Genomic DNA, 72,089 nt, shown 5'->3' with positions numbered 1-72,089 from the left:
ATAGTTCTTAAGAAATCTAACAAGCATATCTACGACTTCCATGGTTGATTTTAGAGTTTTTAAAAACGGTCGAAATGGGGGTTAAGTGAATTTCCTTGTTAATTTACGGATTTCCCTCGTTTTTGACCCTTTTTCTTTCACTAAAAAGGTCATAAAGTGGCCTAGCCTTATTGAATCGAAACATGTAACAGTTCCTAGGAAATCTAACTAGAATATCTACGACTTCCATGGTTTATTTTAGAATTTTTAAAAGCGGCCAAAATGGGGGTTAAGTGAATTTCCTTGTTAATTTACGGATTTCCCTCGTTTTTGACCCTTTTTCTTTCACTAAAAAGGTCATAAAGTGGCCTAGCTTTATTGAATCGAAACATGTAACAGTTCCTGGGAAATCTAACTAGAATATCTACGACTTCCATGGTTTATTTTAGAATTTTTAAAAGCGGCCAAAATGGGGGTTAAGTGAATTTCCTTGTTAATTTACGGATTTCACTCGTTCTTGACCCTTTTTCTATCACTAAAAAGGGCATAAAGTGGCCTAGCCTTATTGAATCGAAGCATGTAATAGTTCTTAACAAATCTAACAAGCATATCTACGACTTCCATGGTTGATTTTAGAGTTTTCAAAAACGGCCGAAATGGGGGTTAAGTGAATTTCCTTGTTAATTTACGGATTTCCCTCGTTTTTGACCCTTTTTCTTTCACTAAAAAGGGCATAAAGTGGCCTAGCCTTATTGAATCGAAGCATGTAATAGTTCTTAAGAAATCTAACAAGCATATCTACGACTTCCACGGTTGATTTTAGAGTTTTTAAAAACGGTCGAAATGGGGGTTAAGTGAATTTCCTTGTTAATTTACGGATTTCCCTCGTTTTTGACCCTTTTTCTGTCACTAAAAAGGTCATAAAGTGGCCTAGCCTTATTGAATCGAAGCATGTAATAGTTCCTAGGAAATCTAACAAGCATATATACCACTTCCATGGTTGATTTTAAAGTTTTCAAAAACGGCCGAAATGGGGGTTAAGTGAATTTCCTTGTTAATTTACGGATTTCACTCGTTTTTGACCCTTTTTCTTTCACTAAAAGGGGCATAAAGTGGCCTAGCCTTATTGAATCGAAGCATGTAATAGTTCTTAAGAAATCTAACAAGCATATCTACGACTTCCATGGTTGATTTTAGAGTTTTTAAAAACGGTCGAAATGGGGGTTAAGTGAATTTCCTTGTTAATTTACGGATTTCCCTCGTTTTTGACCCTTTTTCTTTCACTAAAAAGGTCATAAAGTGGCCTAGCCTTATTGAATCGAAACATGTAACAGTTCCTAGGAAATCTAACTAGAATATCTATGACTTCCATGGTTTATTTTAGAATTTTTAAAAGCGGCCAAAATGGCGGTTAAGTGAATTTCCTTGTTAATTTACGGATTTCCCTCGTTTTTGACCCTTTTTCTTTCACTAAAAAGGTCATAAAGTGGCCTAGCTTTATTGAATCGAAACATGTAACAGTTCCTAGGAAATCTAACTAGAATATCTACGACTTCCATGGTTTATTTTAGAATTTTTAAAAGCGGCCAAAATGGGGGTTAAGTGAATTTCCTTGTTAATTTACGGATTTCACTCGTTTTTAACCCTTTTTCTATCACTAAAAAGGGCATAAAGTGGCCTAGCCTTATCGAATCGAAGCATGTAATAGTTCTTAACAAATCTAACAAGCATATCTACGACTTCCATGGTTGATTTTAGAGTTTTCAAAAACGGCCGAAATGGGGGTTAAGTGAATTTCCTTGTTAATTTACGGATTTCCCTCGTTTTTGACCCTTTTTCTTTCACTAAAAAGGGCATAAAGTGGCCTAGCCTTATTGAATTGAAGCATGTAATAGTTCCTAGGAAATCTAACTAGCATATCTACCACTTCCATGGTTGATTTTAGAGTTTTCAAAAACGGCCAAAATGAGGGTTAAGTGAATTTCCTTGTTAATTTATGGATTTCACTCAATTTTGACCCTTTTTCTTTCACTAAAAAGGGCATAGAGTGGCCTTGCCTTATTGAATCGAAGCATGTAATAGTTCCTAGAAAATCTAACAAGCATATCTACCACTTCCATGGTTGATTTTAGATTTTTAAATAACGGCCGAAATGGGGGTTAAGTGAATTTCCTTGTTAATTTGCGGAATTCCCTCGTTTTTGACCCTTTTTCTTTCAATAAAAATGGCATAAAGTGGCCTACCCTTATTGAATCGAAGCATGTAATAGTTCCTAGGAAATCTAACAAGCATATCTACGACTTCCATGGTTGATTTTGAAGTTTTCAAAAACGGACGAAATGGGGGTTAAGTGAATTTCCTTGTTAATTTACCGATCACTCGTTTTTGACCCTTTTTCTTTCACTAAAAAGGGCATAAAGTGGCCTAGCCTTATTGAATCGAAGCATGTAATAGTTCCTAGGAAATCTAACAAGCATATATACCACTTCCATGGTTGATTTTAAAGTTTTCAAAAACGGCCGAAATGGGGATTAAGTGAATTTCCTTGTTAATTTACGGATTTCACTCGTTTTTGACCCCTTTTCTTTCACTAAAAGGGGCATAAAGTGGCCTAGCCTTATTGAATCGAAGCATGTAATAGTTCTTAAGAAATCTAACAAGCATATCTACGACTTCCATGGTTGATTTTAGAGTTTTTAAAAACGGTCGAAATGGGGGTTAAGTGAATTTCCTTGTTAATTTACGGATTTCCCTCGTTTTTGACCCTTTTTCTTTCACTAAAAAGGTCATAAAGTGGCCTAGCCTTATTGAATCGAAACATGTAACAGTTCCTAGGAAATCTAACTAGAATATCTATGACTTCCATGGTTTATTTTAGAATTTTTAAAAGCGGCCAAAATGGGGGTTAAGTGAATTTCCTTGTTAATTTACGGATTTCCCTCGTTTTTGACCCTTTTTCTTTCACTAAAAAGGTCATAAAGTGGCCTAGCTTTATTGAATCGAAACATGTAACAGTTCCTAGGAAATCTAACTAGAATATCTACGACTTCCATGGTTTATTTTAGAATTTTTAAAAGCGGCCAAAATGGGGGTTAAGTGAATTTCCTTGTTAATTTACGGATTTCACTCGTTTTTAACCCTTTTTCTATCACTAAAAAGGGCATAAAGTGGCCTAGCCTTATCGAATCGAAGCATGTAATAGTTCTTAACAAATCTAACAAGCATATCTACGACTTCCATGGTTGATTTTAGAGTTTTCAAAAACGGCCGAAATGGGGGTTAAGTGAATTTCCTTGTTAATTTACGGATTTCCCTCGTTTTTGACCCTTTTTCTTTCACTAAAAAGGGCATAAAGTGGCCTAGCCTTATTGAATTGAAGCATGTAATAGTTCCTAGGAAATCTAACTAGCATATCTACCACTTCCATGGTTGATTTTAGAGTTTTCAAAAACGGCCAAAATGAGGGTTAAGTGAATTTCCTTGTTAATTTATGGATTTCACTCGTTTTTGACCCTTTTTCTTTCACTAAAAAGGGCATAGAGTGGCCTTGCCTTATTGAATCGAAGCATGTAATAGTTCCTAGAAAATCTAACAAGCATATCTACCACTTCCATGGTTGATTTTAGATTTTTAAATAACGGCCGAAATGGGGGTTAAGTGAATTTCCTTGTTAATTTGCGGAATTCCCTCGTTTTTGACCCTTTTTCTTTCAATAAAAATGGCATAAAGTGGCCTACCCTTATTGAATCGAAGCATGTAATAGTTCCTAGGAAATCTAACAAGCATATCTACGACTTCCATGGTTGATTTTGAAGTTTTCAAAAACGGACGAAATGGGGGTTAAGTGAATTTCCTTGTTAATTTACCGATCACTCGTTTTTGACCCTTTTTCTTTCACTAAAAAGGGCATAAAGTGGCCTAGCCTTATTGAATCGAAGCATGTAATAGTTCCTAGGAAATCTAACAAGCATATATACCACTTCCATGGTTGATTTTAAAGTTTTCAAAAACGGCCGAAATGGGGATTAAGTGAATTTCCTTGTTAATTTACGGATTTCACTCGTTTTTGACCCCTTTTCTTTCACTAAAAGGGGCATAAAGTGGCCTAGCCTTATTGAATCGAAGCATGTAATAGTTCTTAAGAAATCTAACAAGCATATCTACGACTTCCATGGTTGATTTTAGAGTTTTTAAAAACGGTCGAAATGGGGGTTAAGTGAATTTCCTTGTTAATTTACGGATTTCCCTCGTTTTTGACCCTTTTTCTTTCACTAAAAAGGTCATAAAGTGGCCTAGCCTTATTGAATCGAAGCATGTAATAGTTCCTAGGAAATCTAACAAGCATATATACCACTTCCATGGTTGATTTTAAAGTTTTCAAAAACGGCCGAAATGGGGGTTAAGTGAATTTCCTTGTTAATTTACGGATTTCACTCGTTTTTGACCCTTTTTCTTTCACTAAAAGGGGCATAAAGTGGCCTAGCCTTATTGAATCGAAGCATGTAATAGTTCTTAAGAAATCTAACAAGCATATCTACGACTTCCATGGTTGATTTTAGAGTTTTTAAAAACGGTCGAAATGGGGGTTAAGTGAATTTCCTTGTTAATTTACGGATTTCCCTCGTTTTTGACCCTTTTTCTTTCACTAAAAAGGTCATAAAGTGGCCTAGCCTTATTGACTCGAAACATGTAACAGTTCCTAGGAAATCTAACTAGAATATCTACGACTTCCATGGTTTATTTTAGAATTTTTAAAAGCGGCCAAAATGGGGGTTAAGTGAATTTCCTTGTTAATTTACGGATTTCCCTCGTTTTTGACCCTTTTTCTTTCACTAAAAAGGTCATAAAGTGGCCTAGCTTTATTGAATCGAAACATGTAACAGTTCCTAGGAAATCTAACTAGAATATCTACGACTTCCATGGTTTATTTTAGAATTTTTAAAAGCGGCCAAAATGGGGGTTAAGTGAATTTCCTTGTTAATTTACGGATTTCACTCGTTCTTGACCCTTTTTCTATCACTAAAAAGGGCATAAAGTGGCCTAGCCTTATTGAATCGAAGCATGTAATAGTTCTTAACAAATCTAACAAGCATATCTACGACTTCCATGGTTGATTTTAGAGTTTTCAAAAACGGCCGAAATGGGGGTTAAGTGAATTTCCTTGTTAATTTACGGATTTCCCTCGTTTTTGACCCTTTTTCTTTCACTAAAAAGGGCATAAAGTGGCCTAGCCTTATTGAATCGAAGCATGTAATAGTTCTTAAGAAATCTAACAAGCATATCTACGACTTCCATGGTTGATTTTAGAGTTTTTAAAAACGGTCGAAATGGGGGTTAAGTGAATTTCCTTGTTAATTTACGGATTTCCCTCGTTTTTGACCCTTTTTCTTTCACTAAAAAGGGCATAAAGTGGCCTAGCCTTATTGAATCGAAGCATGTAATAGTTCTTAAGAAATCTAACAAGCATATCTACGACTTCCATGGTTGATTTTAGAGTTTTTAAAAACGGTCGAAATGGGGGTTAAGTGAATTTCCTTGTTAATTTACGGATTTCACTCGTTTTTAACCCTTTTTCTATCACTAAAAAGGGCATAAAGTGGCCTAGCCTTATCGAATCGAAGCATGTAATAGTTCTTAACAAATCTAACAAGCATATCTACGACTTCCATGGTTGATTTTAGAGTTTTCAAAAACGGCCGAAATGGGGGTTAAGTGAATTTCCTTGTTAATTTACGGATTTCCCTCGTTTTTGACCCTTTTTCTTTCACTAAAAAGGGCATAAAGTGGCCTAGCCTTATTGAATTGAAGCATGTAATAGTTCCTAGGAAATCTAACTAGCATATCTACCACTTCCATGGTTGATTTTAGAGTTTTCAAAAACGGCCAAAATGAGGGTTAAGTGAATTTCCTTGTTAATTTATGGATTTCACTCAATTTTGACCCTTTTTCTTTCACTAAAAAGGGCATAGAGTGGCCTTGCCTTATTGAATCGAAGCATGTAATAGTTCCTAGAAAATCTAACAAGCATATCTACCACTTCCATGGTTGATTTTAGATTTTTAAATAACGGCCGAAATGGGGGTTAAGTGAATTTCCTTGTTAATTTGCGGAATTCCCTCGTTTTTGACCCTTTTTCTTTCAATAAAAATGGCATAAAGTGGCCTACCCTTATTGAATCGAAGCATGTAATAGTTCCTAGGAAATCTAACAAGCATATCTACGACTTCCATGGTTGATTTTGAAGTTTTCAAAAACGGACGAAATGGGGGTTAAGTGAATTTCCTTGTTAATTTACCGATCACTCGTTTTTGACCCTTTTTCTTTCACTAAAAAGGGCATAAAGTGGCCTAGCCTTATTGAATCGAAGCATGTAATAGTTCCTAGGAAATCTAACAAGCATATATACCACTTCCATGGTTGATTTTAAAGTTTTCAAAAACGGCCGAAATGGGGATTAAGTGAATTTCCTTGTTAATTTACGGATTTCACTCGTTTTTGACCCCTTTTCTTTCACTAAAAGGGGCATAAAGTGGCCTAGCCTTATTGAATCGAAGCATGTAATAGTTCTTAAGAAATCTAACAAGCATATCTACGACTTCCATGGTTGATTTTAGAGTTTTTAAAAACGGTCGAAATGGGGGTTAAGTGAATTTCCTTGTTAATTTACGGATTTCCCTCGTTTTTGACCCTTTTTCTTTCACTAAAAAGGTCATAAAGTGGCCTAGCCTTATTGAATCGAAACATGTAACAGTTCCTAGGAAATCTAACTAGAATATCTATGACTTCCATGGTTTATTTTAGAATTTTTAAAAGCGGCCAAAATGGGGGTTAAGTGAATTTCCTTGTTAATTTACGGATTTCCCTCGTTTTTGACCCTTTTTCTTTCACTAAAAAGGTCATAAAGTGGCCTAGCTTTATTGAATCGAAACATGTAACAGTTCCTAGGAAATCTAACTAGAATATCTACGACTTCCATGGTTTATTTTAGAATTTTTAAAAGCGGCCAAAATGGGGGTTAAGTGAATTTCCTTGTTAATTTACGGATTTCACTCGTTTTTAACCCTTTTTCTATCACTAAAAAGGGCATAAAGTGGCCTAGCCTTATCGAATCGAAGCATGTAATAGTTCTTAACAAATCTAACAAGCATATCTACGACTTCCATGGTTGATTTTAGAGTTTTCAAAAACGGCCGAAATGGGGGTTAAGTGAATTTCCTTGTTAATTTACGGATTTCCCTCGTTTTTGACCCTTTTTCTTTCACTAAAAAGGGCATAAAGTGGCCTAGCCTTATTGAATTGAAGCATGTAATAGTTCCTAGGAAATCTAACTAGCATATCTACCACTTCCATGGTTGATTTTAGAGTTTTCAAAAACGGCCAAAATGAGGGTTAAGTGAATTTCCTTGTTAATTTATGGATTTCACTCGTTTTTGACCCTTTTTCTTTCACTAAAAAGGGCATAGAGTGGCCTTGCCTTATTGAATCGAAGCATGTAATAGTTCCTAGAAAATCTAACAAGCATATCTACCACTTCCATGGTTGATTTTAGATTTTTAAATAACGGCCGAAATGGGGGTTAAGTGAATTTCCTTGTTAATTTGCGGAATTCCCTCGTTTTTGACCCTTTTTCTTTCAATAAAAATGGCATAAAGTGGCCTACCCTTATTGAATCGAAGCATGTAATAGTTCCTAGGAAATCTAACAAGCATATCTACGACTTCCATGGTTGATTTTGAAGTTTTCAAAAACGGACGAAATGGGGGTTAAGTGAATTTCCTTGTTAATTTACCGATCACTCGTTTTTGACCCTTTTTCTTTCACTAAAAAGGGCATAAAGTGGCCTAGCCTTATTGAATCGAAGCATGTAATAGTTCCTAGGAAATCTAACAAGCATATATACCACTTCCATGGTTGATTTTAAAGTTTTCAAAAACGGCCGAAATGGGGATTAAGTGAATTTCCTTGTTAATTTACGGATTTCACTCGTTTTTGACCCCTTTTCTTTCACTAAAAGGGGCATAAAGTGGCCTAGCCTTATTGAATCGAAGCATGTAATAGTTCTTAAGAAATCTAACAAGCATATCTACGACTTCCATGGTTGATTTTAGAGTTTTTAAAAACGGTCGAAATGGGGGTTAAGTGAATTTCCTTGTTAATTTACGGATTTCCCTCGTTTTTGACCCTTTTTCTTTCACTAAAAAGGTCATAAAGTGGCCTAGCCTTATTGAATCGAAGCATGTAATAGTTCCTAGGAAATCTAACAAGCATATATACCACTTCCATGGTTGATTTTAAAGTTTTCAAAAACGGCCGAAATGGGGGTTAAGTGAATTTCCTTGTTAATTTACGGATTTCACTCGTTTTTGACCCTTTTTCTTTCACTAAAAGGGGCATAAAGTGGCCTAGCCTTATTGAATCGAAGCATGTAATAGTTCTTAAGAAATCTAACAAGCATATCTACGACTTCCATGGTTGATTTTAGAGTTTTTAAAAACGGTCGAAATGGGGGTTAAGTGAATTTCCTTGTTAATTTACGGATTTCCCTCGTTTTTGACCCTTTTTCTTTCACTAAAAAGGTCATAAAGTGGCCTAGCCTTATTGACTCGAAACATGTAACAGTTCCTAGGAAATCTAACTAGAATATCTACGACTTCCATGGTTTATTTTAGAATTTTTAAAAGCGGCCAAAATGGGGGTTAAGTGAATTTCCTTGTTAATTTACGGATTTCCCTCGTTTTTGACCCTTTTTCTTTCACTAAAAAGGTCATAAAGTGGCCTAGCTTTATTGAATCGAAACATGTAACAGTTCCTAGGAAATCTAACTAGAATATCTACGACTTCCATGGTTTATTTTAGAATTTTTAAAAGCGGCCAAAATGGGGGTTAAGTGAATTTCCTTGTTAATTTACGGATTTCACTCGTTCTTGACCCTTTTTCTATCACTAAAAAGGGCATAAAGTGGCCTAGCCTTATTGAATCGAAGCATGTAATAGTTCTTAACAAATCTAACAAGCATATCTACGACTTCCATGGTTGATTTTAGAGTTTTCAAAAACGGCCGAAATGGGGGTTAAGTGAATTTCCTTGTTAATTTACGGATTTCCCTCGTTTTTGACCCTTTTTCTTTCACTAAAAAGGGCATAAAGTGGCCTTGCCTTATTGAATCGAAGCATGTAATAGTTCTTAAGAAATCTAACAAGCATATCTACGACTTCCATGGTTGATTTTAGAGTTTTTAAAAACGGTCGAAATGGGGGTTAAGTGAATTTCCTTGTTAATTTACGGATTTCCCTCGTTTTTGACCCTTTTTCTGTCACTAAAAAGGTCATAAAGTGGCCTAGCCTTATTGAATCGAAGCATGTAATAGTTCCTAGGAAATCTAACAAGCATATATACCACTTCCATGGTTGATTTTAAAGTTTTCAAAAACGGCCGAAATGGGGGTTAAGTGAATTTCCTTGTTAATTTACGGATTTCACTCGTTTTTGACCCCTTTTCTTTCACTAAAAGGGGCATAAAGTGGCCTAGCCTTATTGAATCGAAGCATGTAATAGTTCCTAGGAAATCTAACAAGCATATATACCACTTCCATGGTTGATTTTAAAGTTTTCAAAAACGGCCGAAATGGGGATTAAGTGAATTTCCTTGTTAATTTACGGATTTCACTCGTTTTTGACCCCTTTTCTTTCACTAAAAGGGGCATAAAGTGGCCTAGCCTTATTGAATCGAAGCATGTAATAGTTCTTAAGAAATCTAACAAGCATATCTACGACTTCCATGGTTGATTTTAGAGTTTTTAAAAACGGTCGAAATGGGGGTTAAGTGAATTTCCTTGTTAATTTACGGATTTCCCTCGTTTTTGACCCTTTTTCTTTCACTAAAAAGGTCATAAAGTGGCCTAGCCTTATTGAATCGAAACATGTAACAGTTCCTAGGAAATCTAACTAGAATATCTATGACTTCCATGGTTTATTTTAGAATTTTTAAAAGCGGCCAAAATGGGGGTTAAGTGAATTTCCTTGTTAATTTACGGATTTCCCTCGTTTTTGACCCTTTTTCTTTCACTAAAAAGGTCATAAAGTGGCCTAGCTTTATTGAATCGAAACATGTAACAGTTCCTAGGAAATCTAACTAGAATATCTACGACTTCCATGGTTTATTTTAGAATTTTTAAAAGCGGCCAAAATGGGGGTTAAGTGAATTTCCTTGTTAATTTACGGATTTCACTCGTTTTTAACCCTTTTTCTATCACTAAAAAGGGCATAAAGTGGCCTAGCCTTATCGAATCGAAGCATGTAATAGTTCTTAACAAATCTAACAAGCATATCTACGACTTCCATGGTTGATTTTAGAGTTTTCAAAAACGGCCGAAATGGGGGTTAAGTGAATTTCCTTGTTAATTTACGGATTTCCCTCGTTTTTGACCCTTTTTCTTTCACTAAAAAGGGCATAAAGTGGCCTAGCCTTATTGAATTGAAGCATGTAATAGTTCCTAGGAAATCTAACTAGCATATCTACCACTTCCATGGTTGATTTTAGAGTTTTCAAAAACGGCCAAAATGAGGGTTAAGTGAATTTCCTTGTTAATTTATGGATTTCACTCAATTTTGACCCTTTTTCTTTCACTAAAAAGGGCATAGAGTGGCCTTGCCTTATTGAATCGAAGCATGTAATAGTTCCTAGAAAATCTAACAAGCATATCTACCACTTCCATGGTTGATTTTAGATTTTTAAATAACGGCCGAAATGGGGGTTAAGTGAATTTCCTTGTTAATTTGCGGAATTCCCTCGTTTTTGACCCTTTTTCTTTCAATAAAAATGGCATAAAGTGGCCTACCCTTATTGAATCGAAGCATGTAATAGTTCCTAGGAAATCTAACAAGCATATCTACGACTTCCATGGTTGATTTTGAAGTTTTCAAAAACGGACGAAATGGGGGTTAAGTGAATTTCCTTGTTAATTTACCGATCACTCGTTTTTGACCCTTTTTCTTTCACTAAAAAGGGCATAAAGTGGCCTAGCCTTATTGAATCGAAGCATGTAATAGTTCCTAGGAAATCTAACAAGCATATATACCACTTCCATGGTTGATTTTAAAGTTTTCAAAAACGGCCGAAATGGGGATTAAGTGAATTTCCTTGTTAATTTACGGATTTCACTCGTTTTTGACCCCTTTTCTTTCACTAAAAGGGGCATAAAGTGGCCTAGCCTTATTGAATCGAAGCATGTAATAGTTCTTAAGAAATCTAACAAGCATATCTACGACTTCCATGGTTGATTTTAGAGTTTTTAAAAACGGTCGAAATGGGGGTTAAGTGAATTTCCTTGTTAATTTACGGATTTCCCTCGTTTTTGACCCTTTTTCTTTCACTAAAAAGGTCATAAAGTGGCCTAGCCTTATTGAATCGAAGCATGTAATAGTTCCTAGGAAATCTAACAAGCATATATACCACTTCCATGGTTGATTTTAAAGTTTTCAAAAACGGCCGAAATGGGGGTTAAGTGAATTTCCTTGTTAATTTACGGATTTCACTCGTTTTTGACCCTTTTTCTTTCACTAAAAGGGGCATAAAGTGGCCTAGCCTTATTGAATCGAAGCATGTAATAGTTCTTAAGAAATCTAACAAGCATATCTACGACTTCCATGGTTGATTTTAGAGTTTTTAAAAACGGTCGAAATGGGGGTTAAGTGAATTTCCTTGTTAATTTACGGATTTCCCTCGTTTTTGACCCTTTTTCTTTCACTAAAAAGGTCATAAAGTGGCCTAGCCTTATTGACTCGAAACATGTAACAGTTCCTAGGAAATCTAACTAGAATATCTACGACTTCCATGGTTTATTTTAGAATTTTTAAAAGCGGCCAAAATGGGGGTTAAGTGAATTTCCTTGTTAATTTACGGATTTCCCTCGTTTTTGACCCTTTTTCTTTCACTAAAAAGGTCATAAAGTGGCCTAGCTTTATTGAATCGAAACATGTAACAGTTCCTAGGAAATCTAACTAGAATATCTACGACTTCCATGGTTTATTTTAGAATTTTTAAAAGCGGCCAAAATGGGGGTTAAGTGAATTTCCTTGTTAATTTACGGATTTCACTCGTTCTTGACCCTTTTTCTATCACTAAAAAGGGCATAAAGTGGCCTAGCCTTATTGAATCGAAGCATGTAATAGTTCTTAACAAATCTAACAAGCATATCTACGACTTCCATGGTTGATTTTAGAGTTTTCAAAAACGGCCGAAATGGGGGTTAAGTGAATTTCCTTGTTAATTTACGGATTTCCCTCGTTTTTGACCCTTTTTCTTTCACTAAAAAGGGCATAAAGTGGCCTTGCCTTATTGAATCGAAGCATGTAATAGTTCTTAAGAAATCTAACAAGCATATCTACGACTTCCATGGTTGATTTTAGAGTTTTTAAAAACGGTCGAAATGGGGGTTAAGTGAATTTCCTTGTTAATTTACGGATTTCCCTCGTTTTTGACCCTTTTTCTGTCACTAAAAAGGTCATAAAGTGGCCTAGCCTTATTGAATCGAAGCATGTAATAGTTCCTAGGAAATCTAACAAGCATATATACCACTTCCATGGTTGATTTTAAAGTTTTCAAAAACGGCCGAAATGGGGGTTAAGTGAATTTCCTTGTTAATTTACGGATTTCACTCGTTTTTGACCCCTTTTCTTTCACTAAAAGGGGCATAAAGTGGCCTAGCCTTATTGAATCGAAGCATGTAATAGTTCCTAGGAAATCTAACAAGCATATATACCACTTCCATGGTTGATTTTAAAGTTTTCAAAAACGGCCGAAATGGGGATTAAGTGAATTTCCTTGTTAATTTACGGATTTCACTCGTTTTTGACCCCTTTTCTTTCACTAAAAGGGGCATAAAGTGGCCTAGCCTTATTGAATCGAAGCATGTAATAGTTCTTAAGAAATCTAACAAGCATATCTACGACTTCCATGGTTGATTTTAGAGTTTTTAAAAACGGTCGAAATGGGGGTTAAGTGAATTTCCTTGTTAATTTACGGATTTCCCTCGTTTTTGACCCTTTTTCTTTCACTAAAAAGGTCATAAAGTGGCCTAGCCTTATTGAATCGAAACATGTAACAGTTCCTAGGAAATCTAACTAGAATATCTATGACTTCCATGGTTTATTTTAGAATTTTTAAAAGCGGCCAAAATGGGGGTTAAGTGAATTTCCTTGTTAATTTACGGATTTCCCTCGTTTTTGACCCTTTTTCTTTCACTAAAAAGGTCATAAAGTGGCCTAGCTTTATTGAATCGAAACATGTAACAGTTCCTAGGAAATCTAACTAGAATATCTACGACTTCCATGGTTTATTTTAGAATTTTTAAAAGCGGCCAAAATGGGGGTTAAGTGAATTTCCTTGTTAATTTACGGATTTCACTCGTTTTTAACCCTTTTTCTATCACTAAAAAGGGCATAAAGTGGCCTAGCCTTATCGAATCGAAGCATGTAATAGTTCTTAACAAATCTAACAAGCATATCTACGACTTCCATGGTTGATTTTAGAGTTTTCAAAAACGGCCGAAATGGGGGTTAAGTGAATTTCCTTGTTAATTTACGGATTTCCCTCGTTTTTGACCCTTTTTCTTTCACTAAAAAGGGCATAAAGTGGCCTAGCCTTATTGAATTGAAGCATGTAATAGTTCCTAGGAAATCTAACTAGCATATCTACCACTTCCATGGTTGATTTTAGAGTTTTCAAAAACGGCCAAAATGAGGGTTAAGTGAATTTCCTTGTTAATTTATGGATTTCACTCAATTTTGACCCTTTTTCTTTCACTAAAAAGGGCATAGAGTGGCCTTGCCTTATTGAATCGAAGCATGTAATAGTTCCTAGAAAATCTAACAAGCATATCTACCACTTCCATGGTTGATTTTAGATTTTTAAATAACGGCCGAAATGGGGGTTAAGTGAATTTCCTTGTTAATTTGCGGAATTCCCTCGTTTTTGACCCTTTTTCTTTCAATAAAAATGGCATAAAGTGGCCTACCCTTATTGAATCGAAGCATGTAATAGTTCCTAGGAAATCTAACAAGCATATCTACGACTTCCATGGTTGATTTTGAAGTTTTCAAAAACGGACGAAATGGGGGTTAAGTGAATTTCCTTGTTAATTTACCGATCACTCGTTTTTGACCCTTTTTCTTTCACTAAAAAGGGCATAAAGTGGCCTAGCCTTATTGAATCGAAGCATGTAATAGTTCCTAGGAAATCTAACAAGCATATATACCACTTCCATGGTTGATTTTAAAGTTTTCAAAAACGGCCGAAATGGGGATTAAGTGAATTTCCTTGTTAATTTACGGATTTCACTCGTTTTTGACCCCTTTTCTTTCACTAAAAGGGGCATAAAGTGGCCTAGCCTTATTGAATCGAAGCATGTAATAGTTCTTAAGAAATCTAACAAGCATATCTACGACTTCCATGGTTGATTTTAGAGTTTTTAAAAACGGTCGAAATGGGGGTTAAGTGAATTTCCTTGTTAATTTACGGATTTCCCTCGTTTTTGACCCTTTTTCTTTCACTAAAAAGGTCATAAAGTGGCCTAGCCTTATTGAATCGAAACATGTAACAGTTCCTAGGAAATCTAACTAGAATATCTATGACTTCCATGGTTTATTTTAGAATTTTTAAAAGCGGCCAAAATGGGGGTTAAGTGAATTTCCTTGTTAATTTACGGATTTCCCTCGTTTTTGACCCTTTTTCTTTCACTAAAAAGGTCATAAAGTGGCCTAGCTTTATTGAATCGAAACATGTAACAGTTCCTAGGAAATCTAACTAGAATATCTACGACTTCCATGGTTTATTTTAGAATTTTTAAAAGCGGCCAAAATGGGGGTTAAGTGAATTTCCTTGTTAATTTACGGATTTCACTCGTTTTTAACCCTTTTTCTATCACTAAAAAGGGCATAAAGTGGCCTAGCCTTATCGAATCGAAGCATGTAATAGTTCTTAACAAATCTAACAAGCATATCTACGACTTCCATGGTTGATTTTAGAGTTTTTAAAAACGGCCGAAATGGGGGTTAAGTGAATTTCCTTGTTAATTTACGGATTTCCCTCGTTTTGACCCTTTTTCTTTCACTAAAAAGGGCATAAAGTGGCCTAGCCTTATTGAATCGAAACATGTAACAGTTCCTAGGAAATCTAACTAGAATATCTAGGAAATCGAAACATGGTTGATTTTAGAGTTTTCAAAAACGGCCGAAATGGGGGTTAAGTGAATTTCCTTGTTAATTTACGGATTTCCCTCGTTTTTGACCCTTTTTCTTTCACTAAAAAGGGCATAAAGTGGCCTAGCCTTATTGAATTGAAGCATGTAATAGTTCCTAGGAAATCTAACTAGCATATCTACCACTTCCATGGTTGATTTTAGTGTTTTCAAAAACGGCCAAAATGAGGGTTAAGTGAATTTCCTTTTTAATTTATGGATTTCACTCGTTTTTGACCCTTTTTCTTTCACTAAAAAGGGCATAGAGTGGCCTTGCCTTATTGAATCGAAGCATGTAATAGTTCCTAGAAAATCTAACAAGCATATCTACCACTTCCATGGTTGATTTTAGATTTTTCAATAACGGCCGAAATGGGGGTTAAGTGAATTTCCTTGTTAATTTGCGGAATTCCCTCGTTTTTGACCCTTTTTCTTTCAATAAAAATGGCATAAAGTGGCCTACCCTTATTGAATCGAAGCATGTAATAGTTCCTAGGAAATCTAACAAGCATATATACGACTTCCATGGTTGATTTTGAAGTTTTCAAAAACGGAAGAAATGGGGGTTAAGTGAATTTCCTTGTTAATTTACCGATCACTCGTTTTTGACCCTTTTTCTTTCACTAAAAAGGGCATAAAGTGGCCTAGCCTTATTGAATCGAAGCATGTAATAGTTCCTAGGAAATCTAACAAGCATATATACCACTTCCATGGTTGATTTTAAAGTTTTCAAAAACGGCCGAAATGGGGATTAAGTGAATTTCCTTGTTAATTTACGGATTTCACTCGTTTTTGACCCCTTTTCTTTCACTAAAAGGGGCATAAAGTGGCCTAGCCTTATTGAATCGAAGCATGTAATAGTTCTTAAGAAATCTAACAAGCATATCTACGACTTCCATGGTTGATTTTAGAGTTTTTAAAAACGGTCGAAATGGGGGTTAAGTGAATTTCCTTGTTAATTTACGGATTTCCCTCGTTTTTGACCCTTTTTCTTTCACTAAAAAGGTCATAAAGTGGCCTAGCCTTATTGAATCGAAGCATGTAATAGTTCCTAGGAAATCTAACAAGCATATATACCACTTCCATGGTTGATTTTAAAGTTTTCAAAAACGGCCGAAATGGGGATTAAGTGAATTTCCTTGTTAATTTACGGATTTCACTCGTTTTTGACCCTTTTTCTTTCATTAAAAGGGGCATAAAGTGGCCTAGCCTTATTGAATCGAAGCATGTAATAGTTCTTAAGAAATCTAACAAGCATATCTACGACTTCCATTGTTGATTTTAGAGTTTTTAAAAACGGTCGAAATGGGGGTTAAGTGAATTTCCTTGTTAATTTACGGATTTCCCTCGTTTTTGACCCTTTTTCTTTCACTAAAAAGGTCATAAAGTGGCCTAGCTTTATTGAATCGAAACATGTAACAGTTCCTAGGAAATCTAACTAGAATATCTACGACTTCCATGGTTTATTTTAGAATTTTTAAAAGCGGCCAAAATGGGGGTTAAGTGAATTTCCTTGTTAATTTACGGATTTCACTCGTTTTTGACCCTTTTTCTATCACTAAAAAGGGCATAAAGTGGCCTAGCCTTATTGAATCGAAGCATGTAATAGTTCTTAACAAATCTAACAAGCATATCTACGACTTCCATGGTTGATTTTAGAGTTTTCAAAAACGGCCGAAATGGGGGTTAAGTGAATTTCCTTGTTAATTTACGGATTTCCCTCGTTTTTGACCCTTTTTCTTTCACTAAAAAGGGCATAAAGTGGCCTAGCCTTATTGAATTGAAGCATGTAATAGTTCCTAGGAAATCTAACTAGCATATCTACCACTTCCATGGTTGATTTTAGAGTTTTCAAAAACGGCCAAAATGAGGGTTAAGTGAATTTCCTTGTTAATTTATGGATTTCACTCGTTTTTGACCCTTTTTCTTTCACTAAAAAGGGCATAGAGTGGCCTTGCCTTATTGAATCGAAGCATGTAATAGTTCCTAGAAAATCTAACAAGCATATCTACCACTTCCATGGTTGATTTTAGATTTTTCAATAACGGCCGAAATGGGGGTTAAGTGAATTTCCTTGTTAATTTGCGGAATTCCCTCGTTTTTGACCCTTTTTCTTTCAATAAAAATGGCATAAAGTGGCATACCCTTATTGAATCGAAGCATGTAATAGTTCCTAGGAAATCTAACAAGCATATCTACGACTTCCATGGTTGATTTTGAAGTTTTCAAAAACGGACGAAATGGGGGTTAAGTGAATTTCCTTGTTAATTTACCGATCACTCGTTTTTGACCCTTTTTCTTTCACTAAAAAGGGCATAAAGTGGCCTAGCCTTATTGAATCGAAGCATGTAATAGTTCCTAGGAAATCTAACAAGCATATATACCACTTCCATGGTTGATTTTAAAGTTTTCAAAAACGGCCGAAATGGGGATTAAGTGAATTTCCTTGTTAATTTACGGATTTCACTCGTTTTTGACCCCTTTTCTTTCACTAAAAGGGGCATAAAGTGGCCTAGCCTTATTGAATCGAAGCATGTAATAGTTCTTAAGAAATCTAACAAGCATATCTACGACTTCCATGGTTGATTTTAGAGTTTTTAAAAACGGTCGAAATGGGGGTTAAGTGAATTTCCTTGTTAATTTACGGATTTCCCTCGTTTTTGACCCTTTTTCTTTCACTAAAAAGGTCATAAAGTGGCCTAGCCTTATTGAATCGAAGCATGTAATAGTTCCTAGGAAATCTAACAAGCATATATACCACTTCCATGGTTGATTTTAAAGTTTTCAAAAACGGCCGAAATGGGGATTAAGTGAATTTCCTTGTTAATTTACGGATTTCACTCGTTTTTGACCCTTTTTCTTTCATTAAAAGGGGCATAAAGTGGCCTAGCCTTATTGAATCGAAGCATGTAATAGTTCTTAAGAAATCTAACAAGCATATCTACGACTTCCATTGTTGATTTTAGAGTTTTTAAAAACGGTCGAAATGGGGGTTAAGTGAATTTCCTTGTTAATTTACGGATTTCCCTCGTTTTTGACCCTTTTTCTTTCACTAAAAAGGTCATAAAGTGGCCTAGCTTTATTGAATCGAAACATGTAACAGTTCCTAGGAAATCTAACTAGAATATCTACGACTTCCATGGTTTATTTTAGAATTTTTAAAAGCGGCCAAAATGGGGGTTAAGTGAATTTCCTTGTTAATTTACGGATTTCACTCGTTTTTGACCCTTTTTCTATCACTAAAAAGGGCATAAAGTGGCCTAGCCTTATTGAATCGAAGCATGTAATAGTTCTTAACAAATCTAACAAGCATATCTACGACTTCCATGGTTGATTTTAGAGTTTTCAAAAACGGCCGAAATGGGGGTTAAGTGAATTTCCTTGTTAATTTACGGATTTCCCTCGTTTTTGACCCTTTTTCTTTCACTAAAAAGGGCATAAAGTGGCCTAGCCTTATTGAATTGAAGCATGTAATAGTTCCTAGGAAATCTAACTAGCATATCTACCACTTCCATGGTTGATTTTAGAGTTTTCAAAAACGGCCAAAATGAGGGTTAAGTGAATTTCCTTGTTAATTTATGGATTTCACTCGTTTTTGACCCTTTTTCTTTCACTAAAAAGGGCATAGAGTGGCCTTGCCTTATTGAATCGAAGCATGTAATAGTTCCTAGAAAATCTAACAAGCATATCTACCACTTCCATGGTTGATTTTAGATTTTTCAATAACGGCCGAAATGGGGGTTAAGTGAATTTCCTTGTTAATTTGCGGAATTCCCTCGTTTTTGACCCTTTTTCTTTCAATAAAAATGGCATAAAGTGGCATACCCTTATTGAATCGAAGCATGTAATAGTTCCTAGGAAATCTAACAAGCATATCTACGACTTCCATGGTTGATTTTGAAGTTTTCAAAAACGGACGAAATGGGGGTTAAGTGAATTTCCTTGTTAATTTACCGATCACTCGTTTTTGACCCTTTTTCTTTCACTAAAAAGGGCATAAAGTGGCCTAGCCTTATTGAATCGAAGCATGTAATAGTTCCTAGGAAATCTAACAAGCATATATACCACTTCCATGGTTGATTTTAAAGTTTTCAAAAACGGCCGAAATGGGGATTAAGTGAATTTCCTTGTTAATTTACGGATTTCACTCGTTTTTGACCCCTTTTCTTTCACTAAAAGGGGCATAAAGTGGCCTAGCCTTATTGAATCGAAGCATGTAATAGTTCTTAAGAAATCTAACAAGCATATCTACGACTTCCATGGTTGATTTTAGAGTTTTTAAAAACGGTCGAAATGGGGGTTAAGTGAATTTCCTTGTTAATTTACGGATTTCCCTCGTTTTTGACCCTTTTTCTTTCACTAAAAAGGTCATAAAGTGGCCTAGCCTTATTGAATCGAAGCATGTAATAGTTCCTAGGAAATCTAACAAGCATATATACCACTTCCATGGTTGATTTTAAAGTTTTCAAAAACGGCCGAAATGGGGGTTAAGTGAATTTCCTTGTTAATTTACGGATTTCACTCGTTTTTGACCCTTTTTCTTTCACTAAAAGGGGCATAAAGTGGCCTAGCCTTATTGAATCGAAGCATGTAATAGTTCTTAAGAAATCTAACAAGCATATCTACGACTTCCATGGTTGATTTTAGAGTTTTTAAAAACGGTCGAAATGGGGGTTAAGTGAATTTCCATGTTAATTTACGGATTTCCCTCGTTTTTGACCCTTTTTCTTTCACTAAAAAGGTCATAAAGTGGCCTAGCTTTATTGAATCGAAACATGTAACAGTTCCTAGGAAATCTAACTAGAATATCTACGACTTCCATGGTTTATTTTAGAATTTTTAAAAGCGGCCAAAATGGGGGTTAAGTGAATTTCCTTGTTAATTTACGGATTTCACTCGTTCTTGACCCTTTTTCTATCACTAAAAAGGGCATAAAGTGGCCTAGCCTTATTGAATCGAAGCATGTAATAGTTCTTAACAAATCTAACAAGTATATCTACGACTTCCATGGTTGATTTTAGAGTTTTCAAAAACGGCCGAAATGGGGGTTAAGTGAATTTCCTTGTTAATTTACGGATTTCCCTCGTTTTTGACACTTTTTCTTTCACTAAAAAGGGCATAAAGTGGCCTAGCCTTATTGAATTGAAGCATGTAATAGTTCCTAGGAAATCTAACTAGCATATCTACCACTTCCATGGTTGATTTTAGAGTTTTCAAAAACGGCCAAAATGAGGGTTAAGTGAATTTCCTTGTTAATTTATGGATTTCACTCGTTTTTGACCCTTTTTCTTTCACTAAAAAGGGCATAGAGTGGCCTTGCCTTATTGAATCGAAGCATGTAATAGTTCCTAGGAAATCTAACAAGCATATATACCACTTCCATGGTTGATTTTAAAGTTTTCAAAAACGGCCGAAATGGGGATTAAGTGAATTTCCTTGTTAATTTACGGATTTCACTCGTTTTTGACCCCTTTTCTTTCACTAAAAGGGGCATAAAGTGGCCTAGCCTTATTGAATCGAAGCATGTAATAGTTCTTAAGAAATCTAACAAGCATATCTACGACTTCCATGGTTGATTTTAGAGTTTTTAAAAACGGTCGAAATGGGGGTTAAGTGAATTTCCTTGTTAATTTGCGGATTTCCCTCGTTTTTGACCCTTTTTCTTTCACTAAAAAGGTCATAAAGTGGCCTAGCCTTATTGAATCGAAGCATGTAATAGTTCCTAGGAAATCTAACAAGCATATATACCACTTCCATGGTTGATTTTAAATTTTTCAAAAACGGCAAATAGGGGTTAAGTGAATTTCCTTGTTAATTTACGGATTTCACTCGTTTTTGACCCTTTTTCTTTCACTAAAAGGGGCATAAAGTGGCCTAGCCTTATTGAATCGAAGCATGTAATAGTTCTTAAGAAATCTAACAAGCATATCTAAGACTTCCATGGTTGATTTTAGAGTTTTTAAAAACGGTCGAAATGGGGGTTAAGTGAATTTCCTTGTTAATTTACGGATTTCCCTCGTTTTTGACCCTTTTTCTTTCACTAAAAAGGTCATAAAGTGGCCAAGCCTTATTGAATCGAAACATGTAACAGTTCCTAGGAAATCTAACTAGAATATCTACGACTTCCATGGTTTATTTTAGAATTTTTAAAAGCGGCCAAAATGGGGGTTAAGTGAATTTCCTTGTTAATTTACAGATTTCACTCGTCTTTTGACCCTTTTCCTTTCACTAAAAAGGGCATAAAGTGGCCTAGCCTTATTGAATCGAAGCATGTAATAGTTCATAGGAAATCTAACAAGCATATCTACGACTTCCATGGTTGATTTTGGAGTTTTCAAAAACGGACGAAATGGGGGTTAAGTGAATTTCCTTGTTAATTTACGGATTTCACTCGTTTTTGACCCTTTTTCTTTCACTAAAATGGGCATAGAGTGGCCTTGCCTTATTGAATCGAAGCATGTAATAGTTCCTAGGAAATCTTACAAGCATATCTACCACTTCCATGGTTGATTTTAGAGTTTTCAAAAACGGCCGAAATGGGGGTTAAGTGAATTTCCTTGTTAATTTGCGGAATTCCCTCGTTTTTGACCCTTTTTCTTTCAATAAAATGGGCATAAAGTGGCCTAGCCTTATTGAATTGAAGCATGTAATAGTTCCTAGGAAATCTAACTAGCATATCTACCACTTCCATGGTTGATTTTAGAGTTTTCAAAAACGGCCAAAATGAGGGTTAAGTGAATTTCCTTGTTAATTTATGGATTTCACTCGTTTTTGACCCTTTTTCTTTCACTAAAAAGGGCATAGAGTGGCCTTGCCTTATTGAATCGAAGCATGTAATAGTTCCTACGAGATATAACAAGCATATCTACGACTTCCATGGTTGATTTTAGTGTTTTCAAAAATGGCCGAAATGGGGGTTAATTGAATTTTCTTGTTAATTTTCAGATTTCACTCGTCTTTTGACCCTTTTTCTTTCACTAAAAAGGGCATAAAGTGGCCTACCTTTATTGAATCGAAGCATGTAATAGTTCCTAGGAAATCTAACTAGAATATCTACGACTTCCATGGTTTATTTTAGAATTTTTAAAAGCGGCCAAAATGGGGGTTAAGTGAATTTCCTTGTTAATTTACAGATTTCACTCGTCTTTTGACCCTTTTCCTTTCACTAAAAAGGGCATAAAGTGGCCTACCCTTATTGAATCGAAGCATGTAATAGTTCCTAGGAAATCTAACAAGCATATCTACGACTTCCATGGTTGATTTTGGAGTTTTCAAAAACGGACGAAATGGGGGTTAAGTGAATTTCCTTGTTAATTTACGGATTTCACTCGTTTTTGACCCTTTTTCTTTCACTAAAAAGGGCATAAAGTGGCCTAGCCTTATTGAATCGAAGCATGTAATAGTTCCTAGGAAATCTAACAAGCATATATACCACTTCCGTGGTTGATTTTAGAGTTTTCAAAAACGGCCGAAATGGGGGTTAAGTGAATTACCTTGTTAATTTACGGATTTCACTCGTTTTTGACCCTTTTTCTTTCACTAAAAAGGGCATAAAGTGGCCTAGCCTTATTGAATCGAAGCATGTAATAGTTCCTAGGAAATATAACAAGCATATCTACGACTTCCATGGTTGATTTTAGTGTTTTCAAAAATGGCTGAAATGGGGGTTAATTGAATTTCCTTGTTAATTTACAGATTTCACTCGTCTTTTGACCCTTTTTCTTTCACTAAAAAGGGCATAAAGTGGCCTACCTTTATTGAATCGAAGCATGTAATAGTTCCTAGGAAATCTAACTAGAATATCTACGACTTCCATGGTTTATTTTAGAATTTTTAAAAGCGGCCAAAATGGGGGTTAAGTGAATTTCCTTGTTAATTTACAGATTTCACTCGTCTTTTGACCCTTTTCCTTTCACTAAAAAGGGCATAAAGTGGCCTACCCTTATTGAATCGAAGCATGTAATAGTTCCTAGGAAATCTAACAAGCATATCTACGACTTCCATGGTTGATTTTGGAGTTTTCAAAAACGGACGAAATGGGGGTTAAGTGAATTTCCTTGTTAATTTACGGATTTCACTCGTTTTTGACCCTTTTTCTTTCACTAAAAAGGGCATAAAGTGGCCTAGCCTTATTGAATCGAAGCATGTAATAGTTCCTAGGAAATCTAACAAGCATATATACCACTTCCGTGGTTGATTTTAGAGTTTTCAAAAACGGCCGAAATGGGGGTTAAGTGAATTACCTTGTTAATTTACGGATTTCACTCGTTTTTGACCCTTTTTCTTTCACTAAAAAGGGCATAAAGTGGCCTAGCCTTATTGAATCGAAGCATGTAATAGTTCCTAGGAAATATAACAAGCATATCTACGACTTCCATGGTTGATTTTAGTGTTTTCAAAAATGGCTGAAATGGGGGTTAATTGAATTTCCTTGTTAATTTACAGATTTCACTCGTCTTTTGACCCTTTTTCTTTCACTAAAAAGGGCATAAAGTGGCCTACCTTTATTGAATCGAAGCATGTAATAGTTCCTAGGAAATCTAACTAGAATATCTACGACTTTCATGGTTTATTTTAGAATTTTTAAAAGCGGCCAAAATGGGGGTTAAGTGAATTTCCTTGTTAATTTACAGATTTCACTCGTCTTTTGACCCTTTTCCTTTCACTAAAAAGGGCATAAAGTGGCCTACCCTTATTGAATCGAAGCATGTAATAGTTCCTAGGAAATCTAACAAGCATATCTACGACTTCCATGGTTGATTTTGGAGTTTTCAAAAACGGACGAAATGGGGGTTAAGTGAATTTCCTTGTTAATTTACGGATTTCACTCGTTTTTGACCCTTTTTCTTTCACTAAAAAGGGCATAAAGTGGCCTAGCCTTATTGAATCGAAGCATGTAATAGTTCCTAGGAAATCTAACAAGCATATATACCACTTCCGTGGTTGATTTTAGAGTTTTCAAAAACGGCCGAAATGGGGGTTAAGTGAATTACCTTGTTAATTTACGGATTTCACTCGTTTTTGACCCTTTTTCTTTCACTAAAAAGGGCATAAAGTGGCCTAGCCTTATTGAATCGAAGCATGTAATAGTTCCTAGGAAATATAACAAGCATATCTACGACTTCCATGGTTGATTTTAGTGTTTTCAAAAATGGCTGAAATGGGGGTTAATTGAATTTCCTTGTTAATTTACAGATTTCACTCGTCTTTTGACCCTTTTTCTTTCACTAAAAAGGGCATAAAGTGGCCTACCCTTATTGAATCGAAGCATGTAATAGTTCCTAGGAAATCTAACAAGCATATCTACGACTTCCATGGTTGATTTTGAAGTTTTCAAAAACGGACGAAATGGGGGTTAAGTGAATTTCCTTGTTAATTTACCGATCACTCGTTTTTGACCCTTTTTCTTTCACTAAAAAGGGCATAAAGTGGCCTAGCCTTATTGAATCGAAGCATGTAATAGTTCCTAGGAAATCTAACAAGCATATATACCACTTCCATGGTTGATTTTAAAGTTTTCAAAAACGGCCGAAATGGGGGTTAAGTGAATTTCCTTGTTAATTTACGGATTTCACTCGTTTTTGACCCTTTTTCTTTCACTAAAAGGGGCATAAAGTGGCCTAGCCTTATTGAATCGAAGCATGTAATAGTTCTTAAGAAATCTAACAAGCATATCTACGACTTCCATTGTTGATTTTAGAGTTTTTAAAAACGGTCGAAATGGAGGTTAAGTGAATTTCCTTGTTAATTTACGGATTTCCCTCGTTTTTGACCCTTTTTCTTTCACTAAAAAGGTCATAAAGTGGCCTAGCTTTATTGAATCGAAACATGTAACAGTTCCTAGGAAATCTAACTAGAATATCTACGACTTCCATGGTTTATTTTAGAATTTTTAAAAGCGGCCAAAATGGGGGTTAAGTGAATTTCCTTGTTAATTTACGGATTTCACTCGTTTTTGACCCTTTTTCTATCACTAAAAAGGGCATAAAGTGGCCTAGCCTTATTGAATCGAAGCATGTAATAGTTCTTAACAAATCTAACAAGCATATCTACGACTTCCATGGTTGATTTTAGAGTTTTCAAAAACGGCCGAAATGGGGGTTAAGTGAATTTCCTTGTTAATTTACGGATTTCCCTCGTTTTTGACCCTTTTTCTTTCACTAAAAAGGGCATAAAGTGGCCTAGCCTTATTGAATTGAAGCATGTAATAGTTCCTAGGAAATCTAACTAGCATATCTACCACTTCCATGGTTGATTTTAGAGTTTTCAAAATCGGCCAAAATGAGGGTTAAGTGAATTTCCTTGTTAATTTATGGATTTCACTCGTTTTTGACCCTTTTTCTTTCACTAAAAAGGGCATAGAGTGGCCTTGCCTTATTGAATCGAAGCATGTAATAGTTCCTAGGAAATCTAACAAGCATATCTACCACTTCCATGGTTGATTTTAGATTTTTCAATAACGGCCGAAATGGGGGTTAAGTGAATTTCCTTGTTAATTTGCGGAATTCCCTCGTTTTTTACCCTTTTTCTTTCAATAAAAATGGCATAAAGTGGCCTACCCTTATTGAATCGAAGCATGTAATAGTTCCTAGGAAATCTAACAAGCATATCTACGACTTCCATGGTTGATTTTGAAGTTTTCAAAAACGGACGAAATGGTGGTTAAGTGAATTTCCTTGTTAATTTACCGATCACTCGTTTTTGACCCTTTTTCTTTCACTAAAAAGGGCATAAAGTGGCCTAGCCTTATTGAATCGAAGCATGTAATAGTTCCTAGGAAATCTAACAAGCATATATACCACTTCCATGGTTGATTTTAAAGTTTTCAAAAACGGCCGAAATGGGGGTTAAGTGAATTTCCTTGTTAATTTACGGATTTCACTCGTTTTTGACCCTTTTTCTTTCACTAAAAGGGGCATAAAGTGGCCTAGCCTTATTGAATCGAAGCATGTAATAGTTCTTAAGAAATCTAACAAGCATATCTACGACTTCCATTGTTGATTTTAGAGTTTTTAAAAACGGTCGAAATGGGGGTTAAGTGAATTTCCTTGTTAATTTACGGATTTCCCTCGTTTTTGACCCTTTTTCTTTCACTAAAAAGGTCATAAAGTGGCCTAGATTTATTGAATCGAAACATGTAACAGTTCCTAGGAAATCTAACTAGAATATCTACGACTTCCATGGTTTATTTTAGAATTTTTAAAAGCGGCCAAAATGGGGGTTAAGTGAATTTCCTTGTTAATTTACGGATTTCACTCGTTTTTGACCCTTTTTCTATCACTAAAAAGGGCATAAAGTGGCCTAGCCTTATTGAATCGAAGCATGTAATAGTTCTTAACAAATCTAACAAGCATATCTACGACTTCCATGGTTGATTTTAGAGTTTTCAAAAACGGCCGAAATGGGGGTTAAGTGAATTTCCTTGTTAATTTACGGATTTCCCTCGTTTTTGACCCTTTTTCTTTCACTAAAAAGGGCATAAAGTGGCCTAGCCTTATTGAATTGAAGCATGTAATAGTTCCTAGGAAATCTAACTAGCATATCTACCACTTCCATGGTTGATTTTAGAGTTTTCAAAATCGGCCAAAATGAGGGTTAAGTGAATTTCCTTGTTAATTTATGGATTTCACTCGTTTTTGACCCTTTTTCTTTCACTAAAAAGGGCATAGAGTAGCCTTGCCTTATTGAATCGAAGCATGTAATAGTTCCTAGGAAATCTAACAACCATATCTACCACTTCCATGGTTGATTTTAGATTTTTCAATAACGGCCGAAATGGGGGTTAAGTGAATTTCCTTGTTAATTTGCGGAATTACCTCGTTTTTGACCATTTTTCTTTCAATAAAAATGGCATAAAGTGGCCTACCCTTATTGAATCGAAGCATGTAATAGTTCCTAGGAAATCTAACAAGCATATCTACGACTTCCATGGTTGATTTTGAAGTTTTCAAAAACGGACGAAATGGTGGTTAAGTGAATTTCCTTGTTAATTTACCGATCACTCGTTTTTGACCCTTTTTCTTTCACTAAAAAGGGCATAAAGTGGCCTAGCCTTATTGAATTGAAGCATGTAATAGTTCCTAGGAAAACTAACAAGCATATCTACGACTTCCATGGTTGATTTTAGTGTTTTCAAAAATGGCTGAAATGGGGGTTAATTGAATTTCCTTGTTAATTTACAGATTTCACTCGTCTTTTGACCCTTTTTCTTTCACTAAAAAGGGCATAAAGTGGCCTACCCTTATTGAATCGAAGCATGTAATAGTTCCTAGGAAATCTAACAAGCATATCTACGACTTCCATGGTTGATTTTGAAGTTTTCAAAAACGGACGAAATGGGGGTTAAGTGAATTTCCTTGTTAATTTACCGATCACTCGTTTTTGACCCTTTTTCTTTCACTAAAAAGGGCATAAAGTGGCCTAGCCTTATTGAATCGAAGCATGTAATAGTTCCTAGGAAATCTAACAAGCATATATACCACTTCCATGGTTGATTTTAAAGTTTTCAAAAACGGCCGAAATGGGGATTAAGTGAATTTCCTTGTTAATTTACGGATTTCACTCGTTTTTGACCCCTTTTCTTTCACTAAAAGGGGCATAAAGTGGCCTAGCCTTATTGAATCGAAGCATTTAATAGTTCTTAAGAAATCTAACAAGCATATATACGACTTCCATGGTTGATTTTAGAGTTTTTAAAAACGGTCGAAATGGGGGTTAAGTGAATTTCCTTGTTAATTTACGGATTTCCCTCGTTTTTGACCCTTTTTCTTTCACTAAAAAGGTCATAAAGTGGCCTAGCCTTATTGAATCGAAGCATGTAATAGTTCCTAGGAAATCTAACAAGCATATATACCACTTCCATGGTTGATTTTAAAGTTTTCAAAAACGGCCGAAATGGGGGTTAAGTGAATTTCCTTGTTAATTTACGGATTTCACTCGTTTTTGACCCTTTTTCTTTCACTAAAAGGGGCATAAAGTGGCCTAGCCTTATTGAATCGAAGCATGTAATAGTTCTTAAGAAATCTAACAAGCATATCTACGACTTCCATGGTTGATTTTAGAGTTTTTAAAAACGGTCGAAATGGGGGTTAAGTGAATTTCCTTGTTAATTTACGGATTTCCCTCGTTTTTGACCCTTTTTCTTTCACTAAAAAGGTCATAAAGTGGCCTAGCCTTATTGAATCGAAACATGTAACAGTTCCTAGGAAATCTAACTAGAATATCTACGACTTCCATGGTTTATTTTAGAATTTTTAAAAGCGGCCAAAATGGGGGTTAAGTGAATTTCCTTGTTAATTTACAGATTTCACTCGTCTTTTGACCCTTTTCCTTTCACTAAAAAGGGCATAAAGTGGCCTACCCTTATTGAATCGAAGCATGTAATAGTTCCTAGGAAATCTAACAAGCATATCTACGACTTCCATGGTTGATTTTGGAGTTTTCAAAAACGGACGAAATGGGGGTTAAGTGAATTTCCTTGTTAATTTACGGATTTCACTCGTTTTTGACCCTTTTTCTTTCACTAAAATGGGCATAGAGTGGCCTTGCCTTATTGAATCGAAGCATGTAATAGTTCCTAGGAAATCTTACAAGCATATCTACCACTTCCATGGTTGATTTTAGAGTTTTCAAAAACGGCCGAAATGGGGGTTAAGTGAATTTCCTTGTTAATTTGCGGAATTCCCACGTTTTTGACCCTTTTTCTTTCAATAAAATGGGCATAAAGTGGCCTAGCCTTATTGAATCGAAGCATGTAATAGTTTCTAGGAAATCTAACAAGCATATCTACGACTTCCATGGTTGATTTTAGAGTTTTCAAAAACGGCCGAAATGGGGGTTAAGTGAATTTCCTTGTTAATTTACGGAATCCCCTCGTTTTTGACCCTTTTTCTTTCACTAAAAAGGGCATAAAGTGGCCTACCTTTATTGAATCGAAGCATGTAATAGTTCCTAGGAAATCTAACTAGAATATCTACGACTTCCATGGTTTATTTTAGAATTTTTAAAAGCGGCCAAAATGGGGGTTAAGTGAATTTCCTTGTTAATTTACAGATTTCACTCGTCTTTTGTCCTTCTCCTTTCACTAAAAAGGGCATAAAGTGGCCTACCCTTATTGAATCGAAGCATGTAATAGTTCCTAGGAAATCTAACAAGCATATCTACGACTTCCATGGTTGATTTTGGAGTTTTCAAAAACGGACGAAATGGGGGTTAAGTGAATTTCCTTGTAAATTTACGGATTTCACTCGTTTTTGACCCTTTTTCTTTCACTAAAAAAGGCATAAAGTGGCCTAGCCTTATTGAATCGAAGCATGTAATAGTTCCTAGGAAATATAACAAGCATATCTACGACTTCCATGGTTGATTTTAGTGTTTTCAAAAATGGCTGAAATGGGGGTTAATTGAATTTCCTTGTTAATTTACAGATTTCACTCGTCTTTTGACCCTTTTTCTTTCACTAAAAAGGGCATAAAGTGGCCTACCCTTATTGAATCGAAGCATGTAATAGTTCCTAGGAAATCTAACAAGCATATCTACGACTTCCATGGTTGATTTTGAAGTTTTCAAAAACGGACGAAATGGGGGTTAAGTGAATTTCCTTGTTAATTTACCGATCACTCGTTTTTGACCCTTTTTCTTTCACTAAAAAGGGCATAAAGTGGCCTAGCCTTATTGAATCGAAGCATGTAATAGTTCCTAGGAAATCTAACAAGCATATATACCACTTCCATGGTTGATTTTAAAGTTTTCAAAAACGGCCGAAATGGGGATTAAGTGAATTTCCTTGTTAATTTACGGATTTCACTCGTTTTTGACCCCTTTTCTTTCACTAAAAGGGGCATAAAGTGGCCTAGCCTTATTGAATCGAAGCATTTAATAGTTCTTAAGAAATCTAACAAGCATATATACGACTTCCATGGTTGATTTTAGAGTTTTTAAAAACGGTCGAAATGGGGGTTAAGTGAATTTCCTTGTTAATTTACGGATTTCCCTCGTTTTTGACCCTTTTTCTTTCAGTAAAAAGGTCATAAAGTGGCCTAGCCTTATTGAATCGAAGCATGTAATAGTTCCTAGGAAATCTAACAAGCATATATACCACTTCCATGGTTGATTTTAAAGTTTTCAAAAACGGCCGAAATGGGGGTTAAGTGAATTTCCTTGTTAATTTACGGATTTCACTCGTTTTTGACCCTTTTTCTTTCACTAAAAGGGGCATAAAGTGGCCTAGCCTTATTGAATCGAAGCATGTAATAGTTCTTAAGAAATCTAACAAGCATATCTACGACTTCCATGGTTGATTTTAGAGTTTTTAAAAACGGTCGAAATGGGGGTTAAGTGAATTTCCTTGTTAATTTACGGATTTCCCTCGTTTTTGACCCTTTTTCTTTCACTAAAAAGGTCATAAAGTGGCCTAGCCTTATTGAATCGAAACATGTAACAGTTCCTAGGAAATCTAACTAGAATATCTACGACTTCCATGGTTTATTTTAGAATTTTTAAAAGCGGCCAAAATGGGGGTTAAGTGAATTTCCTTGTTAATTTACAGATTTCACTCGTCTTTTGACCCTTTTCCTTTCACTAAAAAGGGCATAAAGTGGCCTACCCTTATTGAATCGAAGCATGTAATAGTTCCTAGGAAATCTAACAAGCATATCTACGACTTCCATGGTTGATTTTGGAGTTTTCAAAAACGGACGAAATGGGGGTTAAGTGAATTTCCTTGTTAATTTACGGATTTCACTCGTTTTTGACCCTTTTTCTTTCACTAAAATGGGCATAGAGTGGCCTTGCCTTATTGAATCGAAGCATGTAATAGTTCCTAGGAAATCTTACAAGCATATCTACCACTTCCATGGTTGATTTTAGAGTTTTCAAAAACGGCCGAAATGGGGGTTAAGTGAATTTCCTTGTTAATTTGCGGAATTCCCACGTTTTTGACCCTTTTTCTTTCAATAAAATGGGCATAAAGTGGCCTAGCCTTATTGAATCGAAGCATGTAATAGTTTCTAGGAAATCTAACAAGCATATCTACGACTTCCATGGTTGATTTTAGAGTTTTCAAAAACGGCCGAAATGGGGGTTAAGTGAATTTCCTTGTTAATTTACGGAATCCCCTCGTTTTTGACCCTTTTTCTTTCACTAAAAAGGGCATAAAGTGGCCTACCTTTATTGAATCGAAGCATGTAATAGTTCCTAGGAAATCTAACTAGAATATCTACGACTTCCATGGTTTATTTTAGAATTTTTAAAAGCGGCCAAAATGGGGGTTAAGTGAATTTCCTTGTTAATTTACAGATTTCACTCGTCTTTTGTCCTTTTCCTTTCACTAAAAAGGGCATAAAGTGGCCTACCCTTATTGAATCGAAGCATGTAATAGTTCCTAGGAAATCTAACAAGCATATCTACGACTTCCATGGTTGATTTTGGAGTTTTCAAAAACGGACGAAATGGGGGTTAAGTGAATTTCCTTGTAAATTTACGGATTTCACTCGTTTTTGACCCTTTTTCTTTCACTAAAAAGGGCATAAAGTGGCCTAGCCTTATTGAATTGAAGCATGTAATAGTTCCTAGGAAATATAACAAGCATATCTACGACTTCCATGGTTGATTTTAGTGTTTTCAAAAATGGCTGAAATGGGGGTTAATTGAATTTCCTTGTTAATTTACAGATTTCACTCGTCTTTTGACCCTTTTTCTTTCACTAAAAAGGGCATAAAGTGGCCTACCCTTATTGAATCGAAGCATGTAATAGTTCCTAGGAAATCTAACAAGCATATCTACGACTTCCATGGTTGATTTTGAAGTTTTCAAAAACGGACGAAATGGGGGTTAAGTGAATTTCCTTGTTAATTTACCGATCACTCGTTTTTGACCCTTTTTCTTTCACTAAAAAGGGCATAAAGTGGCCTACCCTTATTGAATCGAAGCATGTAATAGTTCCTAGGAAATCTAACAAGCATATATACCACTTCCATGGTTGATTTTAAAGTTTTCAAAAACGGCCGAAATGGGGGTTAAGTGAATTTCCTTGTTAATTTATGGATTTCACTCGTTTTTGACCCTTTTTCTTTCACTAAAAGGGGCATAAAGTGGCCTAGCCTTATTGAATCGAAGCATGTAATAGTTCTTAAGAAATCTAACAAGCATATCTACGACTTCCATTGTTGATTTTAGAGTTTTTAAAAACGGTCGAAATGGGGGTTAAGTGAATTTCCTTGTTAATTTACGGATTTCCCTCGTTTTTGACCCTTTTTCTTTCACTAAAAAGGTCATAAAGTGGCCTAGCTTTATTGAATCGAAACATGTAACAGTTCCTAGGAAATCTAACTAGAATATCTACGACTTCCATGGTTTATTTTAGAATTTTTAAAAGCGGCCAAAATGGGGGTTAAGTGAATTTCCTTGTTAATTTACGGATTTCACTCGTTTTTGACCCTTTTTCTATCACTAAAAAGGGCATAAAGTGGCCTAGCCTTATTGAATCGAAGCATGTAATAGTTCCTAGGAAATCTAACAAGCATATCTACCACTTCCATGGTTGATTTTAGATTTTTCAATAACGACCGAAATGGGGGTTAAGTGAATTTCCTTGTTAATTTGCGGAATTCCCTCGTTTTTGACCCTTTTTCTTTCACTAAAAAGGGCATAAAGTGGCCTACCCTTATTGAATCGAAGCATGTAATAGTTCCTAGGAAATCTGACAAGCATATCTACGACTTCCATGGTTGATTTTGAAGTTTTCAAAAACGGCCGAAATGGGGGTTAAGTGAATTTCCTTGTTAATTTACGGAATCCCCTCGTTTTTGACCCTTTTTCTTTCACTAAAAAGGGCATAAAGTGGCCTACCTTTATTGAATCGAAGCATGTAATAGTTCCTAGGAAATCTAACTAGAATATCTACGACTTCCATGGTTTATTTTAGAATTTTTAAAAGCGGCCAAAATGGGGGTTAAGTGAATTTCCTTGTTAATTTACAGATTTCACTCGTCTTTTGTCCTTTTCCTTTCACTAAAAAGGGCATAAAGTGGCCTACCCTTATTGAATCGAAGCATGTAATAGTTCCTAGGAAATCTAACAAGCATATCTACGACTTCCATGGTTGATTTTGGAGTTTTCAAAAACGGACGAAATGGGGGTTAAGTGAATTTCCTTGTAAATTTACGGATTTCACTCGTTTTTGACCCTTTTTCTTTCACTAAAAAGGGCATAAAGTGGCCTAGCCTTATTGAATTGAAGCATGTAATAGTTCCTAGGAAATATAACAAGCATATCTACGACTTCCATGGTTGATTTTAGTGTTTTCAAAAATGGCTGAAATGGGGGTTAATTGAATTTCCTTGTTAATTTACAGATTTCACTCGTCTTTTGACCCTTTTTCTTTCACTAAAAAGGGCATAAAGTGGCCTACCCTTATTGAATCGAAGCATGTAATAGTTCCTAGGAAATCTAACAAGCATATCTACGACTTCCATGGTTGATTTTGAAGTTTTCAAAAACGGACGAAATGGGGGTTAAGTGAATTTCCTTGTTAATTTACCGATCACTCGTTTTTGACCCTTTTTCTTTCACTAAAAAGGGCATAAAGTGGCCTACCCTTATTGAATCGAAGCATGTAATAGTTCCTAGGAAATCTAACAAGCATATATACCACTTCCATGGTTGATTTTAAAGTTTTCAAAAACGGCCGAAATGGGGGTTAAGTGAATTTCCTTGTTAATTTATGGATTTCACTCGTTTTTGACCCTTTTTCTTTCACTAAAAGGGGCATAAAGTGGCCTAGCCTTATTGAATCGAAGCATGTAATAGTTCTTAAGAAATCTAACAAGCATATCTACGACTTCCATTGTTGATTTTAGAGTTTTTAAAAACGGTCGAAATGGGGGTTAAGTGAATTTCCTTGTTAATTTACGGATTTCCCTCGTTTTTGACCCTTTTTCTTTCACTAAAAAGGTCATAAAGTGGCCTAGCTTTATTGAATCGAAACATGTAACAGTTCCTAGGAAATCTAACTAGAATATCTACGACTTCCATGGTTTATTTTAGAATTTTTAAAAGCGGCCAAAATGGGGGTTAAGTGAATTTCCTTGTTAATTTACGGATTTCACTCGTTTTTGACCCTTTTTCTATCACTAAAAAGGGCATAAAGTGGCCTAGCCTTATTGAATCGAAGCATGTAATAGTTCTTAACAAATCTAACAAGCATATCTACGACTTCCATGGTTGATTTTAGAGTTTTCAAAAACGGCCGAAATGGGGGTTAAGTGAATTTCCTTGTTAATTTACGGATTTCCCTCGTTTTTGACCCTTTTTCTTTCACTAAAAAGGGCATAAAGTGGCCTAGCCTTATTGAATCGAAGCATGTAATAGTTCCTAGGAAATCTAACAAGCATATCTACCACTTCCATGGTTGATTTTAGATTTTTCAATAACGACCGAAATGGGGGTTAAGTGAATTTCCTTGTTAATTTGCGGAATTCCCTCGTTTTTGACCCTTTTTCTTTCACTAAAAAGGGCATAAAGTGGCCTACCCTTATTGAATCGAAGCATGTAATAGTTCCTAGGAAATCTGACAAGCATATCTACGACTTCCATGGTTGATTTTGAAGTTTTCAAAAACGGCCGAAATGGGGGTTAAGTGAATTACCTTGTTAATTTACGGATTTCACTCGTTTTTGACCCTTTTTCTTTCACTAAAAAGGGCATAAAGTGGCCTAGCCTTATTGAATCGAAGCATGTAATAGTTCCTAGGAAATATAACAAGCATATCTACAACTTCCATGGTTGATTTTAGTGTTTTCAAAAATGGCTGAAATGGGGGTTAATTGAATTTCCTTGTTAATTTACAGATTTCACTCGTCTTTTGACCCTTTTTCTTTCACTAAAAAGGGCATAAAGTGGCCTACCCTTATTGAATCGAAGCATGTAATAGTTCTTAGGAAATCTAACAAGCATATCTACGACTTCCATGGTTGATTTTGAAGTTTTCAAAAACGGACGAAATGGGGGTTAAGTGAATTTCCTTGTTAATTTACCGATCACTCGTTTTTGACCCTTTTTCTTTCACTAAAAAGGGCATAAAGTGGCCTAGCCTTATTGAATCGAAGCATGTAATAGTTCCTAGGAAATCTAACAAGCATATATACCACTTCCATGGTTGATTTTAAAGTTTTCAAAAACGGCCGAAATGGGGGTTAAGTGAATTTCCTTGTTAATTTACGGATTTCACTCGTTTTTGACCCTTTTTCTTTCACTAAAAGGGGCATAAAGTGGCCTAGCCTTATTGAATCGAAGCATGTAATAGTTCTTAAGAAATCTAACAAGCATATCTACGACTTCCATTGTTGATTTTAGAGTTTTTAAAAACGGTCGAAATGGGGGTTAAGTGAATTTCCTTGTTAATTTACGGATTTCACTCGTTTTTGACCCTTTTTCTTTCACTAAAAAGGGCATAAAGTGGCCTAGCCTTATTGAATCGAAGCATGTAATAGTTCCTAGGAAATATAACAAGCATATCTACGACTTCCATGGTTGATTTTAGTGTTTTCAAAAATGGCTGAAATGGGGGTTAATTGAATTTCCTTGTTAATTTACAGATTTCACTCGTCTTTTGACCCTTTTTCTTTCACTAAAAAGGGCATAAAGTGGCCTACCCTTATTGAATTCCAGCATGTAATAGTTCCTAGGAAATCTAACAAGCATATCTACGACTTCCATGGTTGATTTTGAAGTTTTCAAAAACGGACGAAATGGGGGTTAAGTGAATTTCCTTGTTAATTTACGGATTTCCCTCGTTTTTGACCCTTTTTCTTTCACTAAAAAGGTCATAAAGTGGCCTAGCTTTATTGAATCGAAACATGTAACAGTTCCTAGGAAATCTAACTAGAATATCTACGACTTCCATGGTTTATTTTAGAATTTTTAAAAGCGGCCAAAATGGGGGTTAAGTGAATTTCCTTGTTAATTTACGGATTTCACTCGTTTTTGACCCTTTTTCTATCACTAAAAAGGGCATAAAGTGGCCTAGCCTTATTGAATCGAAGCATGTAATAGTTCTTAACAAATCTAACAAGCATATCTACGACTTCCATGGTTGATTTTAGAGTTTTCAAAAACGGCCGAAATGGGGGTTAAGTGAATTTCCTTGTTAATTTACGGATTTCCCTCGTTTTTGACCCTTTTTCTTTCACTAAAAAGGGCATAAAGTGGCCTAGCCTTATTGAATTGAAGCATGTAATAGTTCCTAGGAAATCTAACTAGCATATCTACCACTTCCATGGTTGATTTTAGAGTTTTCAAAATCGGCCAAAATGAGGGTTAAGTGAATTTCCTTGTTAATTTATGGATTTCACTCGTTTTTGACCCTTTTTCTTTCACTAAAAAGGGCATAGAGTGGCCTTGCCTTATTGAATCGAAGCATGTAATAGTTCCTAGGAAATCTAACAAGCATATCTACCACTTCCATGGTTGATTTTAGATTTTTCAATAACGACCGAAATGGGGGTTAAGTGAATTTCCTTGTTAATTTGCGGAATTCCCTCGTTTTTGACCCTTTTTCTTTCACTAAAAAGGGCATAAAGTGGCCTACCCTTATTGAATCGAAGCATGTAATAGTTCCTAGGAAATCTAACAAGCATATCTACGACTTCCATGGTTGATTTTGAAGTTTTCAAAAACGGCCGAAATGGGGGTTAAGTGAATTACCTTGTTAATTTACGGATTTCACTCGTTTTTGACCCTTTTTCTTTCACTAAAAAGGGCATAAAGTGGCCTAGCCTTATTGAATCGAAGCATGTAATAGTTCCTAGGAAATATAACAAGCATATCTACGACTTCCATGGTTGATTTTAGTGTTTTCAAAAATGGCTGAAATGGGGGTTAATTGAATTTCCTTGTTAATTTACAGATTTCACTCGTCTTTTGACCCTTTTTCTTTCACTAAAAAGGGCATAAAGTGGCCTACCCTTATTGAATCGAAGCATGTAATAGTTCCTAGGAAATCTAACAAGCATATCTACGACTTCCATGGTTGATTTTGAAGTTTTCAAAAACGGACGAAATGGAGGTTAAGTGAATTTCCTTGTTAATTTACCGATCACTCGTTTTTGACCCTTTTTCTTTCACTAAAAAGGGCATAAAGTGGCCTAGCCTTATTGAATCGAAGCATGTAATAGTTCCTAGGAAATCTAACAAGCATATATACCACTTCCATGGTTGATTTTAAAGTTTTCAAAAACGGCCGAAATGGGGGTTAAGTGAATCTCCTTGTTAATTTACGGATTTCACTCGTTTTTGACCCTTTTTCTTTCACTAAAAGGGGCATAAAGTGGCCTAGCCTTATTGAATCGAAGCATGTAATAGTTCTTAAGAAATCTAACAAGCATATCTACGACTTCCATTGTTGATTTTAGAGTTTTTAAAAACGGTCGAAATGGGGGTTAAGTGAATTTCCTTGTTAATTTACGGATTTCACTCGTTTTTGACCCTTTTTCTTTCACTAAAAAAGGCATAAAGTGGCCTAGCCTTATTGAATCGAAGCATGTAATAGTTCCTAGGAAATATAACAAGCATATCTACGACTTCCATGGTTGATTTTAGTGTTTTCAAAAATGGCTGAAATGGGGGTTAATTGAATTTCCTTGTTAATTTACAGATTTCACTCGTCTTTTGACCCTTTTTCTTTCACTAAAAAGGGCATAAAGTGGCCTACCCTTATTGAATCGAAGCATGTAATAGTTCCTAGGAAATCTAACAAGCATATCTACGACTTCCATGGTTGATTTTGAAGTTTTCAAAAGCGGACGAAATGGGGGTTAAGTGAATTTCCTTGTTAATTTACCGATCACTCGTTTTTGACCCTTTTTCTTTCACTAAAAAGGGCATAAAGTGGCCTAGCCTTATTGAATCGAAGCATGTAATAGTTCCTAGGAAATCTAACAAGCATATATACCACTTCCATGGTTGATTTTAAAGTTTTCAAAAACGGCCGAAATGGGGGTTAAGTGAATTTCCTTGTTAATTTACGGATTTCACTCGTTTTTGACCCTTTTTCTTTCACTAAAAGGGGCATAAAGTGGCCTAGCCTTATTGAATCGAAGCATGTAATAGTTCTTAAGAAATCTAACAAGCATATCTACGACTTCCATTGTTGATTTTAGAGTTTTTAAAAACGGTCGAAATGGGGGTTAAGTGAATTTCCTTGTTAATTTACGGATTTCCCTCGTTTTTGACCCTTTTTCTTTCACTAAAAAGGTCATAAAGTGGCCTAGCTTTATTGAATCGAAACATGTAACAGTTCCTAGGAAATCTAACTAGAATATCTACGACTTCCATGGTTTATTTTAGAATTTTTAAAAGCGGCCAAAATGGGGGTTAAGTGAATTTCCTTGTTAATTTACGGATTTCACTCGTTTTTGACCCTTTTTCTATCACTAAAAAGGGCATAAAGTGGCCTAGCCTTATTGAATCGAAGCATGTAATAGTTCTTAACAAATCTAACAAGCATATCTACGACTTCCATGGTTGATTTTAGAGTTTTCAAAAACGGCCGAAATGGGGGTTAAGTGAATTTCCTTGTTAATTTACGGATTTCCCTCGTTTTTGACCCTTTTTCTTTCACTAAAAAGGGCATAAAGTGGCCTAGCCTTATTGAATTGAAGCATGTAATAGTTCCTAGGAAATCTAACTAGCATATCTACCACTTCCATGGTTGATTTTAGAGTTTTCAAAATCGGCCAAAATGAGGGTTAAGTGAATTTCCTTGTTAATTTATGGATTTCACTCGTTTTTGACCCTTTTTCTTTCACTAAAAAGGGCATAGAGTGGCCTTGCCTTATTGAATCGAAGCATGTAATAGTTCCTAGGAAATCTAACAAGCATATCTACCACTTCCATGGTTGATTTTAGATTTTTCAATAACGGCCGAAATGGGGGTTAAGTGAGTTTCCTTGTTAATTTGCGGAATTCCCTCGTTTTTGACCCTTTTTCTTTCAATAAAAATGGCATAAAGTGGCCTACCCTTATTGAATCGAAGCATGTAATAGTTCCTAGGAAATCTAACAAGCATATCTACGACTTCCATGGTTGATTTTGAAGTTTTCAAAAACGGACGAAATGGGGGTTAAGTGAATTTCCTTGTTAATTTACCGATCACTCGTTTTTGACCCTTTTTCTTTCACTAAAAAGGGCATAAAGTGGCCTAGCCTTATTGAATCGAAGCATGTAATAGTTCTTAAGAAATCTAACAAGCATATCTACGACTTCCATTGTTGATTTTAGAGTTTTTAAAAACGGTCGAAATGGGGGTTAAGTGAATTTCCTTGTTAATTTACGGATTTCACTCGTTTTTGACCCTTTTTCTTTCACTAAAAAAGTCATAAAGTGGCCTAGCCTTATTGAATCGAAGCATGTAATAGTTCCTAGGAAATATAACAAGCATATCTACGACTTCCATGGTTGATTTTAGTGTTTTCAAAAATGGCTGAAATGGGGGTTAATTGAATTTCCTTGTTAATTTACAGATTTCACTCGTCTTTTGACCCTTTTTCTTTCACTAAAAAGGGCATAAAGTGGCCTACCCTTATTGAATCGAAGCATGTAATAGTTCCTAGGAAATCTAACAAGCATATCTACGACTTCCATGGTTGATTTTGAAGTTTTCAAAAGCGGACGAAATGGGGGTTAAGTGAATTTCCTTGTTAATTTACCGATCACTCGTTTTTGACCCTTTTTCTTTCACTAAAAAGGGCATAAAGTGGCCTAGCCTTATTGAATCGAAGCATGTAATAGTTTCTAGGAAATCTAACAAGCATATATACCACTTCCATGGTTGATTTTAAAGTTTTCAAAAACGGCCGAAATGGGGGTTAAGTGAATTTCCTTGTTAATTTACGGATTTCACTCGTTTTTGACCCTTTTTCTTTCACTAAAAGGGGCATAAAGTGGCCTAGCCTTATTGAATCGAAGCATGTAATAGTTCTTAAGAAATCTAACAAGCATATCTACGACTTCCATTGTTGATTTTAGAGTTTTTAAAAACGGTCGAAATGGGGGTTAAGTGAATTTCCTTGTTAATTTACGGATTTCCCTCGTTTTTGACCCTTTTTCTTTCACTAAAAAGGTCATAAAGTGGCCTAGCTTTATTGAATCGAAACATGTAACAGTTCCTAGGAAATCTAACTAGAATATCTACGACTTCCATGGTTTATTTTAGAATTTTTAAAAGCGGCCAAAATGGGGGTTAAGTGAATTTCCTTGTTAATTTACGGATTTCACTCGTTTTTGACCCTTTTTCTATCACTAAAAAGGGCATAAAGTGGCCTAGCCTTATTGAATCGAAGCATGTAATAGTTCTTAACAAATCTAACAAGCATATCTACGACTTCCATGGTTGATTTTAGAGTTTTCAAAAACGGCCGAAATGGGGGTTAAGTGAATTTCCTTGTTAATTTACGGATTTCCCTCGTTTTTGACCCTTTTTCTTTCACTAAAAAGGGCATAAAGTGGCCTAGCCTTATTGAATTGAAGCATGTAATAGTTCCTAGGAAATCTAACTAGCATATCTACCACTTCCATGGTTGATTTTAGAGTTTTCAAAATCGGCCAAAATGAGGGTTAAGTGAATTTCCTTGTTAATTTATGGATTTCACTCGTTTTTGACCCTTTTTCTTTCACTAAAAAGGGCATAGAGTGGCCTTGCCTTATTGAATCGAAGCATGTAATAGTTCCTAGGAAATCTAACAAGCATATCTACCACTTCCATGGTTGATTTTAGATTTTTCAATAACGGCCGAAATGGGGGTTAAGTGAGTTTCCTTGTTAATTTGCGGAATTCCCTCGTTTTTGACCCTTTTTCTTTCAATAAAAATGGCATAAAGTGGCCTACCCTTATTGAATCGAAGCATGTAATAGTTCCTAGGAAATCTAACAAGCATATCTACGACTTCCATGGTTGATTTTGAAGTTTTCAAAAACGGACGAAATGGGGGTTAAGTGAATTTCCTTGTTAATTTACCGATCACTCGTTTTTGACCCTTTTTCTTTCACTAAAAAGGGCATAAAGTGGCCTAGCCTTATTGAATCGAAGCATGTAATAGTTCCTAGGAAATCTAACAAGCATATATACCACTTCCATGGTTGATTTTAAAGTTTTCAAAAACGGCCGAAATGGGGGTTAAGTGAATCTCCTTGTTAATTTACGGATTTCACTCGTTTTTGACCCTTTTTCTTTCACTAAAAGGGGCATAAAGTGGCCTAGCCTTATTGAATCGAAGCATGTAATAGTTCTTAAGAAATCTAACAAGCATATCTACGACTTCCATTGTTGATTTTAGAGTTTTTAAAAACGGTCGAAATGGGGGTTAAGTGAATTTCCTTGTTAATTTACGGATTTCACTCGTTTTTGACCCTTTTTCTTTCACTAAAAAGGGCATAAAGTGGCCTAGCCTTATTGAATCGAAGCATGTAATAGTTCCTAGGAAATATAACAAGCATATCTACGACTTCCATGGTTGATTTTAGTGTTTTCAAAAATGGCTGAAATGGGGGTTAATTGAATTTCCTTGTTAATTTACAGATTTCACTCGTCTTTTGACCCTTTTTCTTTCACTAAAAAGGGCATAAAGTGGCCTACCCTTATTGAATCGAAGCATGTAATAGTTCCTAGGAAATCTAACAAGCATATCTACGACTTCCATGGTTGATTTTGAAGTTTTCAAAAGCGGACGAAATGGGGGTTAAGTGAATTTCCTTGTTAATTTACCGATCACTCGTTTTTGACCCTTTTTCTTTCACTAAAAAGGGCATAAAGTGGCCTAGCCTTATTGAATCGAAGCATGTAATAGTTCCTAGGAAATCTAACAAGCATATATACCACTTCCATGGTTGATTTTAAAGTTTTCAAAAACGGCCGAAATGGGGGTTAAGTGAATTTCCTTGTTAATTTACGGATTTCACTCGTTTTTGACCCTTTTTCTTTCACTAAAAGGGGCATAAAGTGGCCTAGCCTTATTGAATCGAAGCATGTAATAGTTCTTAAGAAATCTAACAAGCATATCTACGACTTCCATTGTTGATTTTAGAGTTTTTAAAAACGGTCGAAATGGGGGTTAAGTGAATTTCCTTGTTAATTTACGGATTTCCCTCGTTTTTGACCCTTTTTCTTTCACTAAAAAGGTCATAAAGTGGCCTAGCTTTATTGAATCGAAACATGTAACAGTTCCTAGGAAATCTAACTAGAATATCTACGACTTCCATGGTTTATTTTAGAATTTTTAAAAGCGGCCAAAATGGGGGTTAAGTGAATTTCCTTGTTAATTTACGGATTTCACTCGTTTTTGACCCTTTTTCTATCACTAAAAAGGGCATAAAGTGGCCTAGCCTTATTGAATCGAAGCATGTAATAGTTCTTAACAAATCTAACAAGCATATCTACGACTTCCATGGTTGATTTTAGAGTTTTCAAAAACGGCCGAAATGGGGGTTAAGTGAATTTCCTTGTTAATTTACGGATTTCCCTCGTTTTTGACCCTTTTTCTTTCACTAAAAAGGGCATAAAGTGGCCTAGCCTTATTGAATTGAAGCATGTAATAGTTCCTAGGAAATCTAACTAGCATATCTACCACTTCCATGGTTGATTTTAGAGTTTTCAAAATCGGCCAAAATGAGGGTTAAGTGAATTTCCTTGTTAATTTATGGATTTCACTCGTTTTTGACCCTTTTTCTTTCACTAAAAAGGGCATAGAGTGGCCTTGCCTTATTGAATCGAAGCATGTAATAGTTCCTAGGAAATCTAACAAGCATATCTACCACTTCCATGGTTGATTTTAGATTTTTCAATAACGGCCGAAATGGGGGTTAAGTGAGTTTCCTTGTTAATTTGCGGAATTCCCTCGTTTTTGACCCTTTTTCTTTCAATAAAAATGGCATAAAGTGGCCTACCCTTATTGAATCGAAGCATGTAATAGTTCCTAGGAAATCTAACAAGCATATCTACGACTTCCATGGTTGATTTTGAAGTTTTCAAAAACGGACGAAATGGTGGTTAAGTGAATTTCCTTGTTAATTTACCGATCACTCTATTTTGACCCTTTTTCTTTCACTAAAAAGGGCATAAAGTGGCCTAGCCTTATTGAATCGAAGCATGTAATAGTTCCTAGGAAATCTAACAAGCATATATACCACTTCCATGGTTGATTTTAAAGTTTTCAAAAACGGCCGAAATGGGGATTAAGTGAATTTCCTTGTTAATTTACGGATTTCACTCGTTTTTGACCCCTTTTCTTTCACTAAAAGGGGCATAAAGTGGCCTAGCCTTATTGAATCGAAGCATGTAATAGTTCTTAAGAAATCTAACAAGCATATCTACGACTTCCATGGTTGATTTTAGAGTTTTTAAAAACGGTCGAAATGGGGGTTAAGTGAATTTCCTTGTTAATTTACGGATTTCCCTCGTTTTTGACCCTTTTTCTTTCACTAAAAAGGTCATAAAGTGGCCTAGCCTTATTGAATCGAAACATGTAACAGTTCCTAGGAAATCTAACTAGAATATCTACGACTTCCATGGTTTATTTTAGAATTTTTAAAAGCGGCCAAAATGGGGGTTAAGTGAATTTCCTTGTTAATTTACGGATTTCACTCGTTTTTGACCCTTTTTCTATCACTAAAAAGGGCATAAAGTGGCCTAGCCTTATTGAATCGAAGCATGTAATAGTTCTTAACAAATCTAACAAGCATATCTACGACTTCCATGGTTGATTTTAGAGTTTTCAAAAACGGCCGAAATGGGGGTTAAGTGAATTTCCTTGTTAATTTACTGAATTCCCTCGTTTTTGACCCTTTTTCTTTCACTAAAAAGGGCATAAAGTGGCCTAGCCTTATTGAATCGAAGCATGTAATAGTTCCTAGGAGATATAACAAGCATATCTACGACTTCCATGGTTGATTTTAGTGTTTTCAAAAATGGCCGAAATGGGGGTTAATTGAATTTTCTTGTTAATTTACAGTTTTCACTCGTCTTTTGACCCTTTTTCTTTCACTAAAAAGGGCATAAAGTGGCCTACCTTTATTGAATCGAAGCATGTAATAGTTCCTAGGAAATCTAACTAGAATTTCTACGACTTCCATGGTTTATTTTAGAATTTTTAAAAGCGGCCAAAATGGGGGTTAAGTGAATTTCCTTGTTAATTTACAGATTTCACTCGTCTTTTGACCCTTTTCCTTTCACTAAAAAGGGCATAAAGTGGCCTACCCTTATTGAATCGAAGCATGTAATAGTTCCTAGGAAATCTGACAAGCATATCTACGACTTCCATGGTTGATTTTGGAGTTTTCAAAAACGAACGAAATGGGGGTTAAGTGAATTTCCTTGTTAATTTACGGATTTCACTCGTTTTTGACCCTTTTTCTTTCACTAAAAAGGGCATAAAGTGGCCTAGCCTTATTGAATCGAAGCATGTAATAGTTCCTAGGAAATCTAACAAGCATATATACCACTTCCATGGTTGATTTTAGAGTTTTCAAAAACGGCCGAAATGGGGGTTAAGTGAATTACCTTGTTAATTTACGGATTTCACTCGTTTTTGACCCTTTTTCTTTCACTAAAAAGGGCATAAAGTGGCCTAGCCTTATTGAATCGAAGCATGTAATAGTTCCTAGGAAATATAACAAGCATATCTACGACTTCCATGGTTGATTTTAGTGTTTTCAAAAATGGCTGAAATGGGGGTTAATTGAATTTCCTTGTTAATTTACAGATTTCACTCGTCTTTTGACCCTTTTTCTTTCACTAAAAAGGGCATAAAGTGGCCTACCCTTATTGAATCGAAGCATGTAATAGTTCCTAGGAAATCTAACAAGCATATCTACGACTTCCATGGTTGATTTTGAAGTTTTCAAAAACGGACAAAATGGGGGTTAAGTGAATTTCCTTGTTAATTTACCGATCACTCGTTTTTGACCCTTTTCCTTTCACTAAAAAGGGCATAAAGTGGCCTAGCGTTATTGAATCGAAGCATGTAGTAGTTCCTAGGAAATCTAACAAGCATATATACCACTTCCATGGTTGATTTTAAAGTTTTCAAAAACGGCCGAAATGAGGGTTAAGTGAATTTCCTTGTTAATTTACGGATTTCACTCGTTTTTGACCCTTTTTCTTTCACTAAAAGGGGCATAAAGTGGCCTAGCCTTATTGAATCGAAGCATGTAATAGTTCTTAAGAAATCTAACAAGCATATCTACGACTTCCATTGTTGATTTTAGAGTTTTTAAAAACGGTCGAAATGGGGGTTAAGTGAATTTCCTTGTTAATTTACGGATTTCCCTCGTTTTTGACCCTTTTTCTTTCACTAAAAAGGTCATAAAGTGGCCTAGCTTTATTGAATCGAAACATGTAACAGTTCCTAGGAAATCTAACTAGAATATCTACGACTTCCATGGTTTAATTTAGAATTTTTAAAAGCGGCCAAAATGGGGGGGGGGGTTCAGTGAATTTCCTTGTTAATTTACGGATTTCACTCGTTTTTGACCCTTTTTCTATCACTAAAAAGGGCATAAAGTGGCCTAGCCTTATTGAATTGAAGCATGTAATAGTTCTTAACAAATCTAACAAGCATATCTACGACTTCCATGGTTGATTTTAGAGTTTTAAAAAACGGCCGAAATGGGGGTTAAGTGAATTTCCATGTTAATTTACGGATTTCCCTCGTTTTTGACCCTTTTTCTTTCACTAAAAAGGGCATAAAGTGGCCTAGCCTTATTGAATTGAAGCATGTAATAGTTCCTAGGAAATCTAACTAGCATATCTACCACTTCCATGGTTGATTTTAGAGTTTTCAAAAACGGCCAAAATGAGGGTTAAGTGAATTTCCTTGTTAATTTATGGATTTCACTCGTTTTTGACCCTTTTCTTTCACTAAAAATGGCATAGAGTGGCCTTGCCTTATTGAATCGAAGCATGTAATAGTTCCTAGGAAATCTAACAAGCATATCTACCACTTCCATGGTTGATTTTAGATTTTTCAATAACGGCCGAAATGGGGGTTAAGTGAATTTCCTTGTTAATTTGCGGAATTCCCTCGTTTTTGACCCATTTTCTTTCAATAAAAATGGCATAAAGTGGCCTACCCTTATTGAATCGAAGCATGTAATAGTTCCTAGGAAATCTAACAAGCATATCTACGACTTCCATGGTTGATTTTGAAGTTTTCAAAAACGGACGAAATGGTGGTTAAGTGAATTTCCTTGTTAATTTACCGATCACTCGTTTTTGACCCTTTTTCTTTCACTAAAAAGGGCATAAAGTGGCCTAGCCTTATTGAATCGAAGCATGTAATAGTTCCTTGGAAATCTAACAAGCATATATACCACTTCCATGGTTGATTTTAAAGTTTTCAAAAACGGCCGAAATGGGGATTAAGTGAATTTCCTTGTTAATTTACGGATTTCACTCGTTTTTGACCCCTTTTCTTTCACTAAAAGGGGCATAAAGTGGCCTAGCCTTATTGAATCGAAGCATGTAATAGTTCTTAAGAAATCTAACAAGCATATCTACGACTTCCATGGTTGATTTTAGAGTTTTTAAAAACGGTCGAAATGGGGGTTAAGTGAATTTCCTTGTTAATTTACGGATTTCCCTCGTTTTTCACCCTTTTTCTTTCACTAAAAAGGGCATAAAGTGGCCTAGCCTTATTGAATCGAAGCATGTAATAGTTCCTAGGAGATATAACAAGCATATCTACGACTTCCCTGGTTGATTTTAGTGTTTTCAAAAATGGCCGAAATGGGGGTTAATTGAATTTTCTTGTTAATTTACAGATTTCACTCGTCTTTTGACCCTTTTTCTTTCACTAAAAAGGGCATAAAGTGGCCTACCTTTATTGAATCGAAGCATGTAATAGTTCCTAGGAAATCTAACTAGAATATCTACGACTTCCATTGTTTATTTTAGAATTTTTAAAAGCGGCCAAAATGGGGGTTAAGTGAATTTCCTTGTTAATTTACAGATTTCACTCGTCTTTTGACCCTTTTCCTTTCACTAAAAAGGGCATAAAGTGGCCTACCCTTATTGAATCGAAGCATGTAATAGTTCCTAGGAAATCTAACAAGCATATCTACGACTTCCATGGTTGATTTTGGAGTTTTCAAAAACGGACGAAATGGGGGTTAAGTGAATTTCCTTGTTAATTTACGGATTTCACTCGTTTTTGACCGTTTTTCTTTCACTAAAAAGGGCATAAAGTGGCCTAGCCTTATTGAATCGAAGCATGTAATAGTTCCTAGGAAATCTAACAAGCATATATACCACTTCCATGGTTGATTTTAGAGTTTTCAAAAACGGCCGAAATGGGGGTTAAATGAATTACCTTGTTAATTTACGGATTTCACTCGTTTTTGACCCTTTTTCTTTCACTAAAAAGGGCATAAAGTGGCCTAGCCTTATTGAATCGAAGCATGTAATAGTTCCTAGGAAATATAACAAGCATATCTACGACTTCCATGGTTGATTTTAGTGTTTTCAAAAATGGCTGAAATGGGGGTTAATTGAATTTCCTTGTTAATTTACAGATTTCACTCGTCTTTTGACCCTTTTTCTTTCACTAAAAAGGGCATAAAGTGGCCTACCCTTATTGAATCGAAGCATGTAATAGTTCCTAGGAAATCTAACAAGCATATCTACGACTTCCATGGTTGATTTTGAAGTTTTCAAAAACGGACAAAATGGGGGTTAAGTGAATTTCCTTGTTAATTTACCGATCACTCGTTTTTGACCCTTTTCCTTTCACTAAAAAGGGCATAAAGTGGCCTAGCGTTATTGAATCGAAGCATGTAATAGTTCCTAGGAAATCTAACAAGCATATATACCACTTCCATGGTTGATTTTAAAGTTTTCAAAAACGGCCGAAATGGGGGTTAAGTGAATTTCCTTGTTAATTTACGGATTTCCCTGGTTTTTGACCCTTTTTCTTTCACTAAAAAGGTCATAAAGTGGCCTAGCTTTATTGAATCGAAACATGTAACAGTTCCTAGGAAATCTAACTAGAATATCTACGACTTCCATGGTTTATTTTAGAATTTTTAAAAGCGGCCAAAATGGGGGTTCAGTGAATTTCCTTGTTAATTTTCGGATTTCACTCGTTTTTGACCCTTTTTCTATCACTAAAAAGGGCATAAAGTGGCCTAGCCTTATTGAATTGAAGCATGTAATATTTCTTAACAAATCTAACAAGCATATCTACGACTTCCATGGTTGATTTTAGAGTTTTCAAAAACGGCCGAAATGGGGGTTAAGTGAATTTCCATGTTAATTTACGGATTTCCCTCGTTTTTGACCCTTTTTCTTTCACTAAAAAGGGCATAAAGTGGCCTAGCCTTATTGAATTGAAGCATGTAATAGTTACTAGGAAATCTAACTAGCATATCTACCACTTCCATGGTTGATTTTAGAGTTTTCAAAAACGGCCAAAATGAGGGTTAAGTGAATTTCCTTGTTAATTTATGGATTTCACTCGTTTTTGACCCTTTTCTTTCACTAAAAGGGGCATAAAGTGGCCTAGCCTTATTGAATCGAAGCATGTAATAGTTCTTAAGAAATCTAACAAGCATATCTACGACTTCCATGGTTGATTTTAGAGTTTTTAAAAACGGTCGAAATGGGGGTTAAGTGAATTTCCTTGTTAATTTACGGATTTCCCTCGTTTTTGACCCTTTTTCTTTCACTAAAAAGGTCATAAAGTGGCCTAGCCTTATTGAATCGAAACATGTAACAGTTCCTAGGAAATCTAACTAGAATATCTACGACTTCCATGGTTTATTTTAGAATTTTTAAAAGCGGCCAAAATGGGGGTTAAGTGAATTTCCTTGTTAATTTACGGATTTCACTCGTTTTTGACCCTTTTTCTATCACTAAAAAGGGCATAAAGTGGCCTAGCCTTATTGAATCGAAGCATGTAATAGTTCTTAACAAATCTAACAAGCATATCTACGACTTCCATGGTTGATTTTAGAGTTTTCAAAAACGGCCGAAATGGGGGTTAAGTGAAATTCCTTGTTAATTTACTGAATTCCCTCGTTTTTGACCCTTTTTCTTTCACTAAAAAGGGCATAAAGTGGCCTAGCCTTATTGAATCGAAGCATGTAATAGTTCCTAGGAGATATAACAAGCATATCTACGACTTCCATGGTTGATTTTAGTGTTTTCAAAAATGGCCGAAATGGGGGTTAATTGAATTTTCTTGTTAATTTACAGTTTTCACTCGTCTTTTGACCCTTTTTCTTTCACTAAAAAGGGCATAAAGTGGCCTACCTTTATTGAATCGAAGCATGTAATAGTTCCTAGGAAATCTAACTAGAATTTCTACGACTTCCATGGTTTATTTTAGAATTTTTAAAAGCGGCCAAAATGGGGGTTAAGTGAATTTCCTTGTTAATTTACAGATTTCACTCGTCTTTTGACCCTTTTCCTTTCACTAAAAAGGGCATAAAGTGGCCTACCCTTATTGAATCGAAGCATGTAATAGTTCCTAGGAAATCTAACAAGCATATCTACGACTTCCATGGTTGATTTTGGAGTTTTCAAAAACGAACGAAATGGGGGTTAAGTGAATTTCCTTGTTAATTTACGGATTTCACTCGTTTTTGACCCTTTTTCTTTCACTAAAAAGGGCATAAAGTGGCCTAGCCTTATTGAATCGAAGCATGTAATAGTTCCTAGGAAATCTAACAAGCATATATACCACTTCCATGGTTGATTTTAGAGTTTTCAAAAACGGCCGAAATGGGGGTTAAGTGAATTACCTTGTTAATTTACGGATTTCACTCGTTTTTGACCCTTTTTCTTTCACTAAAAAGGGCATAAAGTGGCCTAGCCTTATTGAATCGAAGCATGTAATAGTTCCTAGGAAATATAACAAGCATATCAATGACTTCCATGGTTGATTTTAGTGTTTTCAAAAATGGCTGAAATGGGGGTTAATTGAATTTCCTTGTTAATTTACAGATTTCACTCGTCTTTTGACCCTTTTTCTTTCACTAAAAAGGGCATAAAGTGGCCTACCCTTATTGAATCGAAGCATGTAATAGTTCCTAGGAAATCTAACAAGCATATCTACGACTTCCATGGTTGATTTTGAAGTTTTCAAAAACGGACAAAATGGGGGTTAAGTGAATTTCCTTGTTAATTTACCGATCACTCGTTTTTGACCCTTTTCCTTTCACTAAAAAGGGCATAAAGTGGCCTAGCGTTATTGAATCGAAGCATGTAATAGTTCCTAGGAAATCTAACAAGCATATATACCACTTCCATGGTTGATTTTAAAGTTTTCAAAAACGGCCGAAATGAGGGTTAAGTGAATTTCCTTGTTAATTTACGGATTTCACTCGTTTTTGACCCTTTTTCTTTCACTAAAAGGGGCATAAAGTGGCCTAGCCTTATTGAATCGAAGCATGTAATAGTTCTTAAGAAATCTAACAAGCATATCTACGACTTCCATTGTTGATTTTAGAGTTTTTAAAAACGGTCGAAATGGGGGTTAAGTGAATTTCCTTGTTAATTTACGGATTTCCCTCGTTTTTGACCCTTTTTCTTTCACTAAAAAGGTCATAAAGTGGCCTAGCCTTATTGAATCGAAACATGTAACAGTTCCTAGGAAATCTAACTAGAATATCTACGACTTCCATGGTTTATTTTAGAATTTTTAAAAGCGGCCAAAATGGGGGTTAAGTGAATTTCCTTGTTAATTTACGGATTTCACTCGTTTTTGACCCTTTTTCTATCACTAAAAAGGGCATAAAGTGGCCTAGCCTTATTGAATCGAAGCATGTAATAGTTCTTAACAAATCTAACAAGCATATCTACGACTTCCATGGTTGATTTTAGAGTTTTCAAAAACGGCCGAAATGGGGGTTAAGTGAATTTCCTTGTTAATTTACTGAATTCCCTCGTTTTTGACCCTTTTTCTTTCACTAAAAAGGGCATAAAGTGGCCTAGCCTTATTGAATCGAAGCATGTAATAGTTCCTAGGAGATATAACAAGCATATCTACGACTTCCATGGTTGATTTTAGTGTTTTCAAAAATGGCCGAAATGGGGGTTAATTGAATTTTCTTGTTAATTAACAGTTTTCACTCGTCTTTTGACCCTTTTTCTTTCACTAAAAAGGGCATAAAGTGGCCTACCTTTATTGAATCGAAGCATGTAATAGTTCCTAGGAAATCTAACTAGAATTTCTACGACTTCCATGGTTTATTTTAGAATTTTTAAAAGCGGCCAAAATGGGGGTTAAGTGAATTTCCTTGTTAATTTACAGATTTCACTCGTCTTTTGACCCTTTTCCTTTCACTAAAAAGGGCATAAAGTGGCCTACCCTTATTGAATCGAAGCATGTAATAGTTCCTAGGAAATCTAACAAGCATATCTACGACTTCCATGGTTGATTTTGGAGTTTTCAAAAACGAACGAAATGGGGGTTAAGTGAATTTCCTTGTTAATTTACGGATTTCACTCGTTTTTGACCCTTTTTCTTTCACTAAAAAGGGCATAAAGTGGCCTAGCCTTATTGAATCGAAGCATGTAATAGTTCCTAGGAAATCTAACAAGCATATATACCACTTCCATGGTTGATTTTAGAGTTTTCAAAAACGGCCGAAATGGGGGTTAAGTGAATTACCTTGTTAATTTACGGATTTCACTCGTTTTTGACCCTTTTTCTTTCACTAAAAAGGGCATAAAGTGGCCTAGCCTTATTGAATCGAAGCATGTAATAGTTCCTAGGAAATATAACAAGCATATCAACGACTTCCATGGTTGATTTTAGTGTTTTCAAAAATGGCTGAAATGGGGGTTAATTGAATTTCCTTGTTAATTTACAGATTTCACTCGTCTTTTGACCCTTTTTCTTTCACTAAAAAGGGCATAAAGTGGCCTACCCTTATTGAATCGAAGCATGTAATAGTTCCTAGGAAATCTAACAAGCATATCTACGACTTCCATGGTTGATTTTGAAGTTTTCAAAAACGGACAAAATGGGGGTTAAGTGAATTTCCTTGTTAATTTACCGATCACTCGTTTTTGACCCTTTTCCTTTCACTAAAAAGGGCATAAAGTGGCCTAGCGTTATTGAATCGAAGCATGTAATAGTTCCTAGGAAATCTAACAAGCATATATACCACTTCCATGGTTGATTTTAAAGTTTTCAAAAACGGCCGAAATGAGGGTTAAGTGAATTTCCTTGTTAATTTACGGATTTCACTCGTTTTTGACCCTTTTTCTTTCACTAAAAGGGACATAAAGTGGCCTAGCCTTATTGAATCGAAGCATGTAATAGTTCTTAAGAAATCTAACAAGCATATCTACGACTTCCATTGTTGATTTTAGAGTTTTTAAAAACGGTCGAAATGGGGGTTAAGTGAATTTCCTTGTTAATTTACGGATTTCCCTCGTTTTTGACCCTTTTTCTTTCACTAAAAAGGTCATAAAGTGGCCTAGCTTTATTGAATCGAAACATGTAACAGTTCCTAGGAAATCTAACTAGAATATCTACGACTTCCATGGTTTAATTTAGAATTTTTAAAAGCGGCCAAAATGGGGGGGGGTTCAGTGAATTTCCTTGTTAATTTACGGATTTCACTCGTTTTTGACCCTTTTTCTATCACTAAAAAGGGCATAAAGTGGCCTAGCCTTATTGAATTGAAGCATGTAATAGTTCTTAACAAATCTAACAAGCATATCTACGACTTCCATGGTTGATTTTAGAGTTTTAAAAAACGGCCGAAATGGGGGTTAAGTGAATTTCCATGTTAATTTACGGATTTCCCTCGTTTTTGACCCTTTTTCTTTCACTAAAAAGGGCATAAAGTGGCCTAGCCTTATTGAATTGAAGCATGTAATAGTTCCTAGGAAATCTAACTAGCATATCTACCACTTCCATGGTTGATTTTAGAGTTTTCAAAAACGGCCAAAATGAGGGTTAAGTGAATTTCCTTGTTAATTTATGGATTTCACTCGTTTTTGACCCTTTTCTTTCACTAAAAATGGCATAGAGTGGCCTTGCCTTATTGAATCGAAGCATGTAATAGTTCCTAGGAAATCTAACAAGCATATCTACCACTTCCATGGTTGATTTTAGATTTTTCAATAACGGCCGAAATGGGGGTTAAGTGAATTTCCTTGTTAATTTGCGGAATTCCCTCGTTTTTGACCCTTTTTCTTTCAATAAAAATGGCATAAAGTGGCCTACCCTTATTGAATCGAAGCATGTAATAGTTCCTAGGAAATCTAACAAGCATATCTACGACTTCCATGGTTGATTTTGAAGTTTTCAAAAACGGACGAAATGGTGGTTAAGTGAATTTCCTTGTTAATTTACCGATCACTCGTTTTTGACCCTTTTTCTTTCACTAAAAAGGGCATAAAGTGGCCTAGCCTTATTGAATCGAAGCATGTAATAGTTCCTTGGAAATCTAACAAGCATATATACCACTTCCATGGTTGATTCTAAAGTTTTCAAAAACGGCCGAAATGGGGATTAAGTGAATTTCCTTGTTAATTTACGGATTTCACTCGTTTTTGACCCCTTTTCTTTCACTAAAAGGGGCATAAAGTGGCCTAGCCTTATTGAATCGAAGCATGTAATAGTTCTTAAGAAATCTAACAAGCATATCTACGACTTCCATGGTTGATTTTAGAGTTTTTAAAAACAGTCGAAATGGGGGTTAAGTGAATTTCCTTGTTAATTTACGGATTTCCCTCGTTTTTCACCCTTTTTCTTTCACTAAAAAGGGCATAAAGTGGCCTAGCCTTATTGAATCGAAGCATGTAATAGTTCCTAGGAGATATAACAAGCATATCTACGACTTCCATGGTTGATTTTAGTGTTTTCAAAAATGGCCGAAATGGGGGTTAATTGAATTTTCTTGTTAATTTACAGATTTCACTCGTCTTTTGACCCTTTTTCTTTCACTAAAAAGGGCATAAAGTGGCCTAGCGTTATTGAATCGAAGCATGTAATAGTTCCTAGGAAATCTAACAAGCATATATACCACTTCCATGGTTGATTTTAAAGTTTTCAAAAACGGCCGAAATGAGGGTTAAGTGAATTTCCTTGTTAATTTACGGATTTCACTCGTTTTTGACCCTTTTTCTTTCACTAAAAGGGGCATAAAGTGGCCTAGCCTTATTGAATCGAAGCATGTAATAGTTCTTAAGAAATCTAACAAGCATATCTACGACTTCCATTGTTGATTTTAGAGTTTTTAAAAACGGTCGAAATGGGGGTTAAGTGAATTTCCTTGTTAATTTACGGATTTCCCTCGTTTTTGACCCTTTTTCTTTCACTAAAAAGGTCATAAAGTGGCCTAGCTTTATTGAATCGAAACATGTAACAGTTCCTAGGAAATCTAACTAGAATATCTACGACTTCCATGGTTTAATTTAGAATTTTTAAAAGCGGCCAAAATGGGGGGGGTTCAGTGAATTTCCTTGTTAATTTACTGATTTCACTCGTTTTTGACCCTTTTTCTATCACTAAAAAGGGCATAAAGTGGCCTAGCCTTATTGAATTGAAGCATGTAATAGTTCTTAACAAATCTAACAAGCATATCTACGACTTCCATGGTTGATTTTAGAGTTTTAAAAAACGGCCGAAATGGGGGTTAAGTGAATTTCCATGTTAATTTACGGATTTCCCTCGTTTTTGACCCTTTTTCTTTCACTAAAAAGGGCATAAAGTGGCCTAGCCTTATTGAATTGAAGCATGTAATAGTTCCTAGGAAATCTAACTAGCATATCTACCACTTCCATGGTTGATTTTAGAGTTTTCAAAAACGGCCAAAATGAGGGTTAAGTGAATTTCCTTGTTAATTTATGGATTTCACTCGTTTTTGACCCTTTTCTTTCACTAAAAATGGCATAGAGTGGCCTTGCCTTATTGAATCGAAGCATGTAATAGTTCCTAGGAAATCTAACAAGCATATCTACCACTTCCATGGTCGATTTTAGATTTTTCAATAACGGCCGAAATGGGGGTTAAGTGAATTTCCTTGTTAATTTGCGGAATTCCCTCGTTTTTGACCCTTTTTCTTTCAATAAAAATGGCATAAAGTGGCCTACCCTTATTGAATCGAAGCATGTAATAGTTCCTAGGAAATCTAACAAGCATATCTACGACTTCCATGGTTGATTTTGAAGTTTTCAAAAACGGACGAAATGGTGGTTAAGTGAATTTCCTTGTTAATTTACCGATCACTCGTTTTTGACCCTTTTTCTTTCACTAAAAAGGGCATAAAGTGGCCTAGCCTTATTGAATCGAAGCATGTAATAGTTCCTTGGAAATCTAACAAGCATATATACCACTTCCATGGTTGATTTTAAAGTTTTCAAAAACGGCCGAAATGGGGATTAAGTGAATTTCCTTGTTAATTTACGGATTTCACTCGTTTTTGACCCCTTTTCTTTCACTAAAAGGGGCATAAAGTGGCCTAGCCTTATTGAATCGAAGCATGTAATAGTTCTTAAGAAATCTAACAAGCATATCTACGACTTCCATGGTTGATTTTAGAGTTTTTAAAAACGGTCGAAATGGGGGTTAAGTGAATTTCCTTGTTAATTTACGGATTTCCCTCGTTTTTCACCCTTTTTCTTTCACTAAAAAGGGCATAAAGTGGCCTAGCCTTATTGAATCGAAGCATGTAATAGTTCCTAGGAGATATAACAAGCATATCTACGACTTCCATGGTTGATTTTAGTGTTTTCAAAAATGGCCGAAATGGGGGTTAATTGAATTTTCTTGTTAATTTACAGATTTCACTCGTCTTTTGACCCTTTTTCTTTCACTAAAAAGGGCATAAAGTGGCCTACCTTTATTGAATCGAAGCATGTAATAGTTCCTAGGAAATCTAACTAGAATATCTACGACTTCCATGGTTTATTTTAGAATTTTTAAAAGCGGCCAAAATGGGGGTTAAGTGAATTTCCTTGTTAATTTACAGATTTCACTCGTCTTTTGACCCTTTTCCTTTCACTAAAAAGGGCATAAAGTGGCCTACCCTTATTGAATCGAAGCATGTAATAGTTCCTAGGAAATCTAACAAGCATATCTACGACTTCCATGGTTGATTTTGAAGTTTTCAAAAACGGACGAAATGGTGGTTAAGTGAATTTCCTTGTTAATTTACCGATCACTCGTTTTTGACCCTTTTTCTTTCACTAAAAAGGGCATAAAGTGGCCTAGCCTTATTGAATCGAAGCATGTAATAGTTCCTTGGAAATCTAACAAGCATATATACCACTTCCATGGTTGATTTTAAAGTTTTCAAAAACGGCCGAAATGGGGATTAAGTGAATTTCCTTGTTAATTTACGGATTTCACTCGTTTTTGACCCCTTTTCTTTCACTAAAAGGGGCATAAAGTGGCCTAGCCTTATTGAATCGAAGCATGTAATAGTTCTTAAGAAATCTAACAAGCATATCTACGACTTCCATGGTTGATTTTAGAGTTTTTAAAAACGGTCGAAATGGGGGTTAAGTGAATTTCCTTGTTAATTTACGGATTTCCCTCGTTTTTCACCCTTTTTCTTTCACTAAAAAGGGCATAAAGTGGCCTAGCCTTATTGAATCGAAGCATGTAATAGTTCCTAGGAGATATAACAAGCATATCTACGACTTCCATGGTTGATTTTAGTGTTTTCAAAAATGGCCGAAATGGGGGTTAATTGAATTTTCTTGTTAATTTACAGATTTCACTCGTCTTTTGACCCTTTTTCTTTCACTAAAAAGGGCATAAAGTGGCCTACCTTTATTGAATCGAAGCATGTAATAGTTCCTAGGAAATCTAACTAGAATATCTACGACTTCCATGGTTTATTTTAGAATTTTTAAAAGCGGCCAAAATGGGGGTTAAGTGAATTTCCTTGTTAATTTACAGATTTCACTCGTCTTTTGACCCTTTTCCTTTCACTAAAAAGGGCATAAAGTGGCCTACCCTTATTGAATCGAAGCATGTAATAGTTCCTAGGAAATCTAACAAGCATATCTACGACTTCCATGGTTGATTTTGGAGTTTTCAAAAACGGACGAAATGGGGGTTAAGTGAATTTCCTTGTTAATTTACGGATTTCACTCGTTTTTGACCGTTTTTCTTTCACTAAAAAGGGCATAAAGTGGCCTAGCCTTATTGAATCGAAGCATGTAATAGTTCCTAGGAAATCTAACAAGCATATATACCACTTCCATGGTTGATTTTAGAGTTTTCAAAAACGGCCGAAATGGGGGTTAAGTGAATTACCTTGTTAATTTACGGATTTCACTCGTTTTTGACCCTTTTTCTTTCACTAAAAAGGGCATAAAGTGGCCTAGCCTTATTGAATCGAAGCATGTAATAGTTCCTAGGAAATATAACAAGCATATCTACGACTTCCATGGTTGATTTTAGTGTTTTCAAAAATGGCTGAAATGGGGGTTAATTGAATTTCCTTGTTAATTTACAGATTTCACTCGTCTTTTGACCCTTTTTCTTTCACTAAAAAGGGCATAAAGTGGCCTACCCTTATTGAATCGAAGCATGTAATAGTTCCTAGGAAATCTAACAAGCATATCTACGACTTCCATGGTTGATTTTGAAGTTTTCAAAAACGGACAAAATGGGGGTTAAGTGAATTTCCTTGTTAATTTACCGATCACTCGTTTTTGACCCTTTTCCTTTCACTAAAAAGGGCATAAAGTGGCCTAGCGTTATTGAATCGAAGCATGTAATAGTTCCTAGGAAATCTAACAAGCATATATACCACTTCCATGGTTGATTTTAGAGTTTTTAAAAACGGTCGAAATGGGGGTTAAGTGAATTTCCTTGTTAATTTACGGATTTCCCTCGTTTTTCACCCTTTTTCTTTCACTAAAAAGGGCATAAAGTGGCCTAGCCTTATTGAATCGAAGCATGTAATAGTTCCTAGGAGATATAACAAGCATATCTACGACTTCCATGGTTGATTTTAGTGTTTTCAAAAATGGCCGAAATGGGGGTTAATTGAATTTTCTTGTTAATTTACAGATTTCACTCGTCTTTTGACCCTTTTTCTTTCACTAAAAAGGGCATAAAGTGGCCTACCTTTATTGAATCGAAGCATGTAATAGTTCCTAGGAAATCTAACTAGAATATCTACGACTTCCATGGTTTATTTTAGAATTTTTAAAAGCGGCCAAAATGGGGGTTAAGTGAATTTCCTTGTTAATTTACAGATTTCACTCGTCTTTTGACCCTTTTCCTTTCACTAAAAAGGGCATAAAGTGGCCTACCCTTATTGAATCGAAGCATGTAATAGTTCCTAGGAAATCTAACAAGCATATCTACGACTTCCATGGTTGATTTTGGAGTTTTCAAAAACGGACGAAATGGGGGTTAAGTGAATTTCCTTGTTAATTTACGGATTTCACTCGTTTTTGACCGTTTTTCTTTCACTAAAAAGGGCATAAAGTGGCCTACCCTTATTGAATCGAAGCATGTAATAGTTCCTAGGAAATCTAACAAGCATATCTACGACTTCCATGGTTGATTTTGAAGTTTTCAAAAACGGACAAAATGGGGGTTAAGTGAATTTCCTTGTTAATTTACCGATCACTCGTTTTTGACCCTTTTCCTTTCACTAAAAAGGGCATAAAGTGGCCTAGCGTTATTGAATCGAAGCATGTAATAGTTCCTAGGAAATCTAACAAGCATATATACCACTTCCATGGTTGATTTTAAAGTTTTCAAAAACGGCCGAAATGGGGGTTAAGTGAATTTCCTTGTTAATTTACGGATTTCACTCGTTTTTGACCCTTTTTCTTTCACTAAAAGGGGCATAAAGTGGCCTAGCCTTATTGAATCGAAGCATGTAATAGTTCTTAAGAAATCTAACAAGCATATCTACGACTTCCATTGTTGATTTTAGAGTTTTTAAAAACGGTCGAAATGGGGGTTAAGTGAATTTCCTTGTTAATTTACGGATTTCCCTCGTTTTTGACCCTTTTTCTTTCACTAAAAAGGTCATAAAGTGGCCTAGCTTTATTGAATCGAAACATGTAACAGTTCCTAGGAAATCTAACTAGAATATCTACGACTTCCATGGTTTATTTTAGAATTTTTAAAAGCGGCCAAAATGGGGGTTCAGTGAATTTCCTTGTTAATTTACGGATTTCACTCGTTTTTGACCCTTTTTCTATCACTAAAAAGGGCATAAAGTGGCCTAGCCTTATTGAATTGAAGCATGTAATAGTTACTAGGAAATCTAACTAGCATATCTACCACTTCCATGGTTGATTTTAGAGTTTTCAAAAACGGCCAAAATGAGGGTTAAGTGAATTTCCTTGTTAATTTATGGATTTCACTCGTTTTTGACCCTTTTCTTTCACTAAAAAGGGCATAGAGTGGCCTTGCCTTATTGAATCGAAGCATGTAATAGTTCCTAGGAAATCTAACAAGCATATCTACCACTTCCATGGTTGATTTTAGATTTTTCAATAACGGCCGAAATGGGGGTTAAGTGAATTTCCTTGTTAATTTACGGATTTCCCTCGTTTTTCACCCTTTTTCTTTCACTAAAAAGGGCATAAAGTGGCCTAGCCTTATTGAATCGAAGCATGTAATAGTTCCTAGGAGATATAACAAGCATATCTACGACTTCCATGGTTGATTTTAGTGTTTTCAAAAATGGCCGAAATGGGGGTTAATTGAATTTTCTTGTTAATTTACAGATTTCACTCGTCTTTTGACCCTTTTTCTTTCAGTAAAAAGGGCATAAAGTGGCCTACCTTTATTGAATCGAAGCATGTAATAGTTCCTAGGAAATCTAACTAGAATATCTACGACTTCCATGGTTTATTTTAGAATTTTTAAAAGCGGCCAAAATGGGGGTTAAGTGAATTTCCTTGTTAATTTACAGATTTCACTCGTCTTTTGACCCTTTTCCTTTCACTAAAAAGGGCATAAAGTGGCCTACCCTTATTGAATCGAAGCATGTAATAGTTCCTAGGAAATCTAACAAGCATATCTACGACTTCCATGGTTGATTTTAGAGTTTTCAAAAACGGCCAAAATGAGGGTTAAGTGAATTTCCTTGTTAATTTATGGATTTCACTCGTTTTTGACCCTTTTCTTTCACTAAAAATGGCATAGAGTGGCCTTGCCTTATTGAATCGAAGCATGTAATAGTTCCTAGGAAATCTAACTAGCATATCTACCACTTCCATGGTTGATTTTAGAGTTTTCAAAAACGGCCAAAATGAGGGTTAAGTGAATTTCCTTGTTAATTTATGGATTTCACTCGTTTTTGACCCTTTTCTTTCACTAAAAATGGCATAGAGTGGCCTTGCCTTATTGAATCGAAGCATGTAATAGTTCCTAGGAAATCTAACAAGCATATCTACCACTTCCATGGTTGATTTTAGATTTTTCAGTAACGGCCGAAATGGGGGTTAAGTGAATTTCCTTGTTAATTTGCGGAATTCCCTCGTTTTTGACCCTTTTTCTTTCAATAAAAATGGCATAAAGTGGCCTACCCTTATTGAATCGAAGCATGTAATAGTTCCTAGGAAATCTAACAAGCATATCTACGACTTCCATGGTTGATTTTGAAGTTTTCAAAAACGGACGAAATGGTGGTTAAGTGAATTTCCTTGTTAATTTACCGATCACTCGTTTTTGACCCTTTTTCTTTCACTAAAAAGGGCATAAAGTGGCCTAGCCTTATTGAATCGAAGCATGTAATAGTTCCTTGGAAATCTAACAAGCATATATACCACTTCCATGGTTGATTTTAAAGTTTTCAAAAACGGCCGAAATGGGGATTAAGTGAATTTCCTTGTTAATTTACGGATTTCACTCGTTTTTGACCCCTTTTCTTTCACTAAAAGGGGCATAAAGTGGCCTAGCCTTATTGAATCGAAGCATGTAATAGTTCTTAAGAAATCTAACAAGCATATCTACGACTTCCATGGTTGATTTTAGAGTTTTTAAAAACGGTCGAAATGGGGGTTAAGTGAATTTCCTTGTTAATTTACGGATTTCCCTCGTTTTTCACCCTTTTTCTTTCACTAAAAAGGGCATAAAGTGGCCTAGCCTTATTGAATCGAAGCATGTAATAGTTCCTAGGAGATATAACAAGCATATCTACGACTTCCATGGTTGATTTTAGTGTTTTCAAAAATGGCCGAAATGGGGGTTAATTGAATTTTCTTGTTAATTTACAGATTTCACTCGTCTTTTGACCCTTTTTCTTTCACTAAAAAGGGCATAAAGTGGCCTACCTTTATTGAATCGAAGCATGTAATAGTTCCTAGGAAATCTAACTAGAATATCTACGACTTCCATGGTTTATTTTAGAATTTTTAAAAGCGGCCAAAATGGGGGTTAAGTGAATTTCCTTGTTAATTTACAGATTTCACTCGTCTTTTGACCCTTTTCCTTTCACTAAAAAGGGCATAAAGTGGCCTACCCTTATTGAATCGAAGCATGTAATAGTTCCTAGGAAATCTAACAAGCATATCTACGACTTCCATGGTTGATTTTGGAGTTTTCAAAAACGGACGAAATGGGGGTTAAGTGAATTTCCTTGTTAATTTACGGATTTCACTCGTTTTTGACCGTTTTTCTTTCACTAAAAAGGGCATAAAGTGGCCTAGCCTTATTGAATCGAAGCATGTAATAGTTCCTAGGAAATCTAACAAGCATATATACCACTTCCATGGTTGATTTTAGAGTTTTCAAAAACGGCCGAAATGGGGGTTAAGTGAATTACCTTGTTAATTTACGGATTTCACTCGTTTTTGACCCTTTTTCTTTCACTAAAAAGGGCATAAAGTGGCCTAGCCTTATTGAATCGAAGCATGTAATAGTTCCTAGGAAATATAACAAGCATATCTACGACTTCCATGGTTGATTTTAGTGTTTTCAAAAATGGCTGAAATGGGGGTTAATTGAATTTCCTTGTTAATTTACAGATTTCACTCGTCTTTTGACCCTTTTTCTTTCACTAAAAAGGGCATAAAGTGGCCTACCCTTATTGAATCGAAGCATGTAATAGTTCCTAGGAAATCTAACAAGCATATCTACGACTTCCATGGTTGATTTTGAAGTTTTCAAAAACGGACAAAATGGGGGTTAAGTGAATTTCCTTGTTAATTTACCGATCACTCGTTTTTGACCCTTTTCCTTTCACTAAAAAGGGCATAAAGTGGCCTAGCGTTATTGAATCGAAGCATGTAATAGTTCCTAGGAAATCTAACAAGCATATATACCACTTCCATGGTTGATTTTAAAGTTTTCAAAAACGGCCGAAATGGGGGTTAAGTGAATTTCCTTGTTAATTTACGGATTTCACTCGTTTTTGACCCTTTTTCTTTCACTAAAAGGGGCATAAAGTGGCCTAGCCTTATTGAATCGAAGCATGTAATAGTTCTTAAGAAATCTAACAAGCATATCTACGACTTCCATTGTTGATTTTAGAGTTTTTAAAAACGGTCGAAATGGGGGTTAAGTGAATTTCCTTGTTAATTTACGGATTTCCCTCGTTTTTGACCCTTTTTCTTTCACTAAAAAGGTCATAAAGTGGCCTAGCTTTATTGAATCGAAACATGTAACAGTTCCTAGGAAATCTAACTAGAATATCTACGACTTCCATGGTTTATTTTAGAATTTTTAAAAGCGGCCAAAATGGGGGTTCAGTGAATTTCCTTGTTAATTTAAGGATTTCACTCGTTTTTGACCCTTTTTCTTTCACTAAAAAGGGCATAAAGTGGCCTAGCCTTATTGAATCGAAGCATGTAATAGTTCCTAGGAAATCTAACAAGCATATATACCACTTCCATGGTTGATTTTAGAGTTTTCAAAAACGGCCGAAATGGGGGTTAAGTGAATTACCTTGTTAATTTACGGATTTCACTCGTTTTTGACCCTTTTTCTTTCACTAAAAAGGGCGTAAAGTGGCCTAGCCTTATTGAATTGAAGCATGTAATAGTTCCTAGGAAACATAACAAGCATATCTACGACTTCCATGGTTGATTTTAGTGTTTTCAAAAATGGCTGAAATGGGGGTTAATTGAATTTCCTTGTTAATTTACAGATTTCACTCGTCTTTTGACCCTTTTTCTTTCACTAAAAAGGGCATAAAGTGGCCTACCCTTATTGAATCGAAGCATGTAATAGTTCCTAGGAAATCTAACAAGCATATCTACGACTTCCATGGTTGATTTTGAAGTTTTCAAAAATGGACGAAATGGTGGTTAAGTGAATTTCCTTGTTAATTTACCGATCACTCGTTTTTGACCCTTTTTCTTTCACTAAAAAGGGCATAAAGTGGCCTAGCCTTATTGAATTGAAGCATGTAATAGTTCCTAGGAAAACTAACAAGCATATCTACGACTTCCATGGTTGATTTTGAAGTTTTCAAAAACGGACAAAATGGGGGTTAAGTGAATTTCCTTGTTAATTTACCGATCACTCGTTTTTGACCCTTTTCCTTTCACTAAAAAGGGCATAAAGTGGCCTAGCGTTATTGAATCGAAGCATGTAATAGTTCCTAGGAAATCTAACAAGCATATATACCACTTCCATGGTTGATTTTAAAGTTTTCAAAAACGGCCGAAATGGGGGTTAAGTGAATTTCCTTGTTAATTTACGGATTTCACTCGTTTTTGACCCTTTTTCTTTCACTAAAAGGGGCATAAAGTGGCCTAGCCTTATTGAATCGAAGCATGTAATAGTTCTTAAGAAATCTAACAAGCATATCTACGACTTCCATTGTTGATTTTAGAGTTTTTAAAAACGGTCGAAATGGGGGTTAAGTGAATTTCCTTGTTAATTTACGGATTTCCCTCGTTTTTGACCCTTTTTCTTTCACTAAAAAGGTCATAAAGTGGCCTAGCTTTATTGAATCGAAACATGTAACAGTTGCTAGGAAATCTAACTAGAATATCTACGACTTCCATGGTTTATTTTAGAATTTTTAAAAGCGGCCAAAATGGGGGTTCAGTGAATTTCCTTGTTAATTTACGGATTTCACTCGTTTTTGACCCTTTTTCTATCACTAAAAATGGCATAAAGTGGCCTAGCCTTATTGAATTGAAGCATGTAATATTTCTTAACAAATCTAACAAGCATATCTACGACTTCCATGGTTGATTTTAGAGTTTTCAAAAACGGCCGAAATGGGGGTTAAGTGAATTTCCATGTTAATTTACGGATTTCCCTCGTTTTTGACCCTTTTTCTTTCACTAAAAAGGGCATAAAGTGGCCTAGCCTTATTGAATTGAAGCATGTAATAGTTACTAGGAAATCTAACTAGCATATCTACCACTTCCATGGTTGATTTTAGAGTTTTCAAAAACGGCCAAAATGAGGGTTAAGTGAATTTCCTTGTTAATTTATGGATTTCACTCGTTTTTGACCCTTTTCTTTCACTAAAAAGGGCATAGAGTGGCCTTGCCTTATTGAATCGAAGCATGTAATAGTTCCTAGGAAATCTAACAAGCATATCTACCACTTCCATGGTTGATTTTAGATTTTTCAATAACGGCCGAAATGGGGGTTAAGTGAATTTCCTTGTTAATTTGCGGAATTCCCTCGTTTTTGACCCTTTTTCTTTCAATAAAAATGGCATAAAGTGGCCTACCCTTATTGAATCGAAGCATGTAATAGTTCCTAGGAAATCTAACAAGCATATCTACGACTTCCATTGTTGATTTTGAAGTTTTCAAAAACGGACGAAATGGTGGTTAAGTGAATTTCCTTGTTAATTTACCGATCACTCGTTTTTGACCCTTTTCCTTTCACTAAAAAGGGCATGAAGTGGCCTAGCGTTATTGAATCGAAGCATGTAATAGTTCCTAGGAAATCTAACAAGCATATATACCACTTCCATGGTTGATTTTAAAGTTTTCAAAAACGGCCGAAATGGGGGTTAAGTGAATTTCCTTGTTAATTTACGGATTTCACTCGTTTTTGACCCCTTTTCTTTCACTAAAAGGGGCATAAAGTGGCCTAGCCTTATTGAATCGAAGCATGTAATAGTTCTTAAGAAATCTAACAAGCATATCTACGACTTCCATTGTTGATTTTAGAGTTTTTAAAAACGGTCGAAATGGGGGTTAAGTGAATTTCCTTGTTAATTTACGGATTTCCCTCGTTTTTGACCCTTTTTCTTTCACTAAAAAGGTCATAAAGTGGCCTAGCTTTATTGAATCGAAACATGTAACAGTTCCTAGGAAATCTAACTAGAATATCTACGACTTCCATGGTTTAATTTAGAATTTTTAAAAGCGGCCAAACTGGGGGTTCAGTGAATTTCCTTGTTAATTTACGGATTTCACTCGTTTTTGACCCTTTTTCTTTCAATAAAAATGGCATAAAGTGGCCTACCCTTATTGAATCGAAGCATGTAATAGTTCCTAGGAAATCTAACAAGCATATCTACGACTTCCATTGTTGATTTTGAAGTTTTCAAAAACGGACGAAATGGTGGTTAAGTGAATTTCCTTGTTAATTTACCGATCACTCGTTTTTGACCCTTTTCCTTTCACTAAAAAGGGCATGAAGTGGCCTAGCATTATTGAATCGAAGCATGTAATAGTTCCTAGGAAATCTAACAAGCATATATACCACTTCCATGGTTGATTTTAAAGTTTTCAAAAACGGCCGAAATGGGGGTTAAGTGAATTTCCTTGTTAATTTACGGATTTCACTCGTTTTTGACCCCTTTTCTTTCACTAAAAGGGGCATAAAGTGGCCTAGCCTTATTGAATCGAAGCATGTAATAGTTCTTAAGAAATCTAACAAGCATATCTACGACTTCCATTGTTGATTTTAGAGTTTTTAAAAACGGTCGAAATGGGGGTTAAGTGAATTTCCTTGTTAATTTACGGATTTCCCTCGTTTTTGACCCTTTTTCTTTCACTAAAAAGGTCATAAAGTGGCCTAGCTTTATTGAATCGAAACATGTAACAGTTCCTAGGAAATCTAACTAGAATATCTACGACTTCCATGGTTTAATTTAGAATTTTTAAAAGCGGCCAAAATGGGGGTTCAGTGAATTTCCTTGTTAATTTACGGATTTCACTCGTTTTTGACCCTTTTTCTATCACTAAAAAGGGCATAAAGTGGCCTAGCCTTATTGAATTGAAGCATGTAATATTTCTTAACAAATCTAACAAGCATATCTACGACTTCCATGGTTGATTTTAGAGTTTTCAAAAACGGCCGAAATGGGGGTTAAGTGAATTTCCATGTTAATTTACGGATTTCCCTCGTTTTTGACCCTTTTTCTTTCACTAAAAAGGGCATAAAGTGGCCTAGCCTTATTGAATTGAAGCATGTAATAGTTACTAGGAAATCTAACTAGCATATCTACCACTTCCATGGTTGATTTTAGAGTTTTCAAAAACGGCCAAAATGAGGGTTAAGTGAATTTCCTTGTTAATTTATGGATTTCACTCGTTTTTGACCCTTTTCTTTCACTAAAAAGGGCATAGAGTGGCCTTGCCTTATTGAATCGAAGCATGTAATAGTTCCTAGGAAATCTAACAAGCATATCTACCACTTCCATGGTTGATTTTAGATTTTTCAATAACGGCCGAAATGGGGGTTAAGTGAATTTCCTTGTTAATTTGCGGAATTCCCTCGTTTTTGACCCTTTTTCTTTCAATAAAAATGGCATAAAGTGGCCTACCCTTATTGAATCGAAGCATGTAATAGTTCCTAGGAAATCTAACAAGCATATCTACGACTTCCATTGTTGATTTTGAAGTTTTCAAAAACGGACGAAATGGTGGTTAAGTGAATTTCCTTGTTAATTTACCGATCACTCGTTTTTGACCCTTTTCCTTTCACTAAAAAGGGCATGAAGTGGCCTAGCGTTATTGAATCGAAGCATGTAATAGTTCCTAGGAAATCTAACAAGCATATATACCACTTCCATGGTTGATTTTAAAGTTTTCAAAAACGGCCGAAATGGGGGTTAAGTGAATTTCCTTGTTAATTTACGGATTTCACTCGTTTTTGACCCCTTTTCTTTCACTAAAAGGGGCATAAAGTGGCCTAGCCTTATTGAATCGAAGCATGTAATAGTTCTTAAGAAATCTAACAAGCATATCTACGACTTCCATTGTTGATTTTAGAGTTTTTAAAAACGGTCGAAATGGGGGTTAAGTGAATTTCCTTGTTAATTTACGGATTTCCCTCGTTTTTGACCCTTTTTCTTTCACTAAAAAGGTCATAAAGTGGCCTAGCTTTATTGAATCGAAACATGTAACAGTTCCTAGGAAATCTAACTAGAATATCTACGACTTCCATGGTTTAATTTAGAATTTTTAAAAGCGGCCAAAATGGGGGTTCAGTGAATTTCCTTGTTAATTTACGGATTTCACTCGTTTTTGACCCTTTTTCTTTCAATAAAAATGGCATAAAGTGGCCTACCCTTATTGAATCGAAGCATGTAATAGTTCCTAGGAAATCTAACAAGCATATCTACGACTTCCATTGTTGATTTTGAAGTTTTCAAAAACGGACGAAATGGTGGTTAAGTGAATTTCCTTGTTAATTTACCGATCACTCGTTTTTGACCCTTTTCCTTTCACTAAAAAGGGCATGAAGTGGCCTAGCGTTATTGAATCGAAGCATGTAATAGTTCCTAGGAAATCTAACAAGCATATATACCACTTCCATGGTTGATTTTAAAGTTTTCAAAAACGGCCGAAATGGGGGTTAAGTGAATTTCCTTGTTAATTTACGGATTTCACTCGTTTTTGACCCCTTTTCTTTCACTAAAAGGGGCATAAAGTGGCCTAGCCTTATTGAATCGAAGCATGTAATAGTTCTTAAGAAATCTAACAAGCATATCTACGACTTCCATTGTTGATTTTAGAGTTTTTAAAAACGGTCGAAATGGGGGTTAAGTGAATTTCCTTGTTAATTTACGGATTTCCCTCGTTTTTGACCCTTTTTCTTTCACTAAAAAGGTCATAAAGTGGCCTAGCTTTATTGAATCGAAACATGTAACAGTTCCTAGGAAATCTAACTAGAATATCTACGACTTCCATGGTTTAATTTAGAATTTTTAAAAGCGGCCAAAATGGGGGTTCAGTGAATTTCCTTGTTAATTTACGGATTTCACTCGTTTTTGACCCTTTTTCTATCACTAAAAAGGGCATAAAGTGGCCTAGCCTTATTGAATTGAAGCATGTAATAGTTCTTAACAAATCTAACAAGCATATATACGACTTCCATGGTTGATTTTAGAGTTTTCAAAAACGGCCGAAATGGGGGTTAAGTGAATTTCCATGTTAATTTACGGATTTCCCTCGTTTTTGACCCTTTTTCTTTCACTAAAAAGGGCATAAAGTGGCCTAGCCTTATTGAATTGAAGCATGTAATAGTTCCTACGAAATCTAACTAGCATATCTACCACTTCCATGGTTGATTTTAGAGTTTTCAAAAACGGCCAAAATGAGGGTTAAGTGAATTTCCTTGTTAATTTATGGATTTCACTCGTTTTTGACCCTTTTCTTTCACTAAAAAGGGCATAGAGTGGCCTTGCCTTATTGAATCGAAGCATGTAATAGTTCCTAGGAAATCTAACAAGCATATCTACCACTTCCATGGTTGATTTTAGATTTTTCAATAACGGCCGAAATGGGGGTTAAGTGAATTTCCTTGTTAATTTGCGGAATTCCCTCATTTTTGACCCTTTTTCTTTCAATAAAAATGGCATAAAGTGGCCTACCCTTATTGAATCGAAGCATGTAATAGTTCCTAGGAAATCTAACAAGCATATCTACGACTTCCATGGTTGATTTTGAAGTTTTCAAAAACGGACGAAATGGTGGTTAAGTGAATTTCCTTGTTAATTTACCGATCACTCGTTTTTGACCCTTTTTCTTTCACTAAAAAGGGCATAAAGTGGCCTAGCCTTATTGAATCGAAGCATGTAATAGTTCCTTGGAAATCTAACAAGCATATATACCACTTCCATGGTTGATTTTAAAGTTTTCAAAAACGGCCGAAATGGGGATTAAGTGAATTTCCTTGTTAATTTACGGATTTCACTCGTTTTTGACCCCTTTTCTTTCACTAAAAGGGGCATAAAGTGGCCTAGCCTTATTGAATCGAAGCATGTAATAGTTCTTAAGAAATCTAACAAGCATATCTACGACTTCCATTGTTGATTTTAGAGTTTTTAAAAACGGTCGAAATGGGGGTTAAGTGAATTTCCTTGTTAATTTACGGATTTCCCTCGTTTTTGACCCTTTTTCTTTCACTAAAAAGGTCATAAAGTGGCCTAGCTTTATTGAATCGAAACATGTAACAGTTCCTAGGAAATCTAACTAGAATATCTACGACTTCCATGGTTTAATTTAGAATTTTTAAAAGCGGCCAAAATGGGGGTTCAGTGAATTTCCTTGTTAATTTACGGATTTCACTCGTTTTTGACCCTTTTTCTATCACTAAAAAGGGCATAAAGTGGCCTAGCCTTATTGAATTGAAGCATGTAATATTTCTTAACAAATCTAACAAGCATATCTACGACTTCCATGGTTGATTTTAGAGTTTTCAAAAACGGCCGAAATGGGGGTTAAGTGAATTTCCATGTTAATTTACGGATTTCCCTCGTTTTTGACCCTTTTTCTTTCACTAAAAAGGGCATAAAGTGGCCTAGCCTTATTGAATTGAAGCATGTAATAGTTACTAGGAAATCTAACTAGCATATCTACCACTTCCATGGTTGATTTTAGAGTTTTCAAAAACGGCCAAAATGAGGGTTAAGTGAATTTCCTTGTTAATTTATGGATTTCACTCGTTTTTGACCCTTTTCTTTCACTAAAAAGGGCATAGAGTGGCCTTGCCTTATTGAATCGAAGCATGTAATAGTTCCTAGGAAATCTAACAAGCATATCTACCACTTCCATGGTTGATTTTAGATTTTTCAATAACGGCCGAAATGGGGGTTAAGTGAATTTCCTTGTTAATTTGCGGAATTCCCTCGTTTTTGACCCTTTTTCTTTCAATAAAAATGGCATAAAGTGGCCTACCCTTATTGAATCGAAGCATGTAATAGTTCCTAGGAAATCTAACAAGCATATCTACGACTTCCATTGTTGATTTTGAAGTTTTCAAAAACGGACGAAATGGTGGTTAAGTGAATTTCCTTGTTAATTTACCGATCACTCGTTTTTGACCCTTTTCCTTTCACTAAAAAGGGCATGAAGTGGCCTAGCGTTATTGAATCGAAGCATGTAATAGTTCCTAGGAAATCTAACAAGCATATATACCACTTCCATGGTTGATTTTAAAGTTTTCAAAAACGGCCGAAATGGGGGTTAAGTGAATTTCCTTGTTAATTTACGGATTTCACTCGTTTTTGACCCCTTTTCTTTCACTAAAAGGGGCATAAAGTGGCCTAGCCTTATTGAATCGAAGCATGTAATAGTTCTTAAGAAATCTAACAAGCATATCTACGACTTCCATTGTTGATTTTAGAGTTTTTAAAAACGGTCGAAATGGGGGTTAAGTGAATTTCCTTGTTAATTTACGGATTTCCCTCGTTTTTGACCCTTTTTCTTTCACTAAAAAGGTCATAAAGTGGCCTAGCTTTATTGAATCGAAACATGTAACAGTTCCTAGGAAATCTAACTAGAATATCTACGACTTCCATGGTTTAATTTAGAATTTTTAAAAGCGGCCAAAATGGGGGTTCAGTGAATTTCCTTGTTAATTTACGGATTTCACTCGTTTTTGACCCTTTTTCTTTCAATAAAAATGGCATAAAGTGGCCTACCCTTATTGAATCGAAGCATGTAATAGTTCCTAGGAAATCTAACAAGCATATCTACGACTTCCATTGTTGATTTTGAAGTTTTCAAAAACGGACGAAATGGTGGTTAAGTGAATTTCCTTGTTAATTTACCGATCACTCGTTTTTGACCCTTTTCCTTTCACTAAAAAGGGCATGAAGTGGCCTAGCGTTATTGAATCGAAGCATGTAATAGTTCCTAGGAAATCTAACAAGCATATATACCACTTCCATGGTTGATTTTAAAGTTTTCAAAAACGGCCGAAATGGGGGTTAAGTGAATTTCCTTGTTAATTTACGGATTTCACTCGTTTTTGACCCCTTTTCTTTCACTAAAAGGGGCATAAAGTGGCCTAGCCTTATTGAATCGAAGCATGTAATAGTTCTTAAGAAATCTAACAAGCATATCTACGACTTCCATTGTTGATTTTAGAGTTTTTAAAAACGGTCGAAATGGGGGTTAAGTGAATTTCCTTGTTAATTTACGGATTTCCCTCGTTTTTGACCCTTTTTCTTTCACTAAAAAGGTCATAAAGTGGCCTAGCTTTATTGAATCGAAACATGTAACAGTTCCTAGGAAATCTAACTAGAATATCTACGACTTCCATGGTTTAATTTAGAATTTTTAAAAGCGGCCAAAATGGGGGTTCAGTGAATTTCCTTGTTAATTTACGGATTTCACTCGTTTTTGACCCTTTTTCTATCACTAAAAAGGGCATAAAGTGGCCTAGCCTTATTGAATTGAAGCATGTAATAGTTCTTAACAAATCTAACAAGCATATATACGACTTCCATGGTTGATTTTAGAGTTTTCAAAAACGGCCGAAATGGGGGTTAAGTGAATTTCCATGTTAATTTACGGATTTCCCTCGTTTTTGACCCTTTTTCTTTCACTAAAAAGGGCATAAAGTGGCCTAGCCTTATTGAATTGAAGCATGTAATAGTTCCTACGAAATCTAACTAGCATATCTACCACTTCCATGGTTGATTTTAGAGTTTTCAAAAACGGCCAAAATGAGGGTTAAGTGAATTTCCTTGTTAATTTATGGATTTCACTCGTTTTTGACCCTTTTCT

Source organism: Medicago sativa, chromosome 8 (genome assembly GCF_051527215.1).
Source record: "Medicago sativa cultivar Bolivia chromosome 8, Bolivia_mono, whole genome shotgun sequence".
Taxonomy (NCBI): Eukaryota; Viridiplantae; Streptophyta; class Magnoliopsida; order Fabales; family Fabaceae; genus Medicago; species Medicago sativa.
The sequence above is the reverse complement of the archived record's forward strand: the minus strand, read 5'-3'. Positions refer to the sequence as shown.